Raw genomic sequence first — 72,089 nt, 5'->3', positions numbered from 1 at the left:
AGTCAGCACTTCCTTATATAGGCAAAGTGAGAAGGCGAAGGGTCGCTTCCAAATTCAAAATTTGGGCGGGAAAATCTCTCGGCCATTTGCAAGGTGACACCTGTAGCAGGCCGTCGCCTGTCACCGTGCGGCACCTGTCACAGGTGACACGTGACCAGTCACGTGCCACCTGTGAGGGGCAAATGATTAGGGGATTTTTATCCACCAATCACCGTCTGACAAGTGGACCAACCAGGTTCCGCCACGTGTCCTTCACGTAGGCCAATAGGAGCCTGCCACGTGTCAATCACAGATACGTCCTCTACGGACCAATTGAGACACGCCACGTGTCCACCCATGCCAAATGGGAAAACCAGCCAACAAGGCCCAATCCTGTTTAGAGGCCCGGTCAGCCCTAGGTTTACCCTAAACCTAGAGAGTGGCACGCTTCTCAAGACTATAAATACTTAATTAATCCTCATTAAGTTGGGAGGAGACAGAACAGAAACGTTACGGAACACACTAATAACCGGCTGATCTCGCTAACAAAGCAGATTACCAACATTAAACACTCTCACCTAGAGAGACCTTATTACTTTAATTTCCGCATTAATTACTCCTTAATCAGGTACTAACTTGACCGTTGGAGGCGGAGCTCCCAGGAGTCTCCGTTATTTTGCAGGTACAGGCGTCCGGTTCCAGTCTCGGAATTGTAACTCTCCCGCAGGACATCAGAAAACCCCGAAACAGTTTATATAATTTTTATTGATGCTATAAGCATGAGAAAGGAGTTATTTAAGTGCCTATGTTCACGAGGATTAAATGATATTTTGGTGCCTAAATGCACCTAAGGTGTTTTAAACACTGAGGGATAGGATTTGTGGAGCATTATGCGTTTAAGGTGTTATTTAACACCGATGTAGTTTAAAAAGGGTTCAACATATAATTTATGAGCACACTAATTATTCAAGAATTAAATTGGTATGTTTGATTGCTTGGATGAATTATTATGATTGATTGTATGATGGTTTGAGAGTCATCACCAAGTCTAAAAATATGTAAACAACGTAAAATGAATGAGATTAAGCACCAAAACTCTTGGAACGTATATACCTCGACTAAGAACATATGGGGGGAGTTATGCGACTTTATATTTGACCATAAATTCTACTGGGAGTACAGGGCGCTGTATTTTCCTTTTTTTATAATGCGTAGGAATTCCGCCACTTACGAGTGGTTCTTTAATAATGGCACGGTTAGCTCCCGTATTAGTACCCCTTGGGGCAAGTTAGGGCGAAACCTGTTCGATGCGTAATCAAGCTAAATAAATAATCTAGTGATTTGTTAGTTGGTTTTGTTGTATGTTGTATGCTTGTAAACAGGTGTAACAAGGTAAGTTGTGTGTTGATAGGATGAAAGCATGTTAGTGTGTACTGTTTATGCTAATGTACTCAGCATTGCTTATTGTGTGTTTGTATATTTGTTTGGCCTTGTCTTTATCTTGGCCCTACGACGACCCATTTCCAATGGCGAGTAGTGGGGACAAAGTAAAGAGGAGCTTTTTAGGAAGCATATTCATGATGGGCATGAGTGAAGAGCGAATCATATTTAGTTTCCATAAGAATATGATGTGGTTTATTGCTTTAATTATTATATATTTTGCTTGTGAGAATAATGCAAAGGTTTTCAAATGTTTTGTCTCGGTTTTATTAAGAGCCTACAATGGTTCCAAGTTGTAGATTGACTTCGTTTGACATTTGGTTTGACTTTACTTTCATTTGGTTTGACTTTTTAATTAACTTGTTTTGAATGGTTTTAAAGAGAGTCTTCCGCTGTGTGTCTTTGATAGTTGTCTTAGTTGTCTCTTACGGTGGCGGTAATGTCTTAGTATTTCCTATTTCGTATTTATAAAGAGCAAAACATGTATTTTAAAGGAAAGGAATTTCTAGGGTATTACAAAGTGGTATCTGGGTACTTTGGTTGAGATTTTTATTACCACAAAAGCCAAAAACGTGTTCTAAAGTATTTTGTTTTTATTTAAACTTGGTCAAGTGTTCATTTAATCAAGTAATTTAAAAAGTGAGTTATTTTATTTTATTTTTATTTTTAAAGGACTGAAATTTTTTTTTTTTATAAGGGGTCTGAATTTTTTATTTTTTATTTTGGAGGATCCGATTTTTTTTTTTTTTAAAATTATGGACATTTTTTTAAAAAAAAAAAGGGGTGTCCTAATTTTTTTTTTATAGTGGCCGAATATTTTGGCCTTTTTCGAACTTTAATTTAAAGGAGTTAAAAGTATTTTTAGTTTATTCATTTTGTAGGAAAGCGAGGATTAAGGTAAGAATTATGTTTTAAAAGCTTTAAAAAAAAAGCATGTTGGTGAGCTTGGGTAGGAAATAATTTGGGCACATAAGTAAGAAATAATCATGTTCTTGTATGCATTAATAATTAGGTTGTGATGTTTAATCATGTGAATTCTTTAATGGGAAGCATGTAATTATGTGATTAGAAATAAGTGAGATTGTTTGATTGAACATTGAACCTAATTCATGCAAGAACTGTATTATTTTATTTTCTTGGGAAGGGAATTCTTTTCTAAGTCTTTTCCTTTACAGGATGCCGATCTTTCCTAGCAAAAACTCTCAAATTGGTACTCTAATTAAGAAAGAATATGAACATCCTTTCGACTATGTCAAGAAAATTCGTTTCTATTGTTCCCATTTGAGCGATGTCCTAGGAGACAGGCATTATGATCTTCCTGATCGAGTTACAGCTATGATTAACTGTCTTCCAGATGAACCCCCATAACTTGCTGTCAAAGCAAAGTTTTCTGATTTTTACTTACTTGGGGGCATCCCAAACTATTCCAAATATAAAGATTATTATGGACAGTGGTACCCTGACTACATATACTTGATTTCTTACCTCGTTAGAGTTGAGAAATATCATTACGAGCGCTTACACATTATATCCCAATTACTACTATGATAATCCAGTAGGGAATGATTCCCCTTCCACTAGCAATAAATCAAGAAATTCTTCTCCACGACAGGGTAATCAAGCAGGAACAAATGGAGGGCAAGAGGAAGGAGAGCTAATGGATGAGAGTAACCATACTGTTGATAGTTCCATTATGGAAATTCCAAATCCAAATTCACCCCCAACTCCAATTATAATTGATATTTCATCTGACGATGAGGAAGATGAAGAGTTCATTCAAGTCGAGCAAAATCCAGAGACACCTGAAACCAATAGAGGAGGAAGATGACCCTGAATTCGATCCTGGAAGCTACAAACAATCGAAGGACAAGAAGGACAATGTTCGACAGGACTAGATTTTTGTAGTTTCACTTCCTTTAGGATTCTTAGTTTCATTTCCGCGGTTTTAGTTAATTCCTTTGTTAGTAAAGTAATAAGTGACATTGCCACAGTGAATCAACAAACCTATTGAGCTGCGTAGGTTATTCGAACTCATTTCATTTCAGTTTTCCATTCATTTTCTTACTCAACAATAAACTTCTATTTATTTCCTTGTCAAATAATCCATTTTATTGCCAAATCATTCATTTCGTTCTCAAATCATTCATTTCGTATCATTACTCCAATAATCCATTTCTTACTAAAAAATATTCCAGTAATTCATTTCTAAACTCTGGGAATTATTTTTATTTATTATTGTGATGTTTTATTAAATGTATGGTTGGTTAGCAATCAATATTTGGATGATCAAGCTGCAAATTTTGGGAATTGTAATTTTGCAATCTCAATTTTTAGCTTAAAATTAAGTGTGCGTGTATAAAAAGTATAAGTTGATTAGGTGGGTGTCTAAGTTGAGAGCTAACCATAACCATAATTAATAAAGACCCCTTGTTTTAATTCAAGTAAAGAACGATGGCAAGAGGAAGTGGGAGCGCTAAGTGAGGTTGTGAGGCGGTTGATAGCAGTTGGCGAGAAACTCAACCAACAATGGAGATGCTCAGGGAGAGTTGTTTAAGTGGCGCAAAGCAAGCCACCAACTTATCTAGGAGAGCCTGATCCAACAGTGCTAGAAAACTGGTTAAGGGAGTTCGAGAATTGTTTGGGGCGGTAGGGTGCCCAGAAAATTCGAAAGTAGGCTGTGCTACCTATTACCTCAGAGGTGAAGCTGATCTTTGGTGGCAATAAAATGAGGCTACCATTAAGACACTACATGGGTTTAACTGGACCATGTTTTAGGAGAAGGTTAGGGACAAGTTTTACCTGAGTTTCCTACAGAAATAAAAGGCTGAGGAATTCTCTAACTTAGCAATGGGTGACATTTCAGCCACTGAGTATTACACCAAGTTTATTGAGCTGTCACGATTTTCCAAAGAGTTTGTTGCTACAGAAAAATCAAAGGCTAGGAAGTTTGAGAGTGGATTGACCACTGATCTGCTGCTAAAGCTGTGTGGACAAGTTTTCGAAACCTTGGATGAAGTGTATGGGAGAGTTGCACATCTTTATGCGTTGGAGTTAAGAAAAAGAAAGAGTTAGCCGAGGTGGAAGGGAAGGAAAAGAGATGGGGCAAATCTTTGGAAACCCGCAAGGTAACCAGAACAACTTCACGAAGCAGAAGTACCACCATAACAACAACGATAACTTCAACAACAACAATAATTTCCAAGGAAATAATCCTCAAGGTGGACAAACTTTAATGGAGGTGCTAAGAACTCTAACCAGGGAAATAATAAGGATGGAAGGCATTATTTCTGTAGGAGGTGAAAGAATAATCACCCTAGAAGAGACTGTGACGACAACCTAGTCACTTATCGTTCTTGCAACAAGTTGGGACATAGGGAGTATGAGTGCTTCTCCAAGGATTTCTAATAGAAACAAGTAGGGTAATAATCAAGGAGGGGCTCAAAGGAATTTTTAGGGAAACAACAACTATTCAAGGGATAAGGGGGCACAGCAAAATGGAGCGAAAGGCAATAATAATAATGGGAATAATCAGGTGAAGAATGGAGCTCCAGGAAAACTGACTGTGATGAGTAGGCATGAGGCTGACTCCACGAAGGATGTTATCACTGGCACCTTTTCTATTAACTCTATTCCTGTTAAAGTTTTGTTTAATTCTGGCGCAACTTTTTCTTTTATTTTAAAGGCCATTGTTTCAAAACTATCACACTTTTTGAAAACCGTAGATGTTATAGATTTACCTATAGTTATTCCTATGGGAGGGGTAGTACAGTGTAACAAAACCTTTAAAGATGTACCATTAGAAATCAAGGGATAAGTGTGTTTGTCTGACCTCATCGAGTTTGGGTTAAGTGACTTCGATCTCATTTTGGGAATGGATTGGTTGAGCAAGTACAGTGCAAAGATTAGTTGTCAATTGCAGAAAGTAAAGGTGAGTACAACTGAGAATGAGTTGGTAACATATTGGAAGCATGGTGAAATAAAGTGCCCAAGGATCATATCTGTGTTGAAGTTGGTAAAATATATTAAGAAGGGGAATCTAATATATTTTTGTAGTGTGAGGAACTTAGAACATGAAGAGGCAGCCAAGCCTGAGGATATAGAAGTGGTGAATGAGTTTCTGGATGTATTCCCAGACTAAATTCCAGGAATGCCACCCAAGAGGACAACTGACTTCATAATAGAGTTGGTCCCAGAGACAGCACCAATTCCCAAGGCATCATATCGAATGGCACTTGCAGAGATGAGTGAATTGAAGGAGCAATTCCAGGATTTACTGGAAAAAGGGTACATTAGACCAAGTGCATTGCCTTTGGGAGCACTGATGTTGTTTATTAAGAAGAAAGATGGGAGTTATGAGGTTATGTATTGACTATAGGGAGTTGAATAAGGTCACCATAAATAACAAGTACTCATTACCAAGGATTGATGACCTATTTGACCAATTAAGGGGCGCATTTGTGTTTTCGAAGATTCATTTAAGGTCTGGATACCATTTATTGAGGATCGCAGACGAAGACATTCCCAAGACTGCATTTAGAACAAGGTATGGACATTATGAGTTCACTGTAATGCCATTTGGATTGACAAATGCTCCAGCAATCTTAATGGACAAGTTCGTTGTGGTGTTCATAGATGATATTTTGGTGTATTCAAAGAATAAGGAGGAACATGTGGAACATTTGAGAGCAATTCTACAAACATTAAGAGAGAACAAGCTTTATGAAAAGTTTTCCAAGTGTGAGTTCTAGTTGGAGAAAGTAGCATTTCTTGGTCACTTTGTGTCCAAGGATGGGGTAGAAGTAGATCTAGCAAAGATTGAGGCAGTGAAAGGATGGTCTACACCAAAGACGGTGACTGACGTTAGGAGTTTCTTAGGTTTAGCAGGGTATTACAGGTGATTTGTGAAGGACTTTTCTAAGATTGCTAAGCCTATGACCTCTCTAATGAAGAAAGACAAGAACTTTGAGTGGAATTACAAGTGTGAGGAAGCTTTCTAACTCTTAAAACAAAGTTGATTACAGCACCAGTGCTTACACTGTCAGATGATAGTGGAATCTATGATGTATATAGTGACGCATCTAAGAATGGTCTGGGATGTGTGCTTACGCAAAATGGGAAGGTGATTACATATCCATCAAGATAATTGAAAACTCATGAAGTAAACTACCCTACTCATGACTTAGAATTAGCTACAATCATTTTTGCACTAAAGATTTAGAGGCATTACTAGTATGGGGTAAAATGTAGGATTTACACAAACCATAAAAGTTTGAAGTACATTTTCACCCAAAGAGATCTAAACTCATGCCAAAGGAAATGGCTAGAATTTACAACGGACTACGACTTGGACATATAATTCCATGAAGGGAAAGCAAATGTATTTGCAGATGCTCTAAGTCGTAAGACTAGTCATAGACTAAACACTTTGATTGTAACACCCCCAAAATTCGAGTCTTTTAAAACGATAAGAGTAACCTTTTCACCTTTCAAAACCCAACCATCGAACCTTGGGAGTGTTACTGCTACACTTATTTTCCAAAGAAAACAACTGCAAAGCAAAACAAAATACGATTTAGGGATATAAACTAAGTGATCTGAGTGGCGGCAAAAATAAAATAGTCGTTACATCCAAACTGTAAAGCATTTTAAAAAACATTAATTAAAAGGATAATAAATAAGTTCGGAATTAAACTAAATTGTCTTAGCTACGTGATTATTCTAACGTCTCCTCACACGTAACTGAGTACCCTCTTACCAACCTGCAAAATTAATCAGAATCAAGGAAAAGAGAAAACTCCCAAAATCGGATAAACTGAGTAATTCCAACTCCATCCCATAAAATAAATAATTTTAGTCCAAAAACATCTTATACAACACAATTTCATCGACATTATAACACTAAGCTAAAATCAAGTTGTCACATTAAAAAATTTATTACTTTAGCTAAGAAAGGGAAAGAGAACGCCAGTAAGCCGGGACTAGTCCCTGTCACCACTTACTTTACAGAGGGTCGCGCGTAACCCCAAATGGCCATAAATTAAAATGAATGTCCCAAGTGTGCACACCCCTCACTAATAACCATTGATTAGGAGGAAGACTAAACAGCCAAAATACGTTAATTTAAACCAACTAGTAGCAACCATAACTACTAGTGAGAAACCAGTTTTTCACCCTTTCGGATTTCATTTCCCTTCTTAATTTTAATGTACATTTAATAGATTAAATTGTCCGATCACATTGCATACAAGTATTGCACAAATAAACTTAATCCCAAGTAACAATGTTTATATTCAGTATCATTAGAACACAGTCGTTCTACGTGACATACTAGTTACAACTCATTTCCCAACAGGCCTTGGAGACCATCAATCACATATAATCAATCATCCAATTCCCAAGATTTTAATTATAAAGAAATAAAAAACTTATACGATACCAATTAATCAAATTTTCTAAAATATTTATACTGGTACACAAATATACGAAACTAGTATATAATTTGATTCCATAATATCATACAGTAACACACTCATCACATATAATTACACCAGCACATAGTTGGCACACAATATTTCAAAACAATTTCCTAACGGGATTCTAAAGATGATGGACATTGAAAATTACCTTGAGTTGCGCTCAAGATAAATAACCTCCAAAACGTTCACCTAGTAGCCTTCGTCTACAATTAAACAAATAAATGACCTACGTTAGATAATTATACCACTAATAGAAAAATTGGGCGTAAGATTAATATATTTGCACCCATAATCTTACCACTCCCAAAAGTAAACAACTAATTGATAGGTTAAGTGAAAAAAATATTGAAGTCAAATTTGTAGGCTAGCCATTAGTTTCGGTAAAACAAAGATCAAAGGTGAAATCTTCTTCTTTTTTTCTAAAAAAAATAAAACAATTGACGTGATTAAGAAACCAAAAACAAGAAGGAAAGAGGTGGCGAGTTGAATTACTGAGTTCCGAACTCAGTGGGTTTGAGTTTCACATACCATTTGATACGAAAGGAATTGAAAAGAACATAGTATATGTATATGAAGCGGTTCAAACATGGTCGAAGACTTGAAGTACATCGTCATCAAACGTTAATGACGATTTGAGAATAATCAAGTTCCTATGCTCAACTAAAGGAGGTAATAATTCATCTAAAATGGACGGAAAGAGGAGAAGAAACATGGCTTACCTTTATACCAAGACAACTATGGTAAGGGGTTTTAGCAAACAACGAAAGACAAAGTAGGAGAAAATAGCTTCTTGAGGGTTCAATGGTTTTCTCACGGCAATTGGGATAGGATGAGATATTTATACATTAAGTATAGCTAGGGATTAATTAAGTATCTAGAAGAATCATGTGAAGGATAAGGTTAAAATTCAAATAGAGTTGTTTCTTGTTTCAATCCGAAACAACCAATTGATAAAATCAATTTTTTTTTTGGTTAAATTAAAAAATATTAATTTGAAAATAATTACCATTTTTTTTTATACTAGAAAAATCATTTACTAAAATATACTCAAAAATTTCGGGGTATTACATTGATAGTAGCTGATGAGTTATGTAGGGAAATGAGGAAAATGAATTTAGAAGTGGTAGAATGGGGAGTGCCAGCAGGCATACTTGCGAATCTAAGCATCCAATCAACAATATTTGATGAGATAAGGATGAACCAAGCAGCAGATGTTAAGTTGGGTAGGATTCGTGAGAGAATAAAGTAAGGGAAGGCTACAGATTTCAAATTTCATGAAGATGGAAGGCTAAGGTACAAGGGTCGATGGTGTGTACCACCAAAATGTGAGGAAGTAAAGAGAAAATTACTGGAAGAAGGTCACAATACACCATACTCAGTACACCCGGGAGGGGAAAACTATACAAAGACTTGAAAAAGATGTATTGGTGGCCTAGAATGAGAAATGAAGTTATGGAGTTTGTAGCAAAGTGTCTAACTTGCCAAAAGGTGAAAATAGAGCACAAGAGACCGCAAGGAACCGTGCAATCATTAGAAATTCCTGGATGGAAGTGGGATTGTATTTCGATGGACTTTGTGACTTGCCTCCCAAAGCCAAAGAGTGGAAATGATACCATTGGGGTCGTGGTGGATAGACTTACTAAATCTGCAGTGTTTATACCGATGAAGGAGACCTGGAAGATGGAGCAACTTACAAAATCTTAGATCAAGAATGTTGTGAGGTTATATGGAGTTCCAAAGGATATTGTGTCTGATAGAGATTCTAGGTTTCTTTCAAAGTTCTAGAAGAGTGTGCGGGAAAACTTTGGTACAACACTAAAGATGAGTTTAGCATTTCACCCTGCCACAGATGGACAAACTGAGAGAACTATTCAAACCTTAGAAGATATGTTTAGAGCTTGTGTCAATGAATTCCAAGGGGATGGGAAGATATCTTGGACTTAATTGAATTTTTATAACAATAGTTACCATGAAAGCATTGGCATGGCTCTATTTGAGGCATTATATGGAAGGAAGTGTCGCGGTCTTGTGTGTTGGAACGACATAAGTGAAACAATGATCTTGGGGCCTCAAATGATCGAGGATACAGTTAAGCAAGTAAAAGAGATTCAAGCTAAAGATTCAAGCGGCGCAAGATCGCCAAAAGAGCTAGGCAAATTTGAAACGTAGAGAGGAAGAGTTTAAGGTTGGTGACAAAGTGTTGTTGAAGGTGTCACCAATGAAAGGTGTCATGAGATTTGGGAAGAAAGGAAAGCTTAGCCCAAAGTATATTTTTCCATATGAAATATTACAGAGAGTAGGCAAGGTAGCTTATAGGTTGGCCTTACCTATGCAACTGAGTAAAGTGCATGATGTATTTCACGTATCTCAGTTAAAAAGGTATATACCTGACAAGTCACATGTGCTACAACCTGAAATAATCGAGTTAGATCAAAGTTTAACTTATGAGGAAAGACCTATCAAGATCCTTGATAGTAAATTGCGTAGTACACGCAACAAGTTAAGATTGTTAAGGTGCTATGGTCTAACCAAGAATATGAGGAAGCAACATGGGAAGTCGAGGATGAGATGAAAACAAAATACCCTGAATTGTTTGAGGTATGTTGAGTTACGGGGACGTAACTCGTTTTCTTTAAAGGGGGTAGAATGGAGTAAAATTTCGCGCTTTTTTCCTTTATTTTCAGTTATTTTTGTGCTTTTTGCACATTTTTAACAGTTATTTCGAGTAATTTTGATTTTAAGGAGACATTAAAGGTAAAATTATGTCAAAATAGTACATCAATATTATACAAAGTGAGAAAAAGTTTGATTTTCGTTACCCAAGTTTAGGGACGAAACTTCTTTTAAGGGGGCTAGACTGTAATACCCCGTATTTTTATACGTATTTTAATTTATATCATGATTTTATAAAGCATTTAAATAATTTGAAATGAATTATTTATGGTATTTTAGTAATTTAAAAAGAATTTTTCTAATTAAAGGTCCATTTTTATTTATTATTTAGAAACTTTGGGGCATATTATTTTATAAAAAGGATATTTAAAGTCAATGGTATTTAAAGAAAGGAAAATGACTAGTTTGAATAGGAAAAGGGATCATTAAGGGTAGAAAGGGAATTTCAGCTTAGGAGTGTTTTTAGAGAGGGGGTATACCCATCTTATGAGCAAGTAAGATCATGCCCAAGGTGGAGAATACCCAAAGGAAAACTCTCTCTCTCCTCTTATTTTCTCTCTCCTTTAATTTTCCCCCTCCCCTCTTCTCACATCACACGACACACACACACTCACCCCACGATGGCCGATTGCCACCACCACCATTACCGACCAGCCACCGCCAGCACTTGCCGGCAACAGCCACCGGAGGGAGGCAGCGACAGTCGTCCTCCCCTCCCCTTGTTGTGCGTGTGTTTTGAAAAAAAAAACTCTTCTTTTGTTTTAAAATTATTCTAGCCTTGATTCAATTATTATTTTTGGTTTATGTGATGATTTTTATGATGTTTGATTATGATTATTATGTATATAATTTTCAGATTTAGTTTTTGAGTTAAAAAGCCCCAAATTGAAAACCTTAAGTTTCTAAATTAATGTATATTGATGGAAATTGATTGTAGGTGATTGAAACTATTAAATTAGATGTTTTTAAACATAATTACAGCAATTTTTCATGTTTTTATAAATTTGGAATTTTTATATAAAGGTTAGAATTATGTTTCTTAAAAGGATTTTTAATTACCCATTAATTGAGAATAAAAGTAGAGATTTTAAATTAATTTTCAGCTTGTTTTAGAGGGATTATAAGTGATTTAAAGTGTATATATATTTCTGAAAATTTATATTAAATAGGTTTTAATGTCTCTTTGTAATTTTGGGTTGTAGGAGATTTCCAAGTTAGTGATTTCGTGTAGTCGTGGCGATTTTGAGATCATATTCAAGGTACGTTCATGTACTTGGTAATTATTTAAGTGTATAGAAGCATGTTAGGCTTTGTTTAATTAATTGCAAGGTAGTATCATGATAGGTGTTGGTTGGAATATTTGATTGATTTGATGTTGGTGATTGATTTGTGAAGTATGAATTATTTGTGGTGAATTGATGATAGGAATTAATTATGTTGGCATGTTGAATATGAACCACAATTTTATTATTGGCATGATTGAGAGCATGTTTAATTAAACTAAATGTTTAACTGAGTTTGGAATATTAAAAGGGAATTTTCATATGGTTCATATAATTTTTTATTAGTGCTATAAGCATGAGAAAAGAGCTATTTAAGTGCCTATGTACACGAGGATTAAATTATATTTTGGTGCCTAAGTGCACCTAAGGTGCTTTAAACACTGAGGGATAGGTTTTGTGGCGCATTATGCGTTTAAGGTGTTATTTAACACCGAGGTAGTTAAAAAGGGTTCAACATTTAATTTATATGGTCACTAATTATTCAAGAATTAAATTGGTATGTTTGATTACTTGGATGAATCATTATGATTGATTGTATGATGGTTTGAGAGTCATCACCAAGTCTAAAAATATGTAAACAACGTAAAGTGAAAAAGATTACGCAATAAAACTCTCGAAACGTATATACCTCGAGTATGAACATATGGGGGGAGTTATGCGACTTTATATTTGACCATAACTTCTACTAGGAGTACAGGACGTTGTATTTTCCTTTTTTTTTATTGTGCGCAGGAATTCCACCACTTACAAGTTGTTCTTTTGTAATGGCGCGGTTAGCTCCCGTGTTAGTACCCCTTTATTGGGGAAGGTTAGGGGGAAACCCGTTCAATGCGTAATCAAGATAAATAAATAATCTAGTGATTTGTTAGTTGGTTATGTTGTATGTTGTATGCTTGTAAACAGGTGAAACAAGGTAAGTTGTGTGTTGATAGGATGAAAGCATGTTAGTGTGTACTGTTTACGCTTATGTACTCAGCATTGCTGATTGAGTGTTTGTATGTTTGTTTGGCCTTGTCTTTATCTTTTCCCTACGACGACCCATTTCCAATGTCGAGTAGTGGTGACAAAGTAAAGAGGAGCTTTTTAGGTGTGGAAGCATATTCATGATGGGCATGAGTGAAGAGCGTATCATATTTAGTTTCCATAAGAATATGATGTGGTTTATTGCTTTAATTATTATATATTTTGCTTGTGAGACTAACGCAAAGGTTTTCAAATGTTTTGTCTCTGTTTTATTAAGGGCCTACAATGGTTCCAAGTTGTAGGTTGACTTCGTTTAACATTTGGTTTGACTTTACTTTCATTTGGTTTGACAATTTAAGTTGGCTTGTTTTGAATGGTTTTAAAGAGAGTTTGCCGCTGTGTGTCTTTGATAGTTGCCTTAGTTGTCTCTTACGGTGGTTGTAATGTCTTAGAATTTCCTATTTCGTATTTAAAAAGAGCAAAACAAGTATTTTAATGGAAAGGAATTTCTAGGGTGTTACAAGCGAGGCCCAGCGCACTAGCGTGCAGCTGGCCTTGCTAGCGCTGCTAGCATGCGAGCTCTGCCAACAAGCTCCAACCAGCACCCGCATAGGGCTGCTGGGCTTGCAACCTTGCTAGTGCTTATGGCTAGCAGTTATTTGTAGCGTAGTTCTCGCTTGGTTAGGACAACGCGAGGCTACGACTATAATTTGACTTGTTGTTTGGATGATTTTTTTGTCTCGTTAATTCCTAAATTCGACTCGACTTTCGACACTCTAAGCTCGAAATCCGACGTCTTAGTTCGTAAAATCTCTATTGAATTATTTAATCCTTCGGATTAATACGTCGCTTTGGTTCGGTTACACGATTGGGTGTGACCCGAAGGGTTCAGTCAAGATTAAGTTGTAATATTAATTATACATTAATATTATTGATCGGAAGCGGCCTCCGGCTAGGCATTCCGATCACTTGACCTCACTGAATATTTAGCTTTCCTAATTAATTCCAAACCCTCTATCGGAATAATACACTTGTTCGAAGGACACCATTCCTTTCAATCTCCCACTTGTCCTTCCGGACAAGTGTGCTGATTGTGTATAGCCTGTTTCCTATGTCACTTAATGTCTCTTCATGAATTATAAGGTAAGATTTTTCGTCATCCTTATTATTTCCAGAAGTGTGTCTCGATTTATGAGTTCGATTGTCATTAAGCATATGATTTCTAAAATACATCTGAGCACGACCATGCATTTTCACATTCTCGCTCTTCAAGAAGCCTTGTAAACAACAAAGACATGTTCCCTATTGTTAATAAGGGGACATTCCCAGTCTTGCATTGTTAGCTTCCCTTACTAATAGGCCCTAGCCGCCCGAGTGTTGCCTTTATAATCCCCTTGTACGGCAGACGTTTGACAACATCAAAACGGAACTAGTACTCAAACAAGAGAACTTACAATACTCATGGTTGAGGAAAGAGGTTCCGATAGCCATAATGAGTAATATACTTATGACGATCGTTAAATCTCTTAAAGTATTCTCATAGGTCGATCTGGTATAGTTCCAAACCAATACCTGTGCAAATGATTTATGACATTCTTGTCCTTGTAGCACAAGAAACGGTGCTATAAATCATACTACGTACACACTAATCTCACGCGGTCATTAGTCGTCCAAATTTCAAATGACCTTGATTAGGGATGATTTTGATATGATATTCAACGTTTACTTAATAGGTGTTTCTTTATCCAAGACATTGTCTTGATACCCTATTTGAATATTCTCAAATAGAATGGACTCATTATTTAATTCTAAACCACAATTAATTAAATAGAAATGGAATAACAATTTACAGAAAAATTAAATTACTCCATAAATGAATGGTTTAACTTAGTGTTTTACATTAAGATCTCAACAACTTAATCAAAACACACAAACAGGGAAATCAAAGCCAATATCCAATATGCCTGTTTCCCATTGCCTCAACGTTCTTATTGTGTTTCACTTGAGGCAAAAGGTTAAGTGAGTGGATCGGCTACATTGTCGTTCGTTCCAATCTTGCAAATTCTGATTTGACCCTCGGACTTCCATTCCCTTATCATGTGAAATCGCCTCATGACATGTTTGACTTTCTGATGCTCCCTTGACTCTCTAGCTTGAGCAATAGCCCCACTATTATCACAGTAGAGGTCTATTGGTCCCTTTATTGAGGGGACAACACCAAGTTCACCAACGAACTTACGAATCCAAACTGCCTCCTTAGCTGCTTCTGAAGCTGCCAAGTATTCGGCTTCAGTTGTAGAATCTGCAATGGTGCTTTGCTTAGCACTCTTCCAATTGAACGTTCCTCCATTAAGACATAACACGTATCCTGATTGCGACTTGAAGTCGTCTCTGACAGTCTGGAAGCTTGCGTCGGTATAACCTTTATCAACCAAATCCTTACTGTAATACCCGTATTTTTATACGTATTTTAATTTAAATCATTATTTTATGAAGCATTTAAATAATTTGAAATGAATTATTTATGGTATTTTATTAATTTAAAAAGAATTATTTTAATTAAAGGTCCATTTTTATTTATTTAATTGCTTTGAAAAAAATTTATTTTATTATTTAGAAACTTTTGGGCATATTGTTTTATAAAAGGAAATTTTAAGTCAATGGTATATAAAGAAAGTCAAATGACTAGTTTGAATAGGAGAAGGGATCATTAAGGGTACAAAGGGAATTTAAGAATAGGAGGGTTTTGAGAGGGGATATAAATACCCATCTTATGAGCAAGTTAGATCTTGCCCAAGGTGGAGAATACTCAAAGGTAAACTCTCTCTCTCTCTTTCTCCTCTTATTTTCTCTCCCTTAATTTTTCCTCCTCCCCTTTATTTTTATACACCCACCACACGCACACACAAGGTGGCCGGCCGCCACCACCACCTCCCACCGGTCGGCCACCGTTGCCAGCAGCAGCCGCCGGCATGGAGGGCAGCAGCAGCCCCTCCTTGTTGTGTGGTTGTGCGGCTTCAACAAAAAGAAAAAAAAAAACTTTTTGTTTTAATCCTAATCTAGCCTTGATTTAATTATTATTTTTGGGTGTTGTGATCATTTTTATGATGTTTGATTATGATTATTATATATATAAATTTCAGATTTTTTTTTTAATTTAAAAGCCTCAAATTGAAAACCCTAAGTTTCTAAATTAATGTATATTGATGGAACTTGATTGTAGATGATTAATATTATTGAAATATGTGTTTTTAAACATAATTACAGCAATTTTAGATGTTTTATAAAGCTGGAATTTTTATATAAAGGTTAGTATGTTTATTGAAAGGATTTTTAATTACCCATTAATTGGGAATAAAAGTGGGGGTTTAAAATTAATTTTCAGCTTGTTTTAGAGGGTTTATAAGTTATTTAAATAGTGTATATATTGCTTGAAATTTTTATTGAATAGGTATTAATGTCTCTTTGTAATTTTTGGTTGTGGGAGATTTCCAAGTGAGTGATTTCGTGTAGTCGTGGCGATTTTGAGATCATATTCGATGTATGTTCACGTACTTGGTAATTATTTAAGTGTATAGAAGCATGCTAGGCTTTGTTTGATTAGTTCCAAGGTAGTATTATGATAGGCATTGGTTGGAATTATTGATTGGATTGATGTTGGTGAATGATTTGTGAAATATGAATTATTTGTGGTGGATTGATGATTGGAATTATTTATGTTGGCCTGTTGAATATGAACCACACTTTTATTATTGGCATGATTGTGAGCATGTTTAATTAAACTAAATGTTTAATTGAGGTTGGAATATTGAAAGAGAATTTTATTATGGTTCATATAATTTTTATTGATGTTATAAGCATGAGAAAGGAGCTATTTAAGTGTCTATGTACACGAGGGTTAATTATATTTTGGTGCTTAAGTGCACTTAAGGTGTTCTAAACACCGAGGGATAAAATTTGCGGTGCTTTATGCGCTTAAGGTGTTATTTAAGGCCGAGGTAGTTTAAAAAGGGTTCAACATTAAATTTATGTGGTCACTAATTATTCAAGAATTAAATTGGTGTGTTTGATTGTTTGAATGATTTATTATGATTAATTGTATTATGGTTTGAGAGTCATCACCGAGTCTAAGAAAATATGTAAACAACGTAAAGTGAAAGAGATTACGCACTAAAACTCTTGGAACCTATATACCTTGAGTATGAACATATGGGGGTAGTTATGTGACTTTATATTTTACCATAACTTCTACTGGGAGTACAGGACGTTGTATATATATATTTTTTATTATATGCAGGAATTCCGCCACTTACAAGTGGTTCTTTTATAGTGGCACGGTTAGCTCCCGTGTTAGTACTCCTTTATTGGGGCAGGTTAGGGGGAAACCTATTCGATGCGTAATCATGCTAAATAAATAATTTAGTAATTTGTTAGTTGGTTATGTTATATGTTGTTTATTGTATGCTTGTATACAGGTGCAACAAGGTAAGTTGTGTGTTGATAGGATGAAAGCATGTTAGTGTGTACTATTTACGCTTATGTACTCAGCATTGCTGATTGTGTGTTTATATGTTTGTTTGGCCTTGTCTTTTCTTGGCCCTACAATGACACATTTCTAATGGCGAGTAGTGGGGACAAAGTAAAGAGGAGCTTTTTAGGTGATGAAGCATATTCATGATGGGCATGAGTGAAGAGCGAATCATGCTTAGTTTCCATAAGAATGTGATATGATTTATTACTTTGAATATTATATATTTTGTTTGTGAGACTAACACAAAGGTTTTATTCAGTCTTATTTCGGTTTTAGTAATGGCCTACAATGGTTCCAAGTTGTAGGTTGACTTCGGTTGACTTTGTTTTGACTTTACTTTCGTTGGTTTGACTTTTAAGTTGACTTGTTTTGATTGGTTTTTTTAAAGGGAGTCTTCCGTTGTGTGTCTTTGATAATTGTTGTAGCCGTTTTCATGGTGGCGGTAATGTCTTATAATTTCCTATTTCGTATTTTAAAAAGAGCAAAACAGGTATTTTAAAGGAAAGGAATTTCTAGGGTGTTGCACATACTCCCACCATAGACCAGAAATTTATCCTAGGTCTAATTGGTATTGACTCGTAGCACTCAAGGCATACGATACATCCGGCCTAGTACATATCATGGCATACATGATCGATCCAATAAGCGAAGCATATGGAATCTGACTTATCCTCTCTCGCTCATCAGGTGTCTGCGGACACTGTTTCTTACTGAGAGTTATGCCATGTGACGTGGGTAGGTGGCCTCTTTTGGCTTACTCCATATTGAATTGTGCCAACACTTTATCGATATAAGTACTTTGGCTCAATCCAATCATTTTTTTAGATCTATCCCTATAGATCTTGATGCCCAATATGTACTGTGCCTCTCCCAAGTCCTTCATTGAAAAACAATTTCCAAGACAAGCCTTTATAGACTCCTACATTGGAATGTTGTTTCCAATGAGTAATATGTCATCGACATATAAGACAAGGAATGTGATGTCACTCCCACTGACCTTTTTGTAAACACAAGACTCATCTGGATTCTTAAAAAAACCAAACTCACTAATGGCTTCATCGAATCGCAGATTCCAACTTCTGCTTGCCTGCTTTAGTCCATAAATGGACTTCTTAAGCTTGCATACCTTCCCAGCATTGTTTGGATCTACAAAACCTTCCGGCTGTGTCATGTACACAATTTCTTCCAAAATCTCATTGAGGAAGGCGGTTTGATGTCCATTTGCCATATTTCATAATCGTAATATGCGGCAATTGCTAGGATAATCCGGATGGACTTAAGCATGGCGACTGGCAAAAAGGTTTCATTATAATCAACGCCGTGAATTTACCTGTAACCTTTTGCCACCAATCTAGCTTTGTATACTTATACATTTTCGTCTTTGTCAGTTTTCAACTTGAAAATCCATTTGCAACCGATAGGTGTGTAACCTTCTGGCAAATCAACCAAGTCCCATACTTGATTTTCAAACATGGAGTCCATCTCGGATTTCATGGCTTCTTGCCATTTTGGCAAAGTCAGGGCTCGTCATAGCTTGTTTGTATGTCGTTGGCTCATCTTCATCCATAACTAGGATGTCTTTATTCTCGGTTAAGACAACACCGAGGTATTTGTCTGGTTGAGATCTTGACCTTTGCGACCTACACAAGGTAAAAGATTGAGCATTTGCATTGTCATTTTGTCTTTAAGCATTGTCGGTTTGACCTTGACTGTTATCAACAGCTGCTTCCAAAGCACTGTGATTGTTAGTTTGACTTTGTTGCTCATCTTCTCGAACTTCATCAAGTTCGATTTTCCTCCTACTTGTCATTTTGGAAAGATGCTCCTTTTCCAAAAAGACACTCTCTCAAGCAACAAATACTTTGTTCTCAGATTAGTTGTAGAAGTAATACCCATTTGTTTCTTTTGGATATCCCACAAAGAAACATTCGTCAGATTTTAGTGCAAGCTTGTCAGACATGAGTCTTTTGACATATGCTTCGCAACCCTAAATCTTAAAAAAAGACAACCGTGGAGGTTTCTTTGTCCATAATTCATATGAAGTCTTTTAAACAGCTTTTGACGGAGCGCGGTTCAGTGTAAGTGTCTCGGTTAGAAGTGCGTGTCCCCAAAAAAAGATAGAAAGATCACTAAGACCCATCATTGATCGAACCATGTCTAACAGAGTTTGATTTCTCCTCTCGGACACTCCATTCCATTGTAGAGTTCTGGGAGGTGTCAATTATGAGAGAATACCATGTTCTTTCAGATGGTCGTCGAATTCGTAGCTCAAATATTCCCCACCTCGATCCGATCGAAGGGCTTTGATTTTCTTGCCAAGCTGATTTTCCACTTCACTCTGAAATTCTTTGAATTTCTCAAAGGATTCAGATTTGTGCGACATAAGGTACACATAGCCATATCTACTATAGTCTTCCGTGAATGTGATAAAATAGCGATAACCATTTCTTGCAGTTGTGCTCATTGGTCCACATAAATCCGTGTGTATAAGACCCAATAAGTCACTAGCCCTTTCTCCTAATTTGGAGAATGGCTGCTTTATCATTTTGCCAAGTAAGCCTTCGCAGTTTTCAAACGACTCTAAGTCGAATGAATCAAGAATCCCTTCATGAAGAAGTTTCTTGATGCGTTTGACGTTAATGTGGCCAAGACGATAATGCCACAAGTAGGTTTGATTCGACTCGGTGATCTTAGCGCTTTTAGTGGTATCATTAACATTATAAATCTGTTTGTCAAGTCACATTTAAAATGTGTAATCCCATAAAACATATAAGCAAGACATTCAAAACAACCATTGTTATGGTCTTGTGATCAAAACAACCCGACGTCCAACGCCATAGATCAAAATATGTTCTATAGTAAGCAAAACATAATAAAACGAGAATTAGTTCTATTACAAACCAAAAGACAAATATTGTGCCTACAAGCATGGAAAAAGGACCATCTTCATCGTCCGGTTGTATTTGCACATTCACTTGTGAAGCCCCTCAGTTAGTCCCTGAAATAGGAGCATAAAGTGAGTCATACATGATATCCAATACCTATGAATTGTTTATACACAAGTGTTAATGAAGATACCTGAGGTAGATGGAACATTCCTCTTTTCCTCATCTTCTCGGAAGATCTTGCATTCCCTCTTGTAGTGGCCTTGCCAACCATAATAAAAGTATCGCATCTTCGCTTTGTTCTTGAACTCCTTCTTCTTTGCTCTCAAGGGCATCTTGGTTGCTCCATTGGAGTTGGCCCTGCGAAGCACTTGTACCACCTCTTTTAATGAATGTGACTCCTTCCCAGCAGTTATATGCATCCTAAGTGCATCATAGCCCGAGTGGAGTGATGCAAGCAAGATATGACCCGCCATCTCATCCTCTAATGGGATTCCTAGAAGCTCCATATGCTTGAAGAACCTAGTCATTCTAAGCACATGAGGTTGGAGGAGCATACTGTAATACTCCGTATTTTTATAATATTTTTACATATATAAATTATTTATTTTATTTATTTTATAAATTATAATGATCCATTTCATTTTTTTTAGAAGAAATTAATTATTTAAATATTATGCATGTGTGCATAAAATAATATGAGTCATTAATTGAGGCAATAAAAGTATTTTGAATTGGGTCATCTTTATTTTAATAGTTAAATCAACTTGTTGGGGAATTGAGGACACTTAAAAGCCCAACAAGTTGGCCCCAAAGAAAGAAGTCAAGGGTGAGTAGGATTTAGTAATGACAGATTTGTAATTATGATTTTTTTTTTAAATTGGGAGTATAAATATTTCAAAGCCTTAAGATTTTTCATTCTAAAATCATAATTGTCAAATTTCACAAAAATTTCCAAGGTTGTCTCTTTATTTTCTCTCTCCTCTTTCCCCTTATTTTTCCTCTCTTTTTCTTCTTCTTTTTTCCTCTCCTTCCCCACGCCTCTCTCTCTCCCTCTTCTTCTCCCCTCGCGCCGGCAGCCACTAGCGCCACCACCACCACTAGCGCACCACCGACAACAGCAGCAGCAGCCGGCAGCCCACCGGCCACCCTCTCCTTCTCTCTTCTTTTGTTTTTGGTGTTTTGGTATTATTAAAAAATAAAAAAAAAAACTCTTTTTCTCTTCCTAATTTAATTCTATTGTTTTTATTAATTTAAAACATGATCTTGATTATGTTTTGGTATAGATTTTGGGTATTTGATGTTGTTAAATTATTTATATAATTTTCAGATTTTTATTCAATAAAAAACCTCAATTTACAAACCCTAGAATTTGGGAATCTAATGTTAATGGTTAGGGTTTGATCCTCGGTTGATGTTGTTGTTTAATTAATGGTCTAAACATGTTTTTAATGAGTTTAAAGCCCTCAAATTAATGCTGAAATTTATCTATGCACACTACTTTTTAATTTATTGAGTTAGGGTTTGATTATCCATAAAAAGGGGAAAAAGTTTTAATGAATAAAATATGATTTTCTAGTCTATTAGTGATGTTTAATATTAAAATAAGTATGTTTGAACTTTATTTAAGTCATAATGAAAGGATTTGAAGTACCTACTTTATGAAAAGGTTTTATGGCTTTTATGTCATTAAATTGGGTTGATTAGTAAGGTTTAAAGTGTAATATAGTTGTTGAAAATTTGTGAGAGTAGTAGATTAATAAGCATGTGCACAAGAATATTTGTGTATGCGTAGTATCATGCTAGGATTTGTAAAGTATGATTTAAGTGATGAATTAGTAGCATGTTTGGTTGATTATATGCTTGGAATTGATGTTGGTTGAGCATGATTTGTTATGTAAGCATGTGAATATGTTATTTGAGGCATGATACAAGTTGAATATGTATGAATCATGGAAGTATGTTTTATTTTCAAGTATTAAGAAAGCATGTATTTAATAAGCAAGGCTTATATATGAATTAAAGAGCCAAAGTTAGAATTATTGAGCATGATTCATGAATTTATTTCTCACCCATTTATTATTGGTGTTGAGTCAATAAGATAGTTTATTTATTTACTCACTCAAGTAAGTTGAATTTAAGTTAAGGAAGTTTAGTAGTGCATTTTATGCACCAAGGTAGTAATCGTGCAATTTTGTGCACAAAACTAGGCAAGGAACCTTAATTAAAATAAATAGTATGTGCTCACTAATTAATTCAGGAATGAATTGTAAATTTGTGTTGAATGTTGTTACGTTTGTTCTTGATTGATTGGTTTGAGTCATCACAAGTTAAATTGGTAAATCACGTAAAGTGTAAGAGGATACGCACCAAAACTCTTGGAACGTGTATCCCTTGAGTATGAACATATGGGGGTAGTTATGGGGTTTTTATATTTAATCATAGCTTCTACAAGGGTACAGGACGTTGTACTTTCTTTTATTATTAATGCGCTGGAATTCCGTCACCAAGTGTGACATAGTAGGTGTCAATTGGGGTAGCTCCCTGATTGGAAGCTCGATATTTAAATGGGCTATTTTCAAGGAAGGAAATTCGTCGATGCGTAATCCAAAGTCATTATTAATAATTAATATTGCTAGTTATGAGTCAAAGGTAAGTTGATTTGTGATTGTGTGGCGAGCATGTTTTAATTATTATTTTTATTTTGATGCTAGGACATTCATGTTAGTGTGGTGCATATGTACTCAACTTTGCTGATTCGTACTTTGTTGTTTGTATTTGGCTTTCCTTTGGATTGACCCTACTATCACCCATTTATATGGTGAGTGGAGAGTTGAAATAAAGAGAAAGTAACAGGTACTTGAAGCATGAAGAGTGTTTGGGGGTTTTTTATGTGTCCTACGGGAGAGTTACAATTTCCTAGTATGCTCCTTCCTTCGCCTGTACCTGCACAAATAACGGAATACTCCGGCTGGGGCTGGGGTGTTCCGCCTCCGAAGATTAAGTTAGTCTCTTTCTAAATGTGGAAATAAGACAATAAATGCTTCTCGATTTGAGAGCGTTTGCAAGGGGATTTGTGTTTTGTTGGTTTGTGGGAAAATGATTCGATCCCCATTAATGAGGTCTTCCCGTACTATTTATAGTAGGGAGAACTGTACCTCAATTAGGGTACAATGACACGTGTCACAAAGGGATTGGGCCTTTGCTGACCGTTGCAAGCTTGACACGTGGAAGGCCTTTATTGGGCCACGTGTCTTAGGGTATTTTTACCCTAAACATCTGCCCCTCACAGGTGTGACGTGGAATGTCCACGTGTCACTTGTGACAAGTGTCAGACGCATGGGAGGAGACGATTCGTCTCCTTCCCTTCTTTTTTTCAAATTTCAAGTTTTTAGGGCAGAAGGCATCGTTTCGCCTTCTGCTCCTTCTATAAATACAAGACACGCTCTCTCTCTCCTCCTCACTTTGCATATTTTTCAAAAAAAAAATTTCTGAGAGCGCTCTGCTACCGGCTGCATTATTTCCTTAGTTTTCCTGCATCCGGCACTTTCAAATTAAGCACATCCGGCGACCGGTTGGGTTCCCTTTCTTCAGTCTCTAAGGTACCGGATGCCCTTTTTCTTTTTACTTTCGCTTTTGATGATTTCAAACATTTCAACCCATCCGGATTTCATGCCGCCTGGGGGGCCTTTAACCCATACCCCATTTGTTGAATCTTCTCCCTCAGCCGGCATAGCCCCATCTGAGGGGTTTTCAACTTTTAAACATTATGCATTCTAAACACCCCCATCCGGATTATCACCGTCTGGGGGGTGTTTGAACCTTCAATATTTTTATCCTTTAACACCGCCTGGGGTACTTCTGAGTTTTTATCAAGAAATGATTTCAAAAACCCCAACCGGTTTGGATTTTTCAAAATTTTTTAAGATGCGCTCAATGCACCCCCATCCGGTATATAACCACATGGGGGTGGTTTGAGCAGCCTTGGCTTTTTCTCAAACAACATTCAAATAACCCCCATCCGGTATATAACCGCATTGGGGTGGTTTGAGCAGCCTTGGCTTTTTCTCAAACAACATTCAAATAACCCCCATCCGGTATATAACTGCATGGGGGTGGTTTGAGCAGCCTTAGCTTTTTCTCAAACAACATTCAAATAACCCCCATCCGGTATATAACCGCATGGGGGTGGTTTGAGCAGCCTTGGCTTTTTCTCAAACAACATTCAAATAACCCCCATCCGGTATATAACTGCATGGGGGTGGTTTGAGCAGCCTCTAGCCTTTCTCAAACATTCAAATTGTACCCATCCGGCATCTAACCGTATGGGGGTTGTTTGAGCAGCCTGTAGCTTTTTCTCAAACATACAAATAGACCCCATCCGGCATTTAACCGTATGGGGGTCTTTTGAATGAGTCCATTTAATATATCTTATCTATTTTTCTTTATTTCAGCTTCAAACACATTCGGAGACTTCCGCCTGTGGAGGTTTCAAGCCATCATCTTAATCAAATCTCAATTTTCTAAGGTACCGCCTGCATCCCATACTTGTCACATTCTTTTATTTCCGGTTGCATAGCATTAGGATATGGACTCCACCAATACACACACGGCACAGCCTACGACTGTGGTCAGCCGGTCACCAGGGACGGCTGAGTCTAGGACTGGGATTTCCGTCTGGGGGTGCTTGGAACAACCTTCACCTACATCGAATCCGACCGTCTCTGTTCATGTGCAGGACAGAATGGCTCGGATCAGAGTGACGGCAATCGACCCTGACTACCAGTCCGATGATGCAGCCGCTGACCCGGCTGACCTTGTAGACCAAGAACAAGCCGAGGAACCGGCTGAGGAAGGTCCTAATGAGGAAGTTCCACAAAATTCTCCAAGTACATCTAGCACCCCGGGTGACAGTATCTTGGATAGCTCTGGTTCCAACGGTGAGGAATCCGGAGAGGAAGCCGGCGAGGGATCCGAAGAGGAAGCCGGCGAGGGATCCGTAGAGGGATCCGGAGAAGGGTCAGCCAGTAATGAGGAGTCTGGCCCTGATGAAGAGTCTCCTAGGACGGCTGACCCTGTAGACCAAGAAGCTTATAAGTGGCCGGCTGCTGGCGACCCTACCGACATGACCATGTCTGCTAGAGATGTGGTTACTCTAAACGCTACGCTCCCTGCTTTCTTGGAGAAGAAACCGGTAGGGGAAGGCTGGGAAGTTGTTGTCCCGCCTGTTGAGGCAAGCGTCGTATGGATCGACGATGTAGACAATGCCGACAACTATTTTGGCTGCTATGAGGCGGCATTCACAGCCGGCCTCCGTTTCCCCCTTCACCACTGCATCAAAGCCATATAAAGGGGGTACGATTTAGGCGTATGGCAGTTGACCCCTAACTCATGGGTCAACATACTTGGATACATTGCCGCCTGCAAGATGCAGGATGTCAAACCCAGCTGGGAAGCCTTTGCGCACATGCATTATCTCAGCAGGGCGCCGGGTGGGTGGAACGCATGGTATACTCTGACCACGCACCCGGAATATATGATGACATTGGACAAACCGTCCAAATGGAGTAGCTGGAAGAGCAAATTTTATGTCGTCTCTTCTCCATCTCCTCAACTTAATCGCCGGCTGCGCAGATACAATAAGCACCCGGCTTTGCTTGGTAGGAAGTGTGCCCTGCCTAGAGTGCCAAGCGAGGCATGGGATAAAATCATGCAGAAGGGCCTCTTCAAAAAGACAACCTCCCGCCTGGATGATGGGAGTGAGATTATAGTTCCTCAGTTCTGGGTGCCCCACCCGGACTGGTTCAAGGATGAGGCATTTCTCTCCGCCTGCAACCTTAGCACCATGTTTACTAAGAGTAGGTTTTTACTTATCACCGGCCCTAGCCGCCTGATATTGGTATGTGGTACAAAATATTAACCACTTTGTTTTTGCAGAAGCTGCAATGGAGAGGCTACCAACAGAAAAGACTTCGGCTACCTCAGCCGCTCTGCTCCGGAAGGAGCAAATTGAGAAGAAGAAGTCGCAGCTGGCGGCTTAAGACGGCGGGGTAACATTTATTCTCTCCTTTTCACCGGTTGTAGCATCTGTATACTGTGTTGATATTAACCGGTTGGTTTAGTATATTTGCAGGCTGGGAACAAGGATGTTCCTCGCTCTCTGTCGAAGATGGTCAAAAGACCGGCGGGGGACATTCCGCTGCCGGTTGCTAAGGTATTAAAGTTGCCGGTCCCCCCGCCGGCTAAGACATTTCCAAATCGCCTGCAGGAGGCAGGCCCACCACTGGAGGCAAAAGCCTTAGTGGTATTGCTCCCACCATTGAAGTGGTGGATGAGAGTGTGAAGGAGCCGGCAACTCCGGCTGGCCAGACTCGAACGGGTACTGGCTCCAACGCGGCTGGGGGTGATTCTACCCCTCAGTCCGACAAAGGTATGACTTTTGCCTTTGATCCCCCCTGGCCTCTTGGGCCTATGCGAGTAAAGACCCAAGCATGCCAATCCGGGGACTCTTCTGGCAGTCGTGAGAATATTGGCGTGGCGTATGCTCAACACCTGACAGATAAATCTCTAACTGCAGATGTTACCTCCAGCCGGCCCAACTATCAACAATATGCCAAGCGGATGATTCGGACCCTTACCCAGACCGAGAAAGAGGTTGTGCCGGCTGTGCATACAATCAACATTGACTGGATCACTTCTCTCCTGGCTGAAGTAAGTTTTACCGGATACATTACTTTCTTGTAATTTCTTTGTTTACAGTTTCAGTTGTTTGAAGATAGATTCTAACATTCCTCTACCGGCTGATATCACAGGTGATGCTGAGAGTTGACGGGCTTCAGGTCCCCTTGCGCAAGAAGCAAGAGGAGGTAAGGGATGCCCAGAGACGGGCATCTGAGCTCATTGATGTTTCCCAATACAATGCCATTAGATATGACCTGGAAACTAAACGGCGAGAGTTGGAACAGGAGGAATTGCTGAAGCAAACTATAGAGGCTGCTGAGGCGGAAAAGGCGAGGGCGGATGGGCTAGCTCTGCAGGTCAACAACCTTCAAGCCGATCTCAAGGCTTTAGAAGGAGCTGACAAGGAAAACGCCGACCTTCGCGCTGATGTTAGCCGGCTCAAGAATGAACTTGCTTTTACTCAGGCGGCTCATAAAGAAGAGCTTAAAAAAGAACAAGGCCGCCTGATTGCTGAGAACGAGACTGACAATGAGGAGCGCATGAAGATCGCCTGGGGGCTCATACACCCGGACTATGACTATGAGTTCTTCGACCTCAGGTATAAGTATGCCTCGGAGGTATACGATGCCAAGGTCCTTGGACTAGACCCGCCTGCTTCCTTCGAGGAATGGGCAGGTTTGGTTGAGGAACAAGAGGGTGAGCAGGCGGCGCAGACTCAAACGCCGGATCAGGAGCAGGTGCAGGAGCAACAGCCGGAGCAGCAGCAGCAACAGCAACAACAGGAACAGCAATGAATTTTTCTCCTTTTTATTACAACTTCTTTTACCGGCCTGCGTGCCGTGTGTTTTGGATGTATCTTTCCCGGACGGGGGTCCGGTTAACATTCTTATTTATAAATATTTCATCTATTTAACCGACGCAGTCGGTTTTGCCATTTCCACTATTTGCGTTTGAAATTTTTTTTTTATATATATATGCCGGATGAGGTAACGATATCATGTTATGCCCCTGAAATGGCTACCTGTTTAATCCAACAATAGACAGGAAACCGTTTCATTTACCCGCTGGATGGGTGATCAGTGATTGATCTATTCCTGCCCCGGCTGGTAAACAGGCAGCCGTTTCATGGCAGCCGGATGGGTGATCAATGGTTGATCTAACCTTTCCCCGGCTGGCACAATAAAATGCCCCTGAAATGGCTAACTTTTTAATCCAACAGTAGACAGGTAGCCGTTTCATTTACCCGCCGGATGGGTGATCAGTGATTGATCTATTCCTGCCCCGGCTGGTAAACAGGCAGCCGTTTCATGGCAGTCGGATGGGTGATCAGTGGTTGATCTAACTAGGGGTGAAAGTAGTTTGGATAAAAACCGAAAACCGAACCAAACCGAACCGAATAAGCAATTCGGTTCGGTTTTGTTCGGTTTTCGGTTTGGATCGGTTTGAGAAAATGAAAACCGAATTATATCGGTTTGGATTCGGTTTTGGGATTTTAAAAACCGAAAACCGAACACCGAACCGTAATTTATAAGCCCAATTATCTCAGCCCATTTTCCTACATATATATACCCAAACCCTAAATAATTTCCCTCTTTTCCCTTTCACAGTTTCAGTCAGCCGTTTCTCTTTCCCTCACTAAAACCCTAGATTTTCCCTCATCTCTCCCTCTCACCACCTAACTTCGTTCGTCCACCACCACCAATCCACCACCTCACTACTTCCTGCTTTCCTACTTACCACCTGTGTTCCGTTCGAGTGTTCCAACGCCGGCCGCCGCTGACCACCTGTTCGAGTGTTCCGGTATGCTTTAATTTCAATATTTCATATTTCACTTCTCTTTTCCTGCTCGAATTGCATGTTTTCTTTGTTATTTTGAATTTCAGATTTCACTTGCACTTCTCTTTTCCTGCTCGAAATGCATGTTTTCTTTGTTATTTTCGAATTGGTGATAGATTGTTTTCTTTGAATAGTTATTATGCTCGAATTGTATTATGCTCGAATTGCTGATATTCCTTCAGAGTTCAGAATATATGTTGTTCTATTATATTATTATGCTCGAATTGCATGTTTTCTTTTTGATAGATTGATTGTTTTTCATGGATTTGCATAAAAATTGTTGGTTATTGAGTGAGTTCTTTTTTCTGTTTTAAATCAGATTATCAGAATGTCCACAAATATGGATAATGTTGAAGGGAATGTCCCTATTGAGGAGCATGAATCTGACAATGAAAAATCCAAACCCAAGAGGAAGAGAATGAAGGATCGTTCCGAGGTTTGGGAGCACTTTATCAAGGAAGAAACACACACTGGAATGGAAGCACGTTGCAAGTACTGTGGTATGAGATACAAGTGTGGTACAAAGAGAAATGGCACTAGTCCATTGTGGGCTCATATAAATAGATGCCGTAAGTACCCCTATAATGCTCCTAAAGAATCAAAACAAAGTTTGTTGTCTTTCAAAAGCAATAAAATTGAAAGTGGTTGTACTAGTGGATTGTCTTATGTGAAATATGATCCAACTGTAATTAGAAAAGCTTTATCTGAGATGGTTATAGTTGATGAATTGCCTTTTAAGTTTGTTGAGGGAGTAGGCTTTAAACAATTTTGTAATGTAATGGAGCCTAGATTTCATGTCCCTTCCAGAATTACTGTGGCTAAAGATTGTTATGAAACTTTTTTAACTCAAAAAAGAAAGCTGAAATTGGTATTAAAAAAGTGTAACTCAAGGGTTTCATTAACAACCGATACATGGACATCTATTCAGCAAATTAATTACATGTGCTTGACTGTTCACTTTGTTGATAATGACTGGAATTTGCAAAAACGTATTCTGAATTTTTGTCCTATATCAAGTCATAAGGGGGAGGAAATTGGGAAAGAAATTGAGAAATGTTTGCTTGATTGGGAACTTGAGAAAGTATTTTGCATAACTGTTGATAATGCTAGCTCAAATGATACCGCAATAGGATATATGAGAAGGAAATAAATGGTTGGAAAGCTGGGGTTCTTAAGGGTCGGTTCCTTCATATGCGTTGTGTTGCTCATATTGTGAATTTGGTTGTGTCTGATGGCTTGAAAATCGTTAATGAGTCTATTACTCGTGTGAGACAAGCTATAAGATTCATCAAACAATCCCCTTCTAGGTTGGTAAGGTTTAAAAAATGTGTTGTGGAAGAAAAAATTAACTCTAAAAAGTTGTTGTGCCTTGATGTGCCTACTAGGTGGAATTCCACCTTTTTAATGTTGGATGCTTCTTTGGTGTTTGAGTATGCTTTTGAGAGGTACTCTGAGGAGGACCCTCATTATGTGATTGAGTTAAATGAGAGGGAGGGGAAGGGCTGCCCTACTTCTGAGGATTGGGAAACAGTCAGAAGGTTTTCTGAATTTTTACAAGTCTTTTATGATCTTACGATGCGTGTCTCTGGGTCTTTGCATGTGACTTCCAATTTATTTTTCCATGAATTGGTGAGTGTTGTTGTCCTTTTGAAAGATTTGATGACAAATGATGATGTGGAGATGTGTCTTATGGCTACTAAAATGAAGGAGAAATATGACAAATATTGGGGTGATCCGGAGAAAATGAACATGCTGATTTTTATTGCTGTTGTGCTTGATCCTCGTTATAAGTTAGATTATGTTGAGTGGATGTTAATTGAAATTTATGATTCTAAGCATGCATTTGTTTTGGTGAATAATTTGAAAGAGTCTTTGAATGCATTGTATGAGGAGTATCGTGGTTCTTCTGGTGATGTGATTAGGGAGGAAGTGTCCTCAAGTATGGACAGTTCCCAATTTTCTCCCAAACAAAAGAAGCTTCAGGTATTGAAGAGTAAGTATAAGAAACATAAGTGTGAGAAAGATGGAGAAGCAAAAATTGAGTTAGACAAATATTTAGAAGAGGAAACGGAGGAGGAATGTGAAAATTTTGATATTTTGGGGTGGTGGAAGTTTAATAGTGCTAGGTTTCCAACAATTGGAAGAATGGCCCGTGATATACTTGATGTCTCTATCTCAACAGTAGCCTCTGAGAGTGCATTCAGCACTGGTGGTAGGGTTCTAGACCCATTTAGAAGCTCCTTAACTCCAAGGGTCGTTGAAGGACTTGTTTGTGCTCAAAATTGGCTACGTTCTTCTCCCTTTCCTAATATAGAAGAGTGTTTACAAGAAGTTGAAGATCTTGAAGAAGGTAACATAAAACAACAATTATCATGTTATTTTTTTTCATTATTTCATATATATTATGTAACTTGTTTATTTTTTTTTAATGTTATTAGACTTGAGGAATATGACAATTGGTGGTCAAAACCCGGACTTGATTGAGCTTGATTGAGAGTTAGCTGCCAAGAATGAAGCTGCCCTATTGATTGAAGACTTGAAGTTTCTGCCAAGAGCCTAAGAATGAAGCTGCCATGTTGGTTGAACTAGTTCATTTGTGGACTGTTTGTCTGTTTTATTATCAATTCATCATGTGGACTGTTTTGATAGTTTTAAGACTTGTTAAGTTCTTATGTCTCAATGTGGACAATGTGTAAGTGTATTTAATTACTATGGCAGTATGGCTGGACAATTTAGTTACTATGGCGGTATGGCATATGGTTGTGACTTGTGAAAGTTGTATGTTAAAATTTATGCTTTAATTTTGTTCAGGAACAGGTACAAAATTTAGGCCTTAAAAGGCCCAAAATTATATGCCCAATAAAAAGCCCAGATTTTAAGGCCTAATACAGCAGCCCATAAAAATTCAGTTTGGATTGGATTTAATTCTCAAAACCGAATTATTTCGGTTTGGATTGGATTGGATTGAATCCAAATTCGGTTTGGATTCGGTTTCAAAAATCCGAAACCGAAATAATTCGGTTTGGATTCGGTTTGGGGTGTAATCCAAACCGAATACCGAACTTTCACCCCTAGATCTAACCTTTCCCCGGCTGGCACAATAAAATGCCCCTGAAATGGCCAACTATTTTACTCCAACGGTAAACAGGCGGTCGTTTCATTGGCAACCGGATGGGTTATCAGTGATTGATCTAACCTTGCCCCGGCTCGTACAAAAAAATTATCGGATGGGTTGTATTTAGATAATACCCGGTTGCCGTAACCCACTAGGAATTTCATTTTTCCGGATGGACCACTTTTGGGTCCTTGCCGGGTGAAACCTAAATGCAATGGATCTTTTCTAACGGTTGTACATTTTTTAAGAAAATGTCGTTTGAGCTATTGGATCGCTAGAACAATGTACCACCCGGAAGGGAGCTGTTCTCTTCAACGATTTCACTCGGATGGGTGTCGACGGATGACTGCTCTTTTTGGAGCAGTGGTTTTGAACAAGTGTTCTTCCGTCTGTGATCTTGCACTAGACAGGTGCAAATACAATTGTATGAATGGAAATTATATGCTTTCACATTTCAATACTATTTACAAAAAATTACAAATTCCTTAGTAGTACTTTTTCAAGTTATCTACATTCCAGGTACGAGGCAGCCGCATTCCGTCTGGGTTTTCCAGGCGGTATGTGCCGTTTCTAACTTCTTCAAAAATCCGGTAGGGTCCTTCCCAGTTTGGGGTCAATTTCCCTTGTTCGTTTGCCCTACCGATTGCTTCAAGCTTTCGTAACATAAAATCTCCAACTTTGAGGGGACGTTTACGCACCCTTTTGTTGTAGGCCCTCGTCATTCGCAGACGGTAGATTTCATGACGCAAGGCGGCGTTGCCCCTTCTTTCTGGAAGAGTATCCAGAGCCAGGCGCATGGCTTCCCAATTTGCCTCTTCATCGTATAACATGATTCGAAGTGTTGGCTCATATAATTCAATGGGAAGTACCGCCTCGGTGCCATATGCCATAAGAAATGGAGTTTCACTGGTTGACCCCTTCTCAGTAGTTCTGATAGACCAAAGAACATGAGTCAATTCTTCTGCCCAAAGACCGCCTGCCTTTTTCAATCTTTTTCTTTATGCTGCCTGAGATGAGCTTGTTAAAAGCTTCAACTTGATCGTTTGCTTGCAGACGGCCAACGGATGCAAAGCAATGGGAAATCCCTTGATCTTGCAACCAAGTCTTTAGGACAGGCGTTTCGAACTGGGGGCCATTGTCAAAGACCATTGACATTGGTACACCAAACCGGGTGATGACATTTCTCCAGATGAAGGAGATGACATCCTTAGTTTTGATGCCCTTTACCGCCTCGGCCTCAACCCACTTGGTGAAGTAATCAACAGCCACCAAGATGTATCTTTTGCCGCCTGGGGCAGGAGTGTATGGCCCCAAAATGTCCATGCCCCATTTGGCAAAGGGAATAGGGCTGTGAATAGCTGTTAAATCAGTTGTCGGCTGTCTGATCAGCCGGCCAAACTTCTGGCACTTGTCACATCTTTTTACTAGATCTAATGCATCCGCCTCAAGGGTAGGCCAAAAGTATCCTTGCCGCCTGGCTCTTTTGGCTAGGGTCTTTCCGCCAATGTGCAATCCACAGAAGCCGGCGTGCAGATCTTCTAGTATTTCCTTTCCCCTTTCTGGGGTAACACACTTGAATAGCGGCTGCAAGTAACCCTTCTGAAAAAGTTCACCTTTGTGCATTACGAAGCTTAATGCTCGTCTTTTAAGAGCAGCCGCCTCTGATGAGACACCCGGTAGAGTGCCGTCTACCAGGTAATCCCGGATGGGGTCCATCCAAGTGGAGCTTCAATCTAGAACTCCAATGGGGTCATGTTCAATGCTTTTCTTTTCCATGACTTCCCAGAAGACTGACCTAGGCGTATCACATGTGGCGGATGATGCGAGTTTGGATAGTGCATCCGCCTGATTATTCTCGGATCTAGGTACTTGACTTAGATTGAATTCATCAAATGCCCCAGCCTCCTCTTTGACCGCCTGAAGATACTTAATCATCACCGGATGGGTGGCAGGTGCATTCTTCAACCCAAACGGCATCACCGTGTAGCAGTATAGCCCTTGATCCGTGACGAAAGCCGTCTTCTCTTGGTATTTCTTCCACAAGGGTATCTGATGGAAGCCGGAGTAGGCATCCATGAAACTCATCAGGGCATGGCCGGCTGTAGAGTCTACCAGATGATCTATCTTTGGAAGCGGGTAGCTATCTTTTAGACAAGCCCTGTTCAGGTCCGTGTAATCTACACACATCCGCCAGGTTCCATTTGGCTTTTTCACAAGGACGACATTGGCTACCCAATCCGGGTAGTAACATTGCCGGATGAACCCAGCATCTAAGAGTTTCTTGACCTCGGTTGCTGCCGCCTGGGACCTTTCCTCGCCATGGTTTCTTTTCTTTTGCCTGACCGGCTTCTTTTTACGATCCACAACGAGTTTATGAACAGCAAGATCCAGACTCACACCCGGCATCTCTTCTACGTCAAAGGAAAACACATCTTTGAACTCTTTCAGCAAAAGGAGCAAATCTGATCCCAAGCTTTCAAAAGCAACCGTTCCAATCTTGACGGTTCTGTCTGGCCGGCTGTCTTCAAGGACAATGTCAATTATTTCTCCAGCCGGCTGGGGGCGAAGGACGTCTGGCCTCTCCCCGGACAGTGATTGCTATTGTTTCTCCTTTACAGGCGCTAGTTGGTCCGCCTTCCTCTTTTTACCGGCTGGCTTAGTAGCCGGTAAGCTTTGATCACAGTCGTCAAGCTCAACTATTTCTTTCTCTTGACCGTCTGTGTCAAGCGTTGGTTTGATGTCCGAGAGGTAACACTCTCTCGCCATCTTCTGGTCCCCACTCAAGGAACCGACTGTGCCATCATCCCTTTCAAACTTGATCAACATTAGAGATGGGATGATGACTGCCTTTGAGATGTTAAGAGTTGGGCGGCCAATAATCAAGTTGTAGGCAGTCAGCTCTCCTATAACAAGAAACTTGACAACCATGTGCCGGCTCTTCCCCTTTTCTCCGAACCGGATGGGTAGATCAATCATGCCCACCGGATGTACTACTCCTCCCCCAAAACCTACAAGAGGATATGAGGCCGGATGCATGCTACTGGGCTTATACTTGAGTTTTTCCAAGCACCGGTAGCTGATGAGGTCGAATGAGCTCCCGGTATCAATCAAGATCCGGCCAACTCTTTGATTGGCGATTTTGCACTCGATGACTATGGGGTCATCATGAGGCCGCCTGACCTCTCCTCTATCTTTCTCGGAGATGTTAACTTCCGGAAATGAATATTCAGACGACTGGCCCTCATCCACTGAGTTGACCAGTTTCCGAATGTTATCTTTTGTGCCCCGGATGGTAGGCCCACCTCCCGCAAATCCACCGGCTATGGTCAGGATGGTTTCCTCATCCGTATCCGATTGAGTAGCCGGCTTCTTTGGGGCTGGTCCTTTTACTTGTTTGGGAGCACCCTTTGACTTGGAAAGGTATGATATGAGATCCCCCTCATCAGCCAGTCGGTCAAAGAGCCGCCTGAGGCTAAAGCAACCCTTAGTGTCATGGCCAATTTCCTCATGAAAAAGGCAATATTTTCTCTTATCCCGGGCGCTTAGAGGACTCTTCATAGGAGCCGGTTTTTCAAGATTCAACCGGTCCTTTACTTCGTGGAGAATGGAGGCACAGTCCTTGTTGAACTCGTACTTTGGCACATACGGATCTGACCTCTTTCTTTTCTGGAAAGGTTGTCCGGATGAGTCTGCCGCCCATACCCCCTTTCTCTTTTTTATCGGATCTTTTGTAATCCGTTGGAAGTTTCACAGCACACAATTCCATTGCCTGAATGTAGGCCTTCGCCTTCATGAGCGCCTCGTGAAGAGTAGAGACCCTCTTCCTAACCAAGTCAAACTTAAAAGTTGATCCGTCTTTTAAACCTTTAAAGAAATCAGTATAGGCAACGTCATCAGACAACCCATGGATTTGGATCCTCATCAGGTTAAACCGCCTGACATATGACCGGAGCCCCTCTTTATCTCCCTGCCGGATTGCCCCTAGATCAAGGCTTGTTTTCTTGGCAGGGATGTTCATAGAAAAGTTGGACGTAAAACAGTAGGCCAAGGTCCAGAAATTATTGATGCATCCGGCTGGGAGGTTACCAAACCAACGTTGAGCAATCCCTTTCAACGTTGTCGGGAAGCACCTGCACCATGAGGCGTCATCCAAACCCTGCAAATACATCAGGTTGGTGTATGCCATGAGGTGATCTTCCGGGTTGGTGGTACCGTCATAGGCGCCTACCAACACGTTTTTAATTTTAGCCGGCTGGGTCATCTCGGTGATTTCCCTGGAAAACGCCGTTGGCTGTTCCCCAAGGTTGAGCAGCCGGAGCTGCCAGTCCATAGGCTGGAGAGGCGGCTGCTGATGCCCCCTGAAAAGACCCGGTTGGGCATAGGGAGATCCAAAAGGCGTGTATGGTGTTCCATGCAATGTCGGTTGGATCATTTGAGGGCCGGATCGAGCGGAAACCTCGCTCATCCGGCTGTCATTGTTTGTTCTCGAGTGTCTCCCTGATGTGGCATTGAAGCTGTCTCGAAAGGTCGATGTTGATGCCGACTCAGATCGCTGAGTCTTTTTATCTTGAATGAGCGTCCGGGCATCAGAATAGACTTTCTTGGTCCCATCCGGCTGAATGTGCCGGACGGGCTTTCTTACTCCATCTATGGGAGTGTGTATCTTTGATAAATCAAAGGGCCTGGCCGGCATTTTTGACTTCGGATGCGGGGTAGATGCTCTACCCTTGACTGTTTTGGCTGTCTTTTTTCCCAGACGCCTTTCTTCCGCCTGACCCTTACGGGGGCCGGCTGTATTGTCCAGGATGCCTTTGATCTCTCCTTTGAAGCTCATCATCATGTTCATGAGTTCATCTCTGGAGACTGGGGTGGCTCCCTCTGAAGCAGGAGTCAACCCAAGCGGTCCCCTGGTAGGATGATTTGGGCCTGCCTGCTGCTCTGCTCCTTCCCTCTTGTCTTTGGAACGAGTATGCTTGGTTCTGAAGGAACCATCGGCTGCTGTGTAGGTTTCAATCTCATGATTGTCGGCTGTGTCTTGGTCCGAGTGGACCTCAACCTCACCAGCAGGTTGACTACTTTTACCCGGATGTACCGGTTCTGAAGTCATCTAGAAAGTACTCTCCCCACAGACGGCGCCAGATGTTTGGGGGTTTTTTATGTGTCCTACAGGAGAGTTACAATTTCCTAGTATGCTCCTTCCTTCGCCTGTACCTGCACAAATAACGGAATACTCCGGCTGGGGCTGGGGTGTTCCGCCTCCGAAGATTAAGTTAGTCTCTTTCTAAATGTGGAAATAAGACAATAAATGCTTCTCGATTTGAGAGCGTTTGCAAGGGGATTTGTGTTTTGTTGGTTTGTGGGAAAATGATTCGATCCCCATTAATGAGGTCTTCCCGTACTATTTATAGTAGGGAGAACTGTACCTTAATTAGGGTACAATGACACGTGTCGCAGAGGGATTGGGCCTTTGCTGACCGTTGCAAGCTTGACACGTGGAAGGCCTTTATTGGGCCACGTGTCTTAGGGTATTTTTACCCTAAACAAAGATCATGATGGGATAGAGTGCAGAGAGTTACTTGTTATGTTTCTTAGTTTTAATATTTTTGAATTATTGGTTATTGTTTATGGACTAACATTATTATGTTTGTTTTAAATTAGTTTTTAAGAAGGGCCATATGTTTGAATTGGTTCCAACTTGTGAATGTTTTATTCTACTTTTGTTTTGAGATTGTGAACTCATGTTTTATTGTTTTTTTAAAAGTTGGTTTTTGTTTTAGACTTCCGCTGTGAGACTTTGAAAACTAGCCTTAGCCATTATCACGGTGGCGGTAATATTTTGGTTATTTCCTAAAAAGGGTTTTATTTTAATTAGAAGGAATATTTTAAAGGAAGGAAATTTCCAGGGTATTACACATACCGGGTCTCAATTTGGTATTGTAGACCCTAGACCAAAGCCGGTACCTCTCCTTGGCAAGGCAACCCTCTTCCGGTGGCTTTATCTTCATGTTTGAGAGTGACCTAGTCACGTCAAACACAAGTCCATCATAGTTGCCATTGAGACTCTTTGTGACTCTCACATTGACAACGTCCTCAAATAGTGCTTGGAGGAACATGTCCGAAAAAAAGGAGAACTTTTCCTTCCATTCTTCCGGGAAGGAATTAGCCATTAGTCGTGACACTCTCTTGTAATCGGAAGACTATGCATCATGAGTTTCATCACTCATGATTCCCTTCAAGTAGAAGCTTGGAATGGAAGTATCCAAAATGTACTCCATGGAACAATTCCGTAGAGTTTTCCGGAGTTCCTCCTCCCATTCCTTGAAGTTGACCAAGTTTAGGCTAAAATCCAACTTGTCGGGGAGTTTCGGGCACATGATGTTGTTGTTAATTGCATACATTTTACTACAAATGAAAGAATTTGCAATGAAAAACCATTCATAAAACCAATAAGTTTGAAATTTAAAGCATACATGCAAACTTTCAATCTTATTAGCGTTTCATCCACACATTTAAAATTATCACTTTTAGGCGAGAATAAAACGATTCCAAGATCCCAAAAATCAAAAAGTGATTTAGCATGCTTTGGCTTGTCTTAACACTTAATATTTTAAGGTAAGCAATCCAATTGCTAATAGCTCTAAGCTACTCTTGGTTCGATAAAACGTCGCATCTAATGCTTTCTTGACGTTTATCTCCATTGCCACGACATCTAAGGGCTCCTTACCGATATCGTTGAGATACAATGTAGTATGGTGTAATAATTATTGTCGTTTAATAATAAAAAAATTGGATCTAGAAATTGATCAAAATAATACGAAGAATATAAAAATTTATATAGATTACTATATACTCCGTATTAGAAACCAACCTTCAAAATCTAAACCCTCTAAATAGGTATGATTTATGCAATAGAGTAGTATGAATTTTGATTGTCAAAATCCAAATTATAGTCTTAAAATAAATAATTCCACATCAAACAAATCCACCCATTTCAAATCTTGCTTTACAACATCACCTTAATTTAAAGCTATAATCCATTTAAAGTAATGTATGTACTAGAAGCCGCAGTTAGTGTGAAACCCAATAGCAACTTCAGGAGTGGCAAAAACCTATACGAAGAGAAGGTAATTGTCTGAGGTGAATAAGGTGGTAATAGGCACATGAAAGAATTGTTTTCAAGTATACGAAACCAACCGATTTTTCTTGGCAATGATGCACCTCTAGTCCACCTATAGCAATACCATTAACAAGAGCAACCTGAAAAAGATGTTACAGAAAGAGTTGTATAATAGAACAAGAACAAGCTGTTATTCATATGAAAGGAAACAGATACAATACCAGCAATGCATGCTTTTTCAGGAGGGGCTTTGCCAGCTGCCAAAGAGGTTTAAAACAAAAGGCACTTCCCCCATGAGCACTTGGCCTAATATCTTTGGATAGTAATAGTAGAAGACATCAAACTGCATAAAAGGATACAAGTTAGAACTTCCCAGATCTGCATTTATTTTGCCAGGGCATCCACTTAGTTGTTTTAGAGGTGGTGTTTCATATGCATCATACTTTGAAAATTCTAGTGGTCTTTTAATTTTCAATATCACACCTATAATAGAAAAGGTATGGGCTAAGTTGAACTTAAAGATTGACTCAACGGTCATCTCTCCACTAAAACATCATTCTTTACTAATTTTCACCTGAAATTTGCTTTTCTAAACTTACTAGAGCTTATTTGAACTTATAGGAGCTTATATTAATTGATCTAAGTTTATTTGGCTGTAAATTGAAATGAGTAATGTTCTTATCTTAACTTATTGGAACCTTAATGAAACAAAGTTTCTGAAAGCCATTTTTCAGGGTGAAAAGAACAAACCACAAGTCTAGTGTGTGTAAATGTGTAATACAGAAACTGTAAAGAGGTTGTTACTCAGTAGAAGGTAAAAGGTAGATTACCAAAAATGTCAGTACCAAAGCCCCTGAGGTCGATTATCCCAAATATCTGTTCTTGGCCTTCTGGGATCTTGCTAAGATCTTTCTCAATCTGAAACACGCATCTGTAATTAGCCCATTATGCATGCATCATCAGATGGGCCTGTGCGAAATAACGAAGGTAAGGGAACATAATAAGTCACTTTAAATTTGAAGGGTGAAATATATTACTTTCACCCATTAGAGTATAATTCAATATATTCATGCATAATCTTGGAAATTTCTGCAACATGTCTGCCAGACCATTTAGTTTCTTACAGTCTATAAGCTGATATATCTGCTAGCCACTTTTAATACACCACTGGACAATTCATGTTATTGCTGCAATCAACATTCTCTTCAAACTAAACCTAACTAACAAAAATTACCCAGAATTTGATATGATATGCTCAGTTGCAGACAGAAATGACTTTAACATACCAAAGTCAACGAATGATGTACTATAGCTTTATAGGCTACAAAACAATTGACAAACATAATAAGAAGTTAAAGCTTTGGCCAGTGGAACTAAGGTACTTACTCCAGTGTAATGTTTTGAAGCCTGCACTATAAGCTGGGGTCTCCCATTCACATCGAGGAAGTCATGCACAGAGCTTTTGCCTGTTTGAGCTGCCCTTTGCATTGAGTCTTCAGACAGATCATCCACTCCAAACTCTTGACGCCATTTCTTAGATAAATAAGAAAGCAAAACATCAGGCAAAAGTCCAAAGGTTTTAAGTTAAGATGGAATGTGAGGATGGGGAGATCATGTTTAAATGTGAGCTGTCAGGAACCATGTTTTGAAAGATCATTGTTAGACAGTTTTATTTAATACAGTAGAAACACGATAATGCAGGGAAGCACAAGTGCAATATGGCTTACATCACTGCCTTAGAATTAGTTTGATGAATTTTATGCGGAAATTTCAATGAAGTCCATTTACCATGCTCTAAAATTGATAACATTACCAAAAGTATAAAACTGAGAATGCGAGTTTGAGTGAAAACTCATGGGAAGAATCACCAAGACATAATTATATCAGACAGTGATTAGTGTATTTTGATAATAGTCGCTAAATGTGTGATATCAAAATACAATTTTTCTGATTTGCAACAATACAAGTGCAAGTGATGAGTGTATGAATTGACAAATATACACTTGTATTTTTGCTGGAAATTAAAACGCATCAACAACACGTCACAGTGATCATTATCAGAAAGTGCAAGAAGACTATAAATTTCATGAAACCTTAAAAAAATAACAAGCAGCCAATGTAAGCTATTTTTAGTTCAGAGAAAATATTGTGATTTGAGACATTTGTAGCAATTGTCCCAACATGTAAGAAGATGATAATACAAGAAGCCTTAGGCAAAAGAAGGAAGGACAAAAGTTCAATTTGATAGAATGTTTGAGCTCTGTAACATACCAGTCATCACATATTCAGGGGCAGCATGATTGACACTATTTTTCCCATGATTTCCTCTTTTTGTCATTGTTAAAAAATTTAATTCCTTTTTGCATATAATTTAATCATGAACCAGAATTTCCACTTTTTCAGTTGAACTATGACTTAGTATAATACACTCAACAATAATTCCGATCATAATAATAGTACAATCACTATTACCGAAGATGTTACACACATAAGTTCGGTACTAATCTTAGCCGATGGATCTCGACGATCAACAACGATTCTCATAAGAGATACTTTATGTTGCTCCATAGAATTTTCCTTGATTTCTTTGCCATTATTATTTTGATGAACTCCCTCTGTTTTAATTTCTGGGCTCTCCTCATCATGTATTATTGCTTCATGAGTCTGCATTTCTTTCTTAGTTAATTTCTATGTTTCTCACTCAACTACCACAGATATGGCTATATAGCTTTCCCAGGCATTACATCTCAATAATCTCTATAGCTAACTTCTAAAAAATTATTGTATCAAAGTCCATCTCAGTCAAGGTTGGTTTATGCTAGCGTATGAGCATCATTAACTTTTTTTTTTCACCAGCAACTATATAATTAAAGGGTCGATAATAATCCAAATTATAAGAATTTAAATCAAATTTTACTTCTAATAATGCTTATGAATAGTGTTGTATCATTAGGAGTAAGAAATTATAATTAAACTTGCCGCAAAAATTCAATCTATTCTTAAAGTTGAACCCATCTTATTGGTTAGCAAGTATAAGTATCAATTAAAATCACGTAAATTATCAATTAAGACCATTTGCTTCCAAGATTCATCATTAGAACAAACCCAGATGCATATTTTCAAAATTGATCATCAAACATTCAAATTACACCAAAAATTCAAAATTTGAAGGGGCACAGAAAAAAGAAATTGTACGAACCACAAGGGTGCTCGTATTTGAATGAACTTTTACCATCTTAGTACTCAAAAAGGTGCAATTGGAATATGCAAATACGAAACAAAAAAAATTAACAATTATTTATTTTTTAAGGAAAATAACAATAAAAATAAAAATCTATTGAAAAATATGAACAAGATAAAAATTATAATTACTTGGAATAGTTCCAAGAAAACAAAAATCAAATTCATCACAATCTAAAAATGCAACAAGCTATTATAGCAAAACAATCAATCATCCAAACCAACAAAATAATTACACAATAATATCATAGTCTTTATAGTTGTGCATTCCTTTAATCTTTATTTTCCAGTTCAACAAATTCTAATCTCAGCAAAAATCAGCTGTTAGTGAATTTGTGTAGTTAAGTCTCAGAACCAATTATCTTTCTGTAACATCTATCATTGGATGTGAAACTCTTTTCATAAAAAAGCAGAATTGGGAGATTGCAATCCTTCTCTTAGCAATTCTAGGCGGCTGCTGATCACATTGTTGTACTTAATGGCCAACTCTGATCACTCGCCACAGCACCGAATCATACACAAGTACACAACAATGGACGAATCATTAAAGTACAAATCCCACTCAAACTACCCAATTAATATCATGTATTATCTATACAAACAACCAAAATCACTTTATTGAAGTTCAAACTTAAGTATCAAAAGTCTAGCTCAATTAGCTCATTTGATCCCATAATCAGAATTGATCTATAAACAGTAAATTAATACAATATCACTCTTCAAAAACACTGATTAATCTCAGTGAACTACTACATCAAGTATCAACTAATCTGAATTATTAATAAACAATTCAAAACCTTCAATAATCAAAACAGATCAAACCACTGATTCAGATCAATCAATCAGCATAGATCTAATAATTATAATAAATGAGTACACAATCCACCATATCCTTGCTTACGTCATCAGAGTAGAAGGATCCCACAACAAATTCATTATATTGGTAATAAGCAAAGGGGACAAAATGTTCACACTAAGTACAAATACTGAGTAGTAAACATTCAGAAGCATTGATTTAGGAAGGCTTACTTTAGGAGCAAAGTCTTTGTTGACTAAGTGTTCCCTAACACCCTAACCAGAGAACTTTCAGAAATTTCGGTATTCAAATCCTGCTTACGATATTAGAGATAATTTAACAACATATACCTCATAGAAGTCATTGGAAGCTCTTTTGGATATGTAATTAACAGTTGTTCTGTATTGCCGAGCTAGAAGTTTGTTGATAGGCTGGAATCTCCCATCACGGATCTGAATTTGATTATAATAAAAAAAGGCAGCATATCAGAAGCATAAGTAAAGATCGTTGAGGGAAGCCTGAGTTAAGATGTTACAAAGAGCTTACAGATCGTAGGGTGACTTTCAAGCTCAATGGATATAGAGGCTTCTTTTAGTATCTTCAGGGTAGCCTTCCACCATTCATTAGAAGATTTAGCTACCTCCTTTTCCTATGGAAATTGAACCATGATTCAAGAAAAATTAACCGGAAATAAATTTTTGCCTTCATTCTGAGCAACCAAATTTGCTAATTACACAAAGAAAATCTGAAAGTATAGTCAACGAGGTCAGACAAGCAGCAGGATGATTCTAACAAAAAGCCCTGAGTCTATCTACTGAAGCAAGTGAAGTCATCCTTAGTCACACTTTGGCATTCAGAGACTACAGCTAGATCTGCTAGATTAGGCACATTAGTCCTTCTACTAATGGAAAAGAAATAGTTCTTTACAGAAATAGTTCTGGTTGCTTAACGGAAAAGAAATAATTCTGTAAAGAGACATACTAATATATCTAAATTCTTAGTATTTATCCATATAAATCACTTTAAAGGTTTTATGAACTCAATATCAAGGACCAAGAAACTGTAAAAGGGAAAACAGGTAAAAACTTGCAAAAGCAGAAGCTCGAGATAACCTGGTTGGTCTGAATTTGTTCGATGAAATAGGAGATAACTATAAAATGAATAAGAAACCTTAATGTCAAAAGTTACAAAAAAAAAACTTATTGATCACATATCAAAACCCCATAATATCAACAATGGTTCAAAGCCTGTACAATCACAAAAGCACAAAACAGTGGTTGTTCCTGGATACACATATATAGAAGATCCTAATGACCAAAAATCATAGCTTTCCTCATGTTTATGCATGGAAGGTCATTGTAGTGAGGTAACCATACTATGTGGTTGCTTGGTTGCATACATATACATGGTAGTTTTATTTTGCCTACGAAATAGATGTATGTGAACTTGTTTGGTAGGCAATAACATAGGAGTGACCGAGTAAGACACTGAGACTTCTTGGGAATTTTAATTTCCACAATGTAATAACTAAACTCAATGACCTAGAAAATTTAAACAAAGAGAGATTCCAGTAATCTAAAAATATACTTAAAACAAATATTGATCAAAGGGATATTAAACAAAGTTGTAGACACAATTACGATCAGCTCATTACTTAAAAAGAACAATGATAATCTGTAAATTTAAACCTCAAATTTAAGATGAAAAAAAAGCCTATTGATTTCTGGAATATTAACTCAAACCTAATACATTGTAAAGACTAAGGGGCGGTTTGGTTCGCTGTAATGAGAAAAGGGAATGGGAATGATTACCTTTGTAAGTGGTTGTTTTGCATCTTTTGTCATTCCCCACCCCCCTACCTTTTCCATTCCCTTTCCCCAACCACCAGGGGTCCACCACCATACCCACATCAGCTGGATGCACCTCGCCAGTTGCTCGTCGGCCCTCCCCCAACCCTCACCGCCCTATGCCGCCCTTCACCGCCCATCCTCCCACCCGAAAATCCTCCTCCCCCCACCCACGCATAACCCTTAAAAAAACCCTCCCCTCCACCGGAACAACCGCCGCACCTCACAGACGTTCGTCACCCCTCCTCCGACCTTTGCCGCCCCTCCCCTCACCCTGAAAATGTCTCCCCTCCCCGAAAAACCCCCCCTCACCCACACATAACACTAAAAAACCCTCCCCCTCCCCTTACAACAACCGACCGCCCCTCCCCCCACCCTCAAAACCTAGCGACCGGGGGTTTCGAGGGTGGGGGAAGGGGCAGCTGAGTGCTTCGACGATGGGGGAGGGGCAACTGAGTGCTTCAACGATGGGGGAGGGGCAGCTGAGTGCTTCAACGATGTGGTTTAGAGGTGGTCGGGGATGAGCAGAAGGGTGGCGGAAGGGCGGCTAGGGGAGGCGGTGGGGTGGTTGGATGGTTGGGGTCTTCAGGGCTGCCGGAGAAAGAGGGAAAGAGAAGTGAAGAAGTGGTGGACTGCTGGTTGTGTAGTGTAGTATTTTTTTTTTAAGTTGTTTCCTTTTGTTATTTAAAACCAACAACTTTGTAAAACAAAGGGAGTTGCATTCAATTCCTCTCCTTTCCCTTTCTTTAAATCATTACCTTTCCCTTAGGTGAACCAAACGACACCTAATATTTGAAAGATAGAAACCATAGCTCAGAGTGGTAAAATTAAGGCTTAGTTATTATCAAAGAAAATTGCCTTAATTGCAAACTAGAGTCAACAAACAACCTAAGCTAATTGCCTAATAAAGTTAATCCATTGTTAAAAGTTTCATATTGGAGACATAATCTGCAACTATAAGTTTTCAATCACTTCAGACCAATTTGGCATGACTTCTTTAATAGGAATTCTCTAATTTCCTCGTAAAACTCTTTTTTATGAATTCAAATGTAAGATTTGATTACATTTATGCCATGAAGACAGATCAATGAGCTACATGCCTACATTGAACTCTTTCCTCCAATACATATTGCTCAACAGTTTACTTCACTGTATGTAAGGGCACGATCAACCAACCAAATAGACAAGGTATTGCATAATCATATTAGCAGCCACTGTCTTGCTTGTTCAAGAGGTTATACTCACTAAAGCATAAGTGGTCAACAGCTCTAAGAAAGGACTTTTTTCCGTGGGAATCTTGTCGTCACAGAGAAGTGAGAGCACAAATCATGTAGTGGGATTTAAAGCAAACAAGAAGACAAGTTTGACAGAATTCTACGACATATTTCAAAAGACAGTGAAGACTTGGAGAAGGAATGAGGATTTTTATGAGTTCAATAGCACAAAATCAATTCCTACTTCAAGTTATCCAACGTCTGCCTTACTTAAACATGCTGCTAAGGCTTATACACATACATTATTCAGGGACTTTGAAGAAGAATTCAACCTAACCATTGGATCTTAAACTAAACTGCTATTGATTAATGGAGGCAAAATGGTTTACTAAGTGTACCTTGAAGGCAGAGATGGCACAACTCAAGCAGTAACTTACGATCCAGCAAACCAAACAATTCAATGTCCATGCAAGAATTTTAAAGAGTCGGGTTGGTTATGCTTCCATAGCCTTAGAATCTTGCACATGTATTCTGTTGAAAAAATCTCAGAGCAATACATATCTTTCAGGTGGACTAAAATGGCTAAGGTTAAAGTTTGGAAAAGTAAGGAGGCAGAGCAAAAGAAGAAGGGGACATTAAACAACTTCACACCCTGGCGGCTACACATGGTGAGGAAGTATTATAGTCTAATCCTTAAGAGCCACAAGTTTAAACAAGCAAGAAAAGTCTTAGAAGAAAGCTTCACAAAAGATTCAAGTGCAATAGATGAGATTATTTCTGCTATGAAATCAACTAACAACCATTCTGAGAACACTAAAGGTGTAGAAGAGAATTCAGAAGCAACTTCATCTAGTGTTATTCAAGTATTGGATCCAGCTGGTGCAAAAACTAAAGGAAAACAATCAAATAAAAGGATTCCAGGAAGCTATGACTACATGAAAAAGGGAAAGAGGAGGAAGCATAGAGAATTTGGTGCCAAAACACCAAATATTAATAATAAGTATATGCTTTGATAGTCTAAAGACATCAAATGTTGTCTTAAGAGCACTAAATTTTGTCATAGTAACCTGTATTGTTACATGGTTACGTTTTATATGTAATTTCATTTTTGGAAACTTATATCTTTTAAATACTGATTATTATGATATAGTGTCTTTTATGATTAATATAGTAATCTTTAAATACTGATTATTATGATATAGCTAAATTTTTTAGAATAGTAACCTTTTTTTACAATATAGCGATCTTTATTCCTAAATAGTAATCTTTATTTCATACCCTTATATTGTCAATTTTTTTACATTAATGAACATATAGTCCATAATTTTGACATAATTACCTTTATATTTATAAAAGTAACATTATTAATAAAATAGTGACTTTATTTTAATATATAGTGACCTACGATAATTTCCATTAATTTAACATAGTTTTTTATATTCACACTATACAATATTGAAAACGAAGTGACCTTTTTTAACCAAACAAAGACCTTATAAATAATAAAGTGACTTTATTTTAACATATAGTGACCTATGATAATATAGTGACATTTCATTTCAATGTAAACCTCTAATATTAACATAGTTACCTTTATTATTACATAAAGACCTTTATAAAGTTAAGTTTAGAATAATATTTCACATTAACATAGTAACCCGTATATTAATATAGAGACTTTTTTTTAAACAAACAATATACCATTTTCATAAAATGTTGGCAAATGCTTGTTTACACAAAATGAATATTTTTCCAATCTTCTTCAATATCATACACGAAAGTTGAATTAATACTAATACCAATCTTCAATGTTCACAGTACTTTGCTTAGCATCAGAAAAATAACTAAGTAAAAAAATCATGTTCTTACATCTTAAGCCTTCCCCTTTCCTTTCTTCTTGTCTTCAGTTGGCTTCTTCTTATTCTTCCTCTCTTCAATCTCTTTCTTTCTTCTTTCTTCAACCTCTTTTTAAAGACGCTGCCTATCAGGTTTGAATTCAGCCACCTTATCAATTATAATTGATCTAGCTTCATTCATATCAGATAACATCAAAGATGCACCAATTTGAATCCGGAGAATCCTCCTATTTGAAGCCTAAAAAAGTAAGTAATCAATATAAGATATTGTGATATTAATAAAAAGAAATTAAACAAATAATTTAAAAGGGAGAGAAACATAACTGTTTTTACAACTTCACATTTAAACTCATCAGCCCCATTGAATTAAAGCATGGTCATCATAATATAAACACCAGAATCTGAATTATCTTTGCTAGATCTCCAATTCAAAGTGGGAAACTCCAAAGCGTAGTCAACCATATCTCCAGATTGAGTAAGCCTTTGATCAAAGTAGGTACTGATCATATCACACTAGCAAAAAAACATATAATCAGATCACATAACAAAACAACATATTATTTTTATGTAACACAGTTCCAAAAAAGTCAAGCAAAGCAGGAATTTGTGCCTTAATTCGAAGTCAAGCTCTCAAATGATAACTGAAACACCATTATGATGTACATGTTTTATACCATGATTTATCCCGATTTTACAACGTATTCTTGCATGGTTTTAGGCTCTTTGGAGCCAATTCTCGCTAACAATCTCTTCTCTGGTGTGTTCGATGTATTTTTGTGAGTTTTGTAGGAATGTGGAGTTCCTTGGATGAATCGAACATGTTTTATATGTTTATGGAGGTTGTTAGTGAGCGAAGAGGATGATCTCCCAAGTGCTCGGTTGATCATGGTTTTCCCGGTGGGACCGGGCATTGAAGAATGTGTAGCCGAGCTATTTTAGGACGAGAAGGCAACAATCTTGGCAGAATGTCTCACGCGCCCGATCGGGCTAGGTCCGCCCGGTTGGACCGGGCGCGTGGTAGAAGGAAGGCTAGGAAGAAGACACGCAAGGCAACAAGCAGGCTACTATACGAAGAAGACCCTCGCGCCCGATCAGGCACCACTCGCCCGGTGGGACCGCGCGCAAGGGAGAAGAAGAAGTACGAAACTCAGCAACTCAGTATTAACACCTGCCCGATCAGGCAATGCTTGCTCGGTTGGACTGGGCATCGTTTTGCGTAGCCGGTTTTTATTATTCTCGAATATTTATCTTTATGAGGGTATAAATACTCTTTGTAATTACAATTAGAAAACACTTTTATTATGTCCATTAGCATTATTTTTCTCTCTAGAACCCTAGTTACTCTCTTTTATGCAATTTAATTCTACCATTAGATTTGATTATTGTTCATCAACAATTTGAGTTATTTCAATTGAAGCATCATTGGTATTCATCTATTTCTCTTCTCTTTCAATTATTATTGCTTTTTGATTATGTTCTCCTTATTGAATATTGTTGTAGGTTTTGCTAGTATGTGTGAGTAGATTCATAATCCAGGATCTTGCAAAGCCCGGATATGATTAATTCTTAGATTAAATCTTTAAATTCTCCAATAATATTTTCCAATTGACATGCTTGATTAATTGTGTTTATGCCAATACTAGATTAGGAATAATTGGTATTGTTATCATCCCTTTGTTCTTATTGCAACGGAAGTTGAATATTAATGGGATTTGGGTATTTCAGTTAAGGGTTTGAAGGTCATCACAGAAGTAGACGATTGAATGATTAGGAAGTTAAGTATTGTGTTTAATGTCCCTTATTTGCTTTATTCCATGGAAATAGGCTTGATAGTTGATTTGGGAAGCCATTGATAACTCGAAAGAGACCTTTGGTATTTTCTAGGGAGTACTTTTCCTCTTGTCGATTGAATTGTTATTGGGGGTAGAATTATTTATGCATTTATTATATTCGTGGTAATGCTTGATCTTGGATGCTTTAGTTTATTGATTTATCACATTTCTTAGATTTATTGAGTCCTTTATATATCAGTTCTTAGAATTATTCACCATTGATTGTTACTTGCTTAGTGATAATTTGAGTATATTTAATTAGGTGAACCTTAGTCTCTTGGGATTCGATCCTTACTTGTCCGTCTACATAGTAGTGGTCTCGTTAGGTTATTTTTTTTAGGTACGCAACACGCCTACCAAATTTTGGCACCGTTTTCGGGGACTAACGGTTTCGTTTGATTATCTGTGATTCGTTTTTGCTAAGCTTTATTCGTTACTTCGGCTATTGTCTCTTGTGTTTTTGATACTCTGCTTTTAGTTCCTTGTTGCATGAAAACACGAGGTTCAGGGTCAGACGATTTAGAACCTTTTGACTCTAAATCAAAGCGACTATAAGGAGACGAAGAGGTAGAAGAAGAAGGAGAAATCAGAACAATAGAAACATGGAAGATAACACGAAATCTCTTTTGGAGTACGGTATTTCTGATACGACAATCGGACTCCTCTCAAGCATTGTCAAACCACCTGTCACTGCTTACCACTATACTACAACAACAAAATGGTTCCATACAACAGTTACAATCCTAGAGTAAGCTCATGGAAAATCAGATAAGTCAACTTGCTCATCAAGTTGTCCAATCTTTAAAGACACCGGGCACTTTTCCGGGTCAGACAGAGCAACCACAAAAAGGGCATGTGAATGTTGTTACTTTAAGGAGTGGGAAGCAATTGAAAGATCCTCCTACCAAGGAGCCATCGAGGGAGGTTGATGAAGAAGTAGGTGAAAGTGAGAAGGTGATTGATAGTGCTATGATCGAGGAAGAACCAAAGGAAGCAACTTCATCACCTGTTGTTCCATATGTGCCAAAGGTTCCTTTTCCACAGAGGTTAGCCCAGGCTAAGCTTGAGAAAAAGTATGGTAAATTTCTTGATATCCTGAAAAAGCTTCATATTAATATTCCATTCTTAGATGCTATATCCGAAATGCCATCTTATGCTAAATTTTTAAAGGATATGCTGTCTAATAAGAAAAATCTAGAAGAGAATGCTACAGTTGCTTTGACTGTAGAGTGTGGTGCAATTTTGCAGAATACTCATCCTAAGAAACTAGGCGATCCAAGTAGTTATTCAATTCTAGTGAAGCTTGGAGATATTGAAATTAACAGGGCATTATGTGATCTTGGAGCAAGTGTGAGCCTTATGCCACTCTCTATTTGCAAGAAGCTTCAAATGGGTGAACTTAAACCCACATGCATATCTCTACAACTTGCAGACAGGTCAGTTAAGTTTCTCTTGGGTGTACTCGAGGATGTGCCTCTTCGCGTAGGTAAATTCTTTATTCCTTGTGATTTTGTTGTGATGGAGATGGAGGAAGATGCACATATTCCCATTATTCTTGGTAGTCTATTCTTAGCTACTGCAGGTGCAATTATTGATATGAAAAATGGTAAGATCACCTTTGAGGTTGGCGACGAGAAAATGGAGTATTCACTTTTGAATGCTATGGGCACTCCTTCTATGGGAGAGACTGTTTGTCAGGTAGATGTGCTTGATGATTTATAGAGTGAGCAAATTCCTTTGAGCAAGACAGATGATGCACTTGAAAAAGTGCTAGTAGGGAAGGATGATGATGGATATTGGGAATCAAGGGAGTATATCAGGCTACTTGAAGAAGCAAAAGCTAACCCAGTCACTACTCCAATCAGGGAAGTACATAGTGCAGCGAGTGTTGGGGAGAGTACTACGCCTCCCGAGGTAGATTTGAAACCTCTTCCCTCTAATCTCAAATATGCATATCTTGGTCTTGATAACTCATACCCTGTTATTGTTAATGTTGAACTCAAGGACACAAAATTGGAGCAATTGCTCACTGTTTTAAGAAAATATAAAAGTGTAATTGGGTACACCATTGATGATATTAAGGATATTAATCCTTCTTTTTGTATGCATAAAATCATCCTTGAGAACGATCATGCTTCCTCTGTAGAACCTCAAAGAAGGCTTAATCCAAATATGATGGAGGTAGTGAAAAAGAGGTTCTTAAATTGCTTGCTGCAGGAATAATCTACCCCATCTCAGATAGCAAGTGGGTTAGCCCTGTACAAGTAGTACCAAAAAAAGTAGGTATGACCGTTGTCAAGAATGACAAGGGTGAGCCAGTCGCCACTAGGACTGTCACATGGTGGCGAATGTGTATTGATTATAGGAAATTAAATAAGGCCACCTAGAAGGACCATTTCCCCCTACCCTTTATTGATCTAATGCTTGAAAGGTTAGCTAAGCATTCCTTTTTCTGTTATTTGGATGGATATTTTGGTTTTTTCCAAATTCCTATTCTTCCTTGTGATCAGGAAAAGACCACATTCACATGTCCATATGACACCTTTGCATATCGTAGGATGCCATTTGGATTATGCAATGCCCCAGCCACATTTCAACGTTGTATGATGGCAATTTTTTCAGGTCTCATAGAAAATTCTATGGTATTATTTATAGATGATTTTTCTGTCTATGGAACATCTTTCGATGTATGTCTTGAAAATTTGAAAAAGGTGCTTCATAGATGTAAGGAAGTCAATCTTATTTTAAATTGGGAAAAATGCCATTTTATGGTGCAACAGGGAATTGTCTTAGGTCATGTTATATCAAATAAGGGTATTGAGGTTGATAAGGCCAAAATAGAGGTCATAGAGCGTTTACCCCCTCCGAACTCTGTAAAAAGAGTTCGAAGTTTCCTTGGTCATGCAGGTTTCTACCGTCGCTTTATTAAGGATTTCTCAAAAATTGCTCGACCTCTAACTGAGCTTTTAGCTAAGGATGTTCCATTCCTTTTTACTGATGCTTGTCTTGAAGCTTTTAACAGGTTGAAGGAAGCTTTGATCTCTGCTCCTGTCATGCAGCTCCCAGATTGGACCTTACCGTTTGAAATCATGTGTGATGCTAGTGATTATGCGTTGGGAGCCGTTTTGGGGCAACAAAAGGATAAAAAGCTTCATGTTATTTATTATGTTAGCAAGACTCTTAGTTTTTCTCAAATGAATTATGCCACAATTGAAAAAGAGATGCTAGCTGTAATTTATGCAATTGACAAGTTTCATTCTTATTTAGTTGGCTCAAAAGCAGCATTGAGATACTTGATGAGCAAAACTCATGCCAAACCTCGGTTGATTCGGTGGATCCTTCAATTGTAGGACTATGATATAGAGATTAAGGATACAAAAGGGACAAAGAATGTTGTCGTAGACCACCTCTCCCGCCTTCTCCTCGACCTTGAGGATGAGGATGATATCCCTTTTGATGATTCTTTTCCTGCCGAACATTTATTAGCTCTGTTGCAAACTGAATCACCTTGGTATGCTGACTTGGCTAATTTCCTTTCCACAGGTACAATGCCTTATGGCTACTCGTCTCAAAAAAGGAAGAAATTCCTTTATGAGGCAAAGAGATATTTCTGGGATGATCCTTTCTTATATAAGCAATGCGCAGATACTGTGATTCGACGATGCATTCCAGAAAACGAGGTAATTAATATTATTTCTCATTTCCATGACTTACCATGTGGTGGACATGCAGGCCCTTCGAAGACAACTGCAAAGATCTTGCAATGCGGATTCTATTGGCCAACCATGTTCAAGGATGCATATTCCTATGTCAAGGCATGTGATCGATGTCAACGGACGGGCAATATTTCTAAGAAGAATGAGATGCCACTCAACAACATACTCAAGGTCAAGTTGTTTGATGTGTGGGGGATAGACTTCATGGGTCTGTTTCCTTCTTCCTATGGTAACCGTTACATCTTGGCAGCCGTTGATTATGTATCAAAGTGGGTGGAAGCTATTGCTACTCCAACCAACGATGCTCGTGTGGTAAGTAAATTTTTCAAGAAAATTATTTTTCCACGATTTGGTATCCCACGTGTGTTGATTAGTGATAGGGGAACACATTTCTTGGAGCATCGGTTTGAAGCAATGCTAAAGAAGTATTGAGTACAACACAGGCTAGGAATTGGCTATCGCCATAAAACAAGTGGCCAAGTTGAAGTATCCAACCGAGAAATCAAGTCTATTATAGAGAAGACAGTTTCAAGGACAAGGAAAGATTGGTCCGTTAAGATTGATGATGCATTATGGGCGTACCGAACAACTTTCAAAACGCCAATTGGTACAACCCCATATAGACTTGTCTACGGGAAAGCATGCCACCTACCCGTTGAGCTAGAACATCGAGTATTTTGGCCATTAAAAGCTTGAATTTCAATGCTAAGGTAGAGGGAGAAAAGAGCTTGTTACAATTGAATGAACTAGATGAGCTTCGTCTTGAAGCTTATGAGAGTTCAAAACTATACAAGGAGAAAACAAGTGGTGGCATGATAAAAACCTTGTGAGGAGAGAGTCCAAGGAAGGAGATCAAGTCCTTCTATTCAATTCTAGATTGAGATTGTTTCCAGGTAAGCTTCGGTCTAGGTGGTCGGGTCCCTTTACAGTTGTCAAGGCCTATCCCTATGGAATTATTGAACTATGGAATAAAGTCGGAGGTACTTTCAAGGTAAACGGACAAAGGATCAAGCACTATCGAGTAGGAGATCCTATAGAAGAGAAGGTGGACATCACACTCTCTTCCCCATCACCAAGCCAATGAGTGTTACTACGGTCAAGCTAATGACCCTATAAACAAGCGCTTCCGGGAGGCAACCCGCTTTTCTTAAATTATTTTTTCTATCATTTTTCTTATTTTTTTTATTTCCCCTTCTTGTTTTATGTTGTGTTTGTGTTTGTTTTGTTTCTTTTCAGAGAACACCGAAATATGGAAGAAGAGGGATGCCAAGATAATTCGTCAAGGGTTGTTATTTGGGTGAATTACTCGTTGCCCGGTCAGACCGGGCAAGATGCGCCCGATCGGGCGCAAGTAACACTTAGCAAGAGAGAATTGGAAGAAAGAGGAAATGCAGAGAAATTTTTGTAACCCAGCATGCCCGGTCAGACCGGGCAAGAGGCGCCCGATCGGGCGCGAAAGACAGGTTGAAAAGCGATTAATCGAGAAATTGAAGAACTCAGCTAACCCTCTCTGCCCGATCAGACCGGGCAGAGCCAGCCCGATCGGGTGCGAAGGACGGTAGGAAGAGCAGAAGCCAGCAGAAATAGAACAACGCTGCCCGATCAAACCGGGCGGAGCCAGCCCGATCGGGCGCGACAACAATAGCTCGTTTTCTACTTCGCCCGGTTGGACCGGGAAGGTCATGCCCGATCGGGAGCTTAGGTGGAAGCACGAAAATCAGAATTCAAAACCAAGCCTCTTCTCCTTATTCCTCATTCACACTCTCAACATTCTACACTTTCTCTCTCTAAAAACCCCCAAATTCCCAAACCCTAACTTCCAATACCTCATCAAATCTCCATCAAATCTCACCCAAAATCCTTAATTTCTTTATCCTCCACTCTCCTTATTCACTTCTCAACCTCCATAACCATATTTCTTACCCCCAACACCACTCTCACCCAAAACCCCAAATTTCAAGTGTAGAGAGAGAAAGCTTCAACTCCATTAATGGCTTCAAGGAAGAGAACTAGGAGAGCACCTCAACAACCACAACTAGACTTAGAGAGCATTCCCGCCTACCCCAACATTCGGTTCATGGCCGAGTTCCCAAACTAAAAGGCGCGTTTTCTTGAGCTTCAACATCGAAAGGTCATCCCCACTCGGTTTATTGACCAATCTCTTTTTGCTAAACTTGGTATTGATAGTGAATGTAGAAATTTATTTGCTAGGCTTGGTATGACTCAATTGTTCAATATGATTCATTATACTTTTGAGAATATTACACTCGAATTTTTGAGTTCATTTGATGTTGTCAAGGGGAGAGATGGACTAGTCACACATGTAGTATATAGGCTTATGAACAAATCTCACCGTCTCACCCTAGACGGTTTTGGTAGGAAATTTGGCCTCCTTTCTACGGGATTAATCATGCAACTCGACAACTTTACTTCGGGGGAATTGTGGTTGGCTATGACAGGAGAAACATAGAATCAATGCAACATGCCCGAGCCCACAAAATACACCTACCCGTCCTTAGGCTATGGACTCGTTCCTCGGGGTGGACAATATTTGGGAGAATAGAGCCTAATAACGTTAGGGTGGATGAGGTAGCCATCTTGGGTAGCTACTTAAGGTATGGGGATGATGAAGAGGGGTTTCTAATGAACATAGCCCACCTATTCGCCCTCCACCTTAGGAAGCAAGGAGCCACCTGCACTACCATAAAACCCAATGGAGACCGCACCAACATTCCTATTGTTTTAGGCGGTTTAGTGACTCATTTAGCGGTTAAGGAGGGCTTTGTTGAAGCCCAACACACACCTGTGCCGGGTCCTATCACTTTGGACTAGCACTACCTCACCACCACCGGCTGGTTGTAGGTGGAATATGGTAGTTATAGCTGGCTTTTAGACAAGAGCACTAGGCGATCCATTTCCTTACCCGCTCCTAAGCTCACTAGGATCCACCCTCACCAGCCCTCCTACCTTCTAGAGGCCCCTAGCGGTCCACCTCAACCGGTTGCCCCTACGAGGACCTACCATAGGCGAGAGAAAGCTGGCCCTTCCTCTTCCACTACTCCACCTGTCTCTTCTAATCATGCGGCCATCGTGGCCGGTATACAGGAGCTTCAGTTAGGCCAGCAGAGCCTATCCTCCCGTCTCCAAACACTAGAGACCAATGTTCGTCGGTTTATGTACCCCGTTTACGATTTCTTTTGCAGGCAAGGTCATATCCCGAGGGATGCAGACCATCCCTCGTGGTACACCTTTCCCGATATGGGTGATATTGGAGGTAGTAGTGGGGCGGCCAGTGATGATGACGGTGTTGATGCTGATGGTGATGACGATGATGATGGTAGTGATGATGAGTTTTCTTGAGGACTCACGCGTGCTTTTTCACTTCCTACACGTTGCAATGAGGCCATTGCCGAGTGTATCTTGGGGGAAGTTTGTGCATATATAGTTGCTTCGGTACGTTCTCTTAGTACTTTTGCTTTGATTTGTTTGGTAGTTGCTTTATTTTCTTAGTTTCTTTGGTAGTATATTGAAAAAAATTGAAAAATTGAAAAAAAAAAAGAAGTGAAAAATACGAGAATCATGATAATGAACGGCCATTGAACTACTTCTCTGTGCCCCTATCCTTAATGCCAAAAGGTTTTGATTTAATTCGATTGATAGACTTGCATTGCGGATTAAAAGATCATGATTTGACCTTGAATTGTTTGATCCCTAGTAGGAGTCAATGTTGTTAACCATGTATGAGTTTGGAGCTTGATTGTGTTAACCGCGAGGCTTGAGCCTTATTTACTCATTCATGTGTGTTAAGTTCCTAGTGTGATGTTGATATTAGTTTTGACTCTAGACTTTTAGTAATGTGTCATAATGCATTGCACGTGCACGTTGAGAATGACAAAGGCCATGTTCATTAGGTGACCTCCAAATGAAATTAGAACGTTTGTTCCCTTCTTGCTCACCCATGTTGTAGCTTGTCTTTATTTTTCGTGAACCTCACAAAATTAACCCTTGGATTGGTTATTTTTCCCAAGTCTAGCTTGGGGGAGCTTCATTGCGTGGGGTTTTGTGTGATTTTGTTATGAGTTGCAATTAATGTGGAATTGTATGAAAAAAGGAGAAAAGAAGGAAATTTTAGCATGGAGGTTGTTACTTGAAAATAAAAAAAAAAAGAGAAAAAAAAGAAAGAACAACAAAGAAAGAAATGATAAAAAAGAAAGAATGGTTGTTCTTGAGAAGAAAAAAGAAATAAAACAAAATTGAAAAAAAAAAGAATTTGAAGTTGAAAAAAATGTAAAAGTGGTAGCGGATGTTCCTTGAATAATTTGGGTATGTGCTTTTGTTGATGAGAATAATGGATCGAGGATGTTTATTGATGCATTTGATAGCTCCTCGGTTAGACTATAATAGCCCACATTTCCCAAATTTATTTCATACCCACTCTTATCCCGGCCTACGTTACAAGCTTGAAAAAAGTCCTTCCGATCTTCGTGCATGGTATTGTGTTCATGTGAAACGAGTCTTTTGTCAAAATGCTGGAGTATATATCACATTTCGAGTCGACATTTGACTGGGTTGAGCGATATTATAACCCTCTAAACACGCGAGTGTTGTGAGATGGGGGGATTGCATTATTGGTGGGGATGGTGAGAGATCGAGCTCATTTTTAGCTTGCCACATATATAGTGTGCTGAGTGACCACCAATGTGAGATATTCTAGTCATCAATTCTTGAGTCATCAATTCTTGAGTTGTACATGGTTGATTTCACTTGACGACTATTTAGGTTGATTGATGGTTTGAGTGATTTGATTGGTTGGCTATGATGCATGGTTGTTTGATTTCGATTTTTGGACCTTTGTTTAAAAAACTGCATTATGGGGTGAAGTATGTTTATTTGGTTGTTGATTATTTTTGATTGCCTTGCTTGAGGACAAGCAAGAGGTTAGCTTGGGGGAATTTGATGTACATGTTTTATACCATGATTTATCCCGATTTTCCAACATATTCTTGCATGGTTTTAGGCTCTTTGGAGCCAATTCTCGCTAACAATCTCTTCTCTAGTGTGTTCGATGTGTTTTTGTGAGTTTTGTAGGAATGTGGAGTTCCTTGGATGAATCGGACATGTTATAGATGTTTATGGAGGTTGTTAGTGAGCGAAGATGATGATCTCCCAAGTGCCCGGTTGATCATGGCTTGCCCGGTGGGACCGGAAATTGAAGAATGTGTAGCTGAGCTGTTTTAGGACGAGAAGGCAACAATATTGGCAGAATGTCTCACGCGCCCAATCAGGCTAGGTCCACTCGGTTGGACTGGGCGCGTGGTAGAAGGAAGACTATGAAGAAGACACTCAAGGCAGCAAGCAGGCTACGAAGAAGACCCTCGCGCCCGATCGGGCACCACTCATCCGGTGGGACCGGGCGCAAGGGAGAAGAAGAAGTATGAAACTCAGCAACTCAGTATTACCACCTGCCCGATCGGGCAATGCTTGCCTGGTTGGACCGGGCATGGTTTCGCGGATCCGGTTTTTATTCTCGAATTTTTATCTTTATGAGGTTATAAATACCCTTTGTAATCACAATTAGAAAACACTTTTATTATGTCCATTAGCATTATTTTTCCCTCTAGAATCCTAGTTACTCTCTTTTATGCAATTTAATTCTTCCATTAGATTTGATTATTGTTCATCAACAATTTGAGTTATTTCAATTGAAGCATCATTGGTATTCATCTATTTCTCTTCCCTTACAATTATTATTTCTTTTTTATTATGTTCTCCTTATTGAATATTGTTGTAGGTTTTGCTAGTATGTGTGAGTAGATTCATAATCCAGGATCTTGCAAAGCCCGGATATGATTAATTCTTAGATTAAATCTTTAAATTCTCCAATAATATTTTCCAATTGACATGCTTGATTAATTGTGTTTATGCCAATACTAGATTAGGAATAATTGGTATTGTTATCATCCCTTTGTTCTTATTGCAACGGAAGTTGAATATTAACGGGATTTGGGTATTTCAGTTAAGGGTTTGAAGGTCATCACGGAAGTAGATGATTGAATGATTAGGAAGTTAAGTATTGTGTTTAATGTCCCTTATTTGCTTGATTCCATGGAAATAGGCTTGATAGTTGATTTGGGAAGCCATTGATAACTCGGAAGAGACCTTTGGTATTTTCTAGGGAGTACTTTTCCTCTTGTCGATTGAATTGTTATTGAGGGTAGAATTATTTATGCATTGATTATATTCGTGGTAATGCTTGATCTTGGATGCTTTAGTTTATTGATTTATCACATTTCTTAGATTTATTGAGTCCTTTATATGTTAGGTCTTAGTATTATTCGCCATTGATTGTTACTTGCTTATTGATAATTTGAGTCTATTAAATAAGTTGAACCTTAGTCTCTTGGGATTCGATCCTTACTTGCCCGTCTACATAGTAGTGGTCTCGTTAGGTTATTTTTGTTAGGTACGCGACACGCCTACCACATTATCAAACCAATTATAATTAACATATCAGACGTATTCACAAACTATCACGATATTGTCCAATATAAGGGGTATATAGTACATAAACTTAACAGCCCCTCACCTTAATGTTAAAAATTGCTAGTAATCTGATGGTAAATATTCATGCACAAGTAATTAAAAGGCCTAGAGGCACAGGACATCACAGTATACTAGTCACAAAGGATTGCATGATATTTTTAATCATTATTATGCTCAACAACCAAATGCGTTATGCCACAAATTCATCACATAAACATATGCATCAGCAACACACTCAAAGCAACAGTGCATTACTGAGAACAATACCTAAGAAATGCACAATATTGAGTGAGAAAGTAATACCAGGAGACTAGACAACTTTTTCAAAAAGATACGATTATCCTCATCATAATTCAGATTATTAATAAACTGAATTTTTCCTTTAGTCAAAATCACCAAAAATAAGCAATAGTGATTGCCCCAAAGACAAGTTAAAAATATCTGCAACAATAATACCACAATTAGTCAGAATAAAAAAAACACATATAGATTCCATTTTTGATATTATAGTGACCTCTTTTAAAAATATACTTATGCAATTTTCAATAGTCACTCTCATTTAAAAAAAGGTATCTATAACATAAAAAAAAAGGAACTATATTTTTTAAAGCATAAAAAAACAGAAAATATTACCAGCTCAACTTCTGACAAATCAAAATCATTTCAAGCTATTTTCATCCACTCCTCCAAACCTTGATAAACATTGTCCATTATTTGTGAATTGCCATCACTGCCGACAACTTCTACTATTGTAACCTACATAATATTTTAACAAATAAAAAAAACAGTAAAAAGTAAAAACATGTATAAACATTGAAATAATTAAACAACTCACACTAATTGAAGAACCAAAGTACAATTTCCAAGGTCCATCCTTTAAATATTTTTTATTTTCATTGAGAAGCAATGCCTAGCAATCCAAAATACTACTGCTCATGATTTCAGAAGGCTCTCCTAATGTGTAGAATTCTTGCCTTTGAATCAAATGCTTTTGGTGAAAAAATACCAACAGTTCACTGAGTCAAAGAGTATTATATAAGAATTAAAAAGGTGTTTCATAAATAAATTAATAAGAGAAAATCAATGTAATCAAACAAAAGATTACTTACTTAGGAGCCAAACAAGAATCATTGATAATGCAATAGTCAACAATCTCTAGGACTAATGGATCCAATAGTTTCATTTCCTTGTTATTTGACTTCAAAAAGTGTGAAATGAATATAAGCTTTTCATCAGATTTCCAATCTAAAGAAAACAAACACCTGGACCCTCCATTTGCAAGAATATTTTCAAAGCCAATCACAGGGATAGTGCCTCTAATTTCCTCCCTCCCTCCATTTGTTTTGTTGTGGTCAAATGTAGAAATTTGACCCAACACCTCAGGTAATTTTGTCACCCAAATAGCAAGTTCAGAGATCTCTTCAATCACGGATTGAACTCGAGGATCCATAAAAAACGAATCATCCTGAGACAAATTGATACCAGAAGAGTTGTTGTCCTCACCACGTGAAAGAAGAATCTCTTTTATCTTGTCATTGTAAAAAGAAGAGATCACATGCATATCTCTTTTCATGAACAAAAATTGCTCATGAACGGGCTGCAAAAAACATTAAAAGAAACATGTATGAACATTTAAATCATATCCAATAATAAAAATAATAATATAGAATAAAAGTCAGCTACTCCTTACATCAATAGCAGCCGAATGGATCTCTTGATCTGACATCAAACCTGCTGGGAGAATGAACTGTATTGTACCCTAGGAATCAGGCACATTAACACTCATACTGACATTCCTCACAACATTATCACTCCCCCCAACATTCCCCATACTTCCCCCTGTAGTACCCACAACATGTCCATCCAGAAACTTCAATTTACCACTAACAAGATACACATCAGACAGTAAAATCCCACACCCAAAACTTTTGGACAATTTTTCCTTCTTAATTCTATCCTTAATCAACTCATCATTCCAATGTTGAATTAAGGGTAAAGAAGTATTTAATACAACATTCCTAAATTTCAACCTATGAAAGTAAATAATCTCTAACATCAAAACACAACCACAACAGTTCTAAATTTCTCCTTTTTTGTAACTTTTAACACCTTCACACAGTTTTTCAAGAACATATTTACACCTATTCAAATTCTTAATTTGTTCAACATCATCAAGTGCCTTGACAATCCTAAGATCAGCAGTTCTGTTAGAAGTTGGAGCTAAAAACGTGGATATAGCATGCATAACAAAGAGTTGCTTAAACTCATCTCCACCTTGACCTAAAGTAGGTATCCTAGCTTCTAACAAATTAAGTGGAATTTGATCATTTTCATCTGTAAACCCAAAATGCAATCTCCAATTATGTTTGAAAATAAAGTCTGGATTATTTTTATTAGCAGATCTAGGTATCTCTCAACATTTTTGTGGTTTAAAGGAAGGCAAAACACGTCATACACATCATACTCATTCACCACAAACTCCTTATAATTACCAATTGAAAACATGCAGCTACCACAGTCAAAAGAATCAATTAGCCACCTGTACATACTAGCAGGATTCCTTTTCAACTTCAATGATAACAACCCTCCAAAATTGATTTCATTTACAGAATTTTTTTAATCAAGAGTAAAGTTAGACACCTAAATTTAGTTTTAAATGGCCGCAATCTGCAAAATAGAAATAATAATGCTATCAACATTAAATCAACATCAAGTTAACAAATAAAAAAATCAATGCAGTTAGACAAAATTTTTTCCAAAAAAAAGAGAAGCTAATTTTTCACATGATATGTACGATGATAATGAAGTATTAGAGAGAGAAGTTCACAAATACTGTAAGCTCAATGCATTCAAGGGCAGATTATAGAATCTAACAAAGCACTATTGTTGGTAGCAGGGCAGATTATAGAATCTAACAAAGCACTATTGTTGGTAGGCTGTCCAACTTTCACATTAGAGTAGGAAATCATGCATGCTTGAACACCAAGGAACAACACAAAAGTCGACTTGTTCTTTTTCATAGCTAAGTTACTTACGTAGGTACATCACCACCAGATTCACCAGCTTCAACTATTGGTTTCTTCGTTCTAGTCCTTGGCTTCTTAGGACTATCATGAGCAGCAACTTCAACTTCAGCTTCATCTTTATGAGTTCTCTTACGATGAGATGATGGTGATATAATTGTAGAAACTTGATGCTCAAGAGCACCTTCATGAACCTCAATAGCAACACTCTTTTTCTTGTTAACTTTAGTTTTATTCTTCAAGCCTTTGGCACCATTATTATACAAAAGAAATCAAAATGTAAATTATAGTGACCTTTCTGAAACAATAAGGACCAGAAAATTTAAGACTAGAGAATCACATAAATCAACCATAAAAAACAGAACCATTGCAAATTACATAATGCAGGCCAGTAACCAAAGTATCCAAACACAACAATCCAGTAAAATTAATTCAAACAGTAGAGACAAAGATCATCATTGAGTACACAAATTCTGAAAGTAATCGAACAATATATAATTAAGCAGTGAATACAAATTCTGAACCTACTAACCTACTCACAAACAACGTACATAATTTTTGACACTGAAAATGATATATACACTAAATGTACTAAATATCTAACATAGGTCATTTAATCAAAGACACATGAGTAGCAACACATAGTTGAGACTTAAAAATCTGATCACCTCATAACCAACAATTTAAATATCATAAACCATTGATTCCTGAACAAGTAACTAGGAATGATGTAACCCATATCTCACTAGGAGGCAAAGGTACTGGAAAACTTGCCCTTAATTGGGCACTAACTGATAACTCAAACAAACACATTGACAAAGAAGCTAAAAATTGAAGACAATAATACTCCAAATAAACTGAAGCACAAACAAGATTGCATAATCCATCACGAAGACAGTAAAATGAGCCCAAAACGAAGTTTCTTCTATGCTACAAAGTGGTCAAAACCAGCATGATGAGGCGAACATCCAAAGAATTACAAGTTATAACAATCACCACAGTTTTCTAATCATACTTCCAAGCTAATCGAGATTCAACAAGTCCAACTACACCAATCAAAGGCACCAACAATTCCATAATATAAATATATAATTTAGCACTGTGCGCCAACATAAACACATATTCTGAAGCATTACCTTCGAAAAATCGAAAAAGCAGTGCAAATTATGAAAAAAAAAATCGAAAAACCCTAGATCTTCAATAATCTTCAATACGAAACAAAATTCAAACAAAAATCATGCAAATAGTTTAAATTAAAGAAAAACAACAATGAATAACCTTAAAACTGCAGAAATCAAATGATAAACAAAAATTATACCAGAAAGTGGTTGAGTAGCTGAAGAAAGAAGGCCTTTTCTCCGTTGAAATGTACCACCACCTCTAGTTCTTGCCATTGAAGAATAATTTGAGCAATTTTACAGAAAGATCGAAGCTGATTTTGTAGAGAGAGAAAATGGAAGAAGGGAAGCTCGGAAGAGAGAGAAAGTGTGTAGGCTGCGTTTTTTTAGGAATAGAAATCAAAAACATGCGTTTTGGGTGGGAATAGAGGAAGCAGTAAGATGTTGGAGAGAAAGAGTCACGTGACAATACCGGGTCCACTATAATTTATTGTGGACCAGGTTTATTTAAGTTTAATCATGTAGTAAAACCCGAGCTGGAAAAGTGGTACAGGTGGCCAGCTAAGAGCAAATAGAATGAAGGCTAATTTTGAGGGCAAAAAAGTACAAACACTGTAGATAAGCAAAGTGAAGGTTGTTTTCGAGGGCAAAATCGGCAGAGCACTATATATAAGCAAAACATCTCTTGAAGCAATCCTTATTTGTGTCTTGGTGCTTTTATAGGTTAGGGATACATCTTCTCTTTTTGTAAGTTAAATGCTGGTAAGAACATCACCCAAAACTTCTCTATATGGTGGATCCCTTATACAAGTTGGATAAGTATCATTTTATAAATTTTCTTACTCCATCCATTTGTATATTGACAGCTTTTATGTCTCGATTAATTATAAAATCATCCGAAAAATGTATGAAAGCAATTCCTCAGGCAGCTCCAATCATAATTTTAAGCCGCAAGTCCTATGTTTGTGATTGAGAACCTTTGTTACGAAGGCGGAGCAAACTTTTCAACAAGTGGGTTCAAATCAATTTAAACTAAATCTTGATCAAAAGTAAATGAATTTATAATCCTAATTATTAATAAAAACATTTATATAAACTTTAATATTGACTTAAAAATCCTAAAAACAAATTCATATTATATTATATATATAATTACATATTGCACATATATACCCATACAAATAAGAAGAGTGTTTTAAATATTCGTTTTTTTTTTTTTACAAAAATTAGTGGTGTCAATTGACCCCGTTGCCTTAAACTTAGCTCCGCCCAAGTACGATGCACACACTTGTACTAATTTATACTAAGTATTATAACGACTAAAAATTGTCTACTTACTACTATTTCATCATATCTTTTTTCAGATTTTCCTTGTGCACTTTTCTTACTTCATTTCTTTCTTTGTTAAAGATTTTGGCAATGATATAACATAGAAAAAATTGATCAATTTTTGCATATGTAGAACTTAATAAATTAGGTTCTAATTAAATTACAACAAAAAAATAAAAATAAATATAAAATTGGCTATGAAAATGCATGAAATAAATTATAGAAATTAGCTACTTACTACTATTTCATCATACCTTTTTTTAGATTTTCCTTGTGCACCTTTCTTAACTAATTTCTTAATTGTATTAAAGTTATTTTATGTTGAAAATGCTTAAAAAAAATTTAAAATTTCTAAAATTTGACTAGCCGAATTTTATTTGGTTGCCAAACAGAAAGAACATATAGTACCCCTGATTGGTTATAGAGCAAACAAAAGTAGAAAACTTAATAAATTAGTACAAGTTTAAATCCATAAAACTTAATTTTGAATATCTAGCTAGATTGTAGATAATTGAGTAGTAATCTCATTTTCAATAATTTCCATGATGGATAACTGTTGACTTTCTCATGGTTACCCTTGATATGTCATCATCCTTGCCTTCTTGATAGGGATTCCAGAACTTTTTTCATTGATGGTCGAGCATTGGGTTCGAATGCAATGCATGACACAATTAATTTCGCAATTGCTTCTATGACTTTTGAAGGATACTTTCTCTCCAACTTACTATCCCTAACATTTTTCAACTTTCTCTTAACAGACAAATGAGGTTTGATCTAGTGCCCCAAGAGTTTCTTGCATCAGGACGGGTTGCATCAAGTGCTCATAAGCTAGTACGAACTTGAACTAACACAATACCAAAGTTGTACACGTCTAAGGTGGAGCAAGTTTTTCAACAAGTGGGTTCAAATCAATTTAAACTAATTCTTAATCAAAAGTAAATGAATTTATTATCCTAATTATTAATAAAAACATTTATATAAACTTTAATAATGACTTAAAAATCCTAAAAACAAATTCATATTATATTATATATTATATGTCATATATGGCACATATATACACATTCAAATAAGTGTGTTTTAATTTAAATACTTGTAACATTTTTCTTACAAAAATAAGTGGTGTCAATTGACCTCGAGCTCCGCCCTTAATGCACAGGCATATGAATATCATATGTCCAACGTTTTTTAAAATAGCCTAACTACTACTATTATTAAGTTTAACTCAAATACTTCCTCCTTTTTTTAATTACATCACTTTACAAATTGCAGGCTCCGAGGTAATTTTTGGAGATGAGAGAGATACAGAGAAAGAAAAAAGTAAACCCATGTGATAAGAGAGAGATAGAGAAACTAATAAGGAAATGATACAACTATTTTGAGATTTATGTTTTAGGAAAGTAATGCGACTAAAAAGAAACGAATGAAGTGTTATGGTCAAAATTAAGGCAAAACGCGACATAGGATGCGTTGAGCGACGATTGGCAACCTTCAACCGATCCAACGAAATTTAAGTTTGTATTTTAATTTTCTTCCATAAATTCCTTATTTCCTTAAATCTTTTTTCCCATCTCACAAAAATATAATCATAGAATTTATTTGCCTTAGATATCCTCTTAATTATTCTCCAAGCAAGCTCACTCACCATCTTTTATTTCATGATCAATTCCTTACCATATTTTTTTAATCCTTAATCACCATAAATTAAACAAAATTTCCTTAATTTTTAAACTCTCTTTTCCAAATAATTCCTTAAACTAAATTTACCATAACTCTTCCTACAAAATCTTGCCTTAATTCTTGCATGTTAAAGCAGATAACTACCCCCTTGCATCAAAGCAAAAACTCACACCAAAACTCTTTTTTTTTCTCTCTTAATCTCTCACGGTTTTCCCTACTCTCCCCCCCTCTCTCTCTCTCTCGATTTTTGTGCAACCACCACCGTCCACCATCGATGCCACCCTCACTTGTCGACTACCACCGCCAGCCACCACCTTCAATGCCGGAGCTGCTGTTGTCGTGCCTCGTCCTTCTCCTTCTTCTTTGGTTTTCACTCCTCTTCTTCTCTTCTCTTAATTGATTTTATTATTATTATAATGGTTTTACAAAAAAATTATTATTAGTGTTTTAAAGTGAATAAAATCATAAAATTATTCAGATTTATGAAAAGAATTTTTATAAGGTACATGTTCATAGGATTAGGAGTTTTATTTTAATTGTTGTGATTATTTGATTACCTTAGATTGATTAAGGTTATATTTGATTGTAGGGTGTTTTTGACAAAAGTGCTTGAGGCTCTTTTGTGTAATACCCCGTACTTTCATATATCTTATAAATTATTTAAGTATTTATAAGATATATTTTTAACGGCTCAATTATTTTAATTAAATATTTTAAAGGGCTAAAAAATTTTAACTATAAAGTTTTATAAAAGTAAAATATCTTTTGGGTTAAACATTTATTAATTATTTGGACTCGTTTAAATAATCGTATGTAAAAAATCCTTACATACTCCTATTGGTCCTACACTATGTTATGTAACTAAGCTCAATTCCTTTATTTAAATCCTTGTGGATCAAATATTTCATAACTAAAGCCCACTAATTACAAAGCCCAAACCTACCCTCTATTCTCTACTCTATAAATATTCCTAAAACCCCAAAAAATTTCCGCACAAAGAGGCTCAAAAATTAGATTTCTTGGAGTAAGTATTCTTTCTTTCTTTTTCTCTTTCTTTCTTTTTTCCTTTTCTTTTTTTTTTCTTTCCATGTATTTTTTTTGGGGCTTCATGCGTGAAACCACTTCATGCATGGCAGGGCTTCCATGTAAGGTGAAAGTGATATGGATTAAAACTGAAAATCAAACCGAATTAACAATTCGGTTTGGATTTGTTTCGGTTTCGGTTTGGATCGGTTTGAGATTTTTAAAAAAATATGAATTGCGGATCGATTTCGGTTTTGGGCTTCCAAAAACCGAAAACCAAATTTCCAAACCAAATTTTATTGAGCCCAATTCCTAAGCCCATTTCCCCTTCATATATAAACCTAAACCCTAATTCACTTTCCCTCTTATCCCTTTTACTCTTTCAGTCTTTCTTCTCACCTTGCCGCAACCCTAAATTTTCCCCTTTTTTGAGAGTAGCCTTTCTCAGTCACTCTTTTTCTTCTCTCAATCCCTCATTCATTCATTCTCTCTCACCAAGAAAAAACCCTAACACTAATTCTCTCGGTCCAGTGAGTCCACTCTCACTAGCGGCCAGCCACGACCAATCGACCACCCTCACCGGTGGTAATTCTCCGGCTTCTTCCGCCTCTCTCAAGTCTCTTATTTTCCGGCTTCCCCCTTCTTTGTTGATGATTTGAAGCCTTGATTTGATGAAGAAATATGCACTAGCAATTCTTAGATTTGAATTATTTTCAAATTTAATGTTAACTTCAAAAATTATTTAAGTGCATGTATATTTGTATATAATTTTTGTTGATTTTTATTATGTTTGATGTTAATTATCTGAAGTCTTTAGATTTGTCGGTTTTTTAAAATTTGCTGTGAATATTGAAGTTTCTTTGCTTGTTTTGTTTTTTATTTTGCTTGAATTTCGAATGGTGGTGTAAGGATTTGCTTGTTTGGTTTTGATTTTTCTTGAATTTTGAACAGCGGTGTATGTATTTGCTTGTTTGGTTCTGATTTTGCTTGAATTTTGAACACCTAAATGCCTAACCTATTAGAAAGTTAAGATAAAGCATAAGAGACCACAGGGAACAGTGCAACTACTTGAGATCCCAACATGGAAGTGGGATTGCATCTCGATGGATTTTGTCACTAGCTTGCCTAAGTCGAATGGAAATGATACCTTTAGACACCTGATTGTGTCTCCCCAAAAACCAAACCCAGTGATGAGTACCTTTCGCATATTTGATTATTGAGTTAGGTGAAGAGTTGAAGAGTCTCGTGAATTTCCCTTTAGCCTTAAACATTTCTAACCTTTCCTTAAATGTTTTAATCCAAAATCATTTATTTCGTGTCCTTTAATCCAAATACATTTCATGCCTTTGAAAATAATTCATTTCGTGTCCTCTTTATAAAACGTCCAAACTTGATTATTTTGGTCCATAATCCTAGTCCAATAATTAAATAGTTGGATGGGGCTTGAAAAGATCTTTCTAACGATATATTATAAGACCAAATCCGACTTAAAACAGATAAGTTATGGCCAAAACACTAAACCAAGCCCAAAACGGACTTAGGTCCATCTTACGTACAACCAATGATCATGTGGAGGGTCCATTAACCTTAATCCCAATCCTAAACCAATTAGGATTTATTAGGAGCTTCTAGAGATCTCTAGAAGGTTCTAATCTATCCTTTTTCGAAAGATAAAGATCAAGAGTTTGTAAATGAATAAAACTCCTCTTTTTTATAATCCTTGTTCTATTCAAATTAAAAAAACAGTCAGATATTATTTTTTTGTCTCATAATTTTTATCCAAATCTTGGATTATTTGATAGCCCTTGAAATTTCTTTCTAATGATATATTATAATCCCAATTCCGAGCCATAATGAAAAAGATATGAATGAAATAGATATCAGTGAAATACTAAACTCTATCCAAAACTGGCACCGTCTTACTATTTCGGCAATATCTTTGGGTTGGAAAGTAGACTTCAAGAGCTTTCCAACGACATATTATTTATGTTATTCCAATTTCTGTATCAAAAATTATGATAAAAACAATAACCCCAAACTGTTGTCCATTGAAGGAGTTTTTTTCCTATTCGAATTCGGATGTTTTCTAATCCTTCGACTCTCTTTTTTCCATATAAATAAAGGTCACATCACCCCATTTTCAATCATCAAAAAGCTTGATCACCAACAATCATCTTAATCCCTCTTTATAAGCTATAAGCCTCTCTCTCTCTCTCTCTCTCTCTCTCTCTCTCTCTCTCTTAGCCTTAGCCTAAACTCATCACACCATACGACCATTGCGAGACTTGAATACTCTAAACCCTTCACATAGTTGCCTTCGACCTCGACGTGAAAGGTTGATATTTCTAAGGGTTTGGTCCCTAATCTATATTTCAATTCGTATTTAGTTGATTTTATTTGTTTGATTTAATCTTTCTTGAAGTTTACTAACGTGTGTATTGTTTTGATAGAAAGAGATACGAGGCATCAAAGTAAGTAATTCGATTACTTATTTATTATTTTGATATAGAAACCATACTTAGAATATTATTATGATTTCTAGTATCATGTTAGAATAATATTTTGATTTCTAGTATCATGTTAGGATGTTTTAATATTCCTAATATCATGTTGCTTTCTGGTATCATATTTAGATTAAAGCTTTGATTTTTATTATTTAGTGACATGCTAGGGTTTGTTATTAATCCGTTTAGTATCATGCCTAGTGTTTTGGATAAAAATACCCAAGGCCATGGGGCCAAATAAGATGGTGACACGTGTCACCTTAAGAGAGGTTCAAAATGAACCTCTCCTTGGTTGACATGTGGCATTCCCCATCATTGTAAAAAATACGGCCTTCAGGGCCCTGTAGGGTTTCGTAGTGACCCGACACTACGCGGAAGGAAACCCCCCAAGACCCGCCCCTTAATTAAAGCAATTAAAAAGCATAATAAACTTAATCAAACAAGACTAAGAACAAGAATTATACCTTTGTTGCGTGCTTCGCTCCCGAAGAGCTCTTACTTCAAAATCCCGAAACTACGAGATCTCCGACGGATCGTACCCTCAACCCGACCCGAGCGTCCTAAGTCTTGAAGGTTAGTCAAGACCCGGACAAAACAAAACTATGAGTTTTACGAATCAAAGGTTTACTCTAATTATAAGAGTTGCCTTTTTAATTCCACTCAGCGTTGTGCATTTCCCAATACCATGCCTTTGGTATTTATAGGGAAATGCACCCTTGATTTCTAATCTCCCATCAATGTGGGAGAGTTGGTAAAATCAACAATTTATTTAATTCCAAATTAAATAAATAATCAACTTAATCACATTGCGACAAGTGGCACAATCATATGCAAATGAGTGATGGCCAAGGCTAGGAGGGTGGACCATTTGCCTTGCTCCCCAAGGCTCTTGATTGGTCCCCACATGCATGCACAAAACCGGGTCAAGGAGGGCTAGCTGGCTGCCAGCTAGCACTGCCTTGCTGCCCAGCATCCCAGCTAGCCAGTGCACGCTGGTGCTGGGCTGTGCTGGTGCTGGTGCTTTGTGCTAGCGCCTAGCGCTGCTAGCACATCGTGATGACACTGGCCCTAGCATCCCACGCACCACACACATCCCTGCTGCACGTCTCGCACATGCTCGCATAGCCAGCATGCGTGCTGCTAGCGAGCCACGCATGCTGGTCCCCTTTGCCTCGCACTATACGCATCAGCCTCGCAGCACCTCTCGCACACGCACATGCACTAGCATCTCACGCACACCCACGCATCCCCTAGCAGCCTTTGGTGCGTAGCGATGCTGGGCTGTTGTGCGTGGCCTAGCAATGTGCTGGCGCCCAGGCCCTCGCACACGCATTGTGCGCTGCTTGGTGCTGCCATGCAAAGGCTAGCACGCAAGCCAGCACACATGCT

General features: G+C 37.9%; 1 protein-coding gene and 2 long non-coding RNA genes across 3 annotated transcripts; 1 reads left to right on the top strand and 2 right to left on the bottom strand.

Annotated features, from left to right (window-relative positions):
• Positions 1-28,652: 28,652 nt before the first annotated feature.
• Positions 28,653-31,487, top strand: LOC110688330. The gene is made up of 4 exons (XM_021865072.1): positions 28,653-28,711; positions 29,067-29,316; positions 30,930-31,097; positions 31,186-31,487. The coding sequence occupies exons 2-4, from the start codon at positions 29,076-29,078 to the stop codon at positions 31,239-31,241; spliced, it is 465 nt and encodes a 154-aa protein (XP_021720764.1). The 5' UTR covers positions 28,653-28,711; positions 29,067-29,075; the 3' UTR covers positions 31,242-31,487.
• Positions 31,488-38,716: 7,229 nt separating this feature from the next.
• LOC110688323 lies at positions 38,717-45,578 on the bottom strand. Its single transcript, XR_002504573.1, has 8 exons — positions 44,827-45,578; positions 43,562-43,664; positions 43,366-43,467; positions 40,366-40,512; positions 39,810-39,948; positions 39,201-39,322; positions 39,057-39,119; positions 38,717-38,971 (listed from the first exon to the last, which is right to left on the bottom strand). It is a non-coding gene; the product is annotated as an uncharacterized LOC110688323 (long non-coding RNA).
• Positions 45,579-48,407: 2,829 nt separating this feature from the next.
• On the bottom strand, positions 48,408-61,434 carry LOC110687360. The gene is made up of 3 exons (XR_002504429.1): positions 61,133-61,434; positions 60,327-61,039; positions 48,408-48,445 (listed from the first exon to the last, which is right to left on the bottom strand). It is a non-coding gene; the product is annotated as an uncharacterized LOC110687360 (long non-coding RNA).
• Between the last annotated feature and the right edge of the window lie 10,655 nt (positions 61,435-72,089).

Source organism: Chenopodium quinoa, unplaced genomic scaffold, assembly GCF_001683475.1.
Source record: "Chenopodium quinoa cultivar QQ74 unplaced genomic scaffold, ASM168347v1, whole genome shotgun sequence".
Classification (NCBI taxonomy): Eukaryota; Viridiplantae; Streptophyta; class Magnoliopsida; order Caryophyllales; family Amaranthaceae; genus Chenopodium; species Chenopodium quinoa.
The sequence above is the reverse complement of the archived record's forward strand: the minus strand, read 5'-3'. Positions and strand labels throughout refer to the sequence as shown.

Bases quoted from the DNA above. Each gene is read 5' to 3' on its own strand.
- LOC110688330 (XM_021865072.1), top strand. From the start codon at position 29,076: ATGTCCACAAATATGGATAATGTTGAAGGGAATGTCCCTATTGAGGAG. The intron at 29,317-30,929 runs GTAAGTACCCCT...CTATCTCAACAG, and splicing joins GGCTCATATAAATAGATGCC to TAGCCTCTGAGAGTGCATTC. The intron at 31,098-31,185 runs GTAACATAAAAC...TAATGTTATTAG, and splicing joins AGTTGAAGATCTTGAAGAAG to ACTTGAGGAATATGACAATT.